This window comes from Podarcis muralis, chromosome 2, assembly GCF_964188315.1.
Source record: "Podarcis muralis chromosome 2, rPodMur119.hap1.1, whole genome shotgun sequence".
Classification (NCBI taxonomy): domain Eukaryota; kingdom Metazoa; phylum Chordata; class Lepidosauria; order Squamata; family Lacertidae; genus Podarcis; species Podarcis muralis.
Window position 1 is genome coordinate 31874056 of NC_135656.1, and position 64951 is coordinate 31939006.

The 64951-nt window shown below is 43.8% G+C and overlaps 1 protein-coding gene across 1 annotated transcript; it reads right to left on the reverse strand.

The window, feature by feature from the left end:
• Positions 1–1125: 1125 nt before the first annotated feature.
• Positions 1126–60248, reverse strand: FASN (fatty acid synthase). The gene is made up of 43 exons (XM_028716217.2): positions 60018–60248; positions 48737–48877; positions 46822–46974; positions 43808–43981; positions 43154–43354; positions 40914–41036; positions 39439–39554; positions 38650–38784; positions 36325–36784; positions 35231–35418; positions 33515–33704; positions 30558–30652; positions 29923–30057; positions 29604–29807; positions 27200–27315; positions 26338–26513; positions 25492–25683; positions 25298–25378; positions 25015–25200; positions 24121–24300; positions 23315–23518; positions 22782–23092; positions 22278–22667; positions 20714–20878; positions 20385–20503; positions 20117–20271; positions 18814–19017; positions 17520–17670; positions 16940–17118; positions 16441–16560; positions 16194–16316; positions 15589–15812; positions 14610–14808; positions 14066–14217; positions 13056–13147; positions 12779–12930; positions 12344–12586; positions 7746–7934; positions 6026–6247; positions 4224–4444; positions 3751–3849; positions 3383–3634; positions 1126–2822 (listed from the first exon to the last, which is right to left on the reverse strand). Exons 2-43 carry the CDS (start codon positions 48861–48863, stop codon positions 2685–2687), a joined length of 7536 nt encoding a protein of 2511 aa, XP_028572050.2. The 5' UTR covers positions 48864–48877; positions 60018–60248; the 3' UTR covers positions 1126–2684.
• Positions 60249–64951: the final 4703 nt, after the last annotated feature.

Below are 64951 nucleotides of genomic sequence, written 5' to 3' on the forward strand. Positions count from 1 at the left end.
GGTGGTGGTGTCAAAATGGCAAGTACCACGCCTAATGTGTGTTCATTCCTTTCTTTTGAAGGTTAGAGCAGTGCTTACATGGGTAGGAGCTCCCTCGCCAAATTTGGGATTGAGTGCAAATTAGTTCTCCAGCCGTTGTTGGACTAAAACTCTCATCATCCCTAGCTAGCAGGACCAGTGGTCAGGGATGGGGATTGTAGTCTAAAAACAGCTGGAGATCCAAGGTTGGGGAAACCCTGAATTAACATGAGCAGTGCAAACAATGCTTGATGCTCAAATGTGCTGTTTAGGCCACAGTTCTAGGCAAAGTTATCTGAGAGTAAGTCTCCATTGAACTTAATGGAGCTTACTTCAGCATATACATATAAAGGATTACAATGGTAATGTTATATGTAATGCCTAAAGGTTTTGAGAGCAGCCTAAGAGAATCCCACATTTTCAGATTTCAGAGTAAAAACAATTCAGAACTAGCCTCGCTACTGGAAAGATTCCACTCTAGTTTTTAGGTTTATTGCAGATCGCTTGCCTATGGCACACAGATTAGCTCCTGCAAGTAAGTTGGTTTAAACAGCCCTCGTACCCCCTTCACTTGAGGGATGCTGGCTTATTAAGACTGCAATCCCAAAAAACATTTTGAGAAGAAGCCCTGTTAAACTCAGTGGGACTTACTTCTGAATAGAAATGTATAGGATTGCACTGTAAACCTACTCAAATGTGTCCCCTGGATGAATTTTTCCTGTAAATACTAGCACTTTTAACAGCAGTTCTCAAAGCAGCTGGCATGGTGGTTAGCCCTGTTCCACTGATTGGGAAATGAAGGCAGTTAAGTTGATGAGCTTCTAGAACCTCAAAAGAAGAAAGAACTAAGAGGAACATTTGAGACTACATGATTTCCAGTCATGTAGCATGGTTATTTGATTATACATGCATGAAACATCAAAGCAAGAGGAAGCCACTGTCCAATGAACTTGGATAAGGTTTTTGCAGCCACCAAGCTATAGTACCTGAAGAAATTTGGGGTGTATCTCTCCCTGCACCGCCCCCCTCCTTCCAGAAAGGAATAGAAAATGCAAGTAAACATTAATAAGCACAGAGTATAGAAATAAGAGTCAAGGAAAGCCATGGCAGAGTTTAAGTCACCTTTAATTCCAGGAGAGCCACAAAAGAAAGGGGGCTCCAGAGCTTTTTCACCAAAGGAATGTAAAAATGAAAATGAAAACACACACACACACACAAAACAGAACAGGTCTGATCTGAAAACGTATTCATTTTACATTTCAGATTTCCAAGGAATTTTTTCCTTAAAATTAAAAACTAAAACCAGCCACTAAGCTGCCTGTCCACAGAGGATCACCTAGCCAACCAGCTCCCAGCAGGTATGGAGCTTGTGTGCAATCTCTATGCCCCAGCACTAATTAAAATAACCCAGCAGAGAACCTGGATTCTAAAGCAGTTTGGGGAGGCACAACAGCCCTGCTGGATACTGATTGCTCCATGTGTCTCCTCTGTATCATTGTTGCAGCAAAGATGTTCCGATTCTTCTACAAGCATATCCAACACAGATGAGGCAAGAAAAGGCTTACTGCTTCCAGTTTTTGTTTTTCCAAAGGGGTTTTAGGCAAATATTCATAACTACTACAGACTTCTTTTTTTGGATGGTTGAGACGGGGAGATGGTTCAGCTGTGGGAGGGTTAAATCAGGTTCTTGTCAACAAGAACTCATATGAAGTCTGAGCAACCCTTGAAGCAGCAAATGGGGCGGGGGGAATTAAGAAGCTAGATTGAAAGTATTTGGGGGAAATTACCACACTGGGTGCAGAAAGCTGTATACATCTGATCCATGCATTTTCCAGATGAATGCAGGAATTATCTTAAAGTTGCCCCCAACCTCTGCTAAGGAAAAGACGCTATACATGCTCCAAGCTTGGATTCCCTTCCATCAGAGACTGAATATGGGACCAGCAACATAGCAGAAGCAGCTTCACCTCTCTGTGGAGAAAGGTGGTGCTTATCATAGGAATCTATCTTCCATTCCAAATGACCACATTGTTCTAAAGATGAATTTTGGTTTTACTTTTGTAAAAACGAGGCAACCAAATAGCCGCAGGGGGAAGAAATACTCCACAGTCAAATATTTTGTCCTTATCATTTAGCCAATGACAAATTAAAACAGTGAGCCTCTAATAAAGTAACAATAAAATAAATACCTAGAATATTTCAGATTAGAAATAATAGTTACAAAAAAAGCCTCAATGGAATTAACTTACTGATACTGCTACAGAACTGACTCCTTCACAGACAAACGCGCCTCCAAAATCAGTTGCAGCTTCCCTCCTTACTCCCTAGGCTTGGTCAGTTTCACTTATCCTTTGGAATACTTCTAGACAACAATACAATACAATACAAAGCACAATATATACACACACACAGTCTGCTAATTCTTTTTTTGTGTGTGTGTACTGCAAATGGTGTAAAATGTTGCCCTCGATACAGGTCCTTGCAACAGTCCAAAAATAATGTCACTGTACTGGAGAGAGAGGGGAGGGGGGACTCTGGCCATTTGGACATCCTAGACTTGGCTGCGGAGCAGATGACATGATGGATTACAGGAAGAGTTCCTTGGGGTTGTCCTAAGGGTTAGCTTTGAATTCTCTCTAGCAATGACAGTAAAGTTTCTCAAGTATCTAGCCTTCTCGAACACTGTCCCGAGGTTCTGCCAACGAGCTATGGATGATCCCAGTAATTGACTCAACACCATCTCCTTCCAGGATCGTGCGATGGTCCCCTTCAACAATGTGGACAAATACTTTCCCGTCACAGACCTGCACAGGGCACAAAGATATAAAAGAGAACATCACACACACACACACTTTTTTAGTTTCATACACCTTCTGCCTTTCCATTCAGGAGAATGAGAAGGAACTCCTAATGACCCTTTTCTTCTTTTCACTACTTTCCACATTTTCTTTGTCTTCTTTAAATCAATCACAGCCAAAGACATGTCAAGCAAGGCCTAAGACCTTTTTATTTTAGGCTAATCATTCCATAACCTAGCAAACTAAATATTCAGCTGCTGCTGCTGCTGCTGCTTCGTAGACCAGAAAAATACTTGCAGAAAGTAAAGATAAGGAGTTGCATCAAGCATTTGAGCTCTACATCATGTGCTGTTAAGCTTTGACTTTTGGAGCACTTCAGTTTTCAGTGAGGGGCAGAGATGTTTAGAAGATGGCTGCAAACCACCAAGCAAGCTAGTTTTGTTGGTTTCAATGGGACTTAAAAGCACACATAACTAGATGATGGACTGCAACCAATGTTACTTTAAGGGCTGTGGTGGGTGAAAATCCACAAAAAACTTCCAGTTTCTTCTGTTAATGTTACTAACCTCTGAGAGCTTGTAGTCTCCTCCAAGACCTTCTCCGTACTCATTGTGGGTCTTTGCTTTCAGTAGCATCACGTTGCCATGATACTTGCTCTGAGGCACATACTTGTCTCCTGCCTTCAGTTTCTTGTAAAAGGAAGCAGCAGCAAAGGCAAGGGCCTCGTGGCTGAGGTCTCTGTGATTTTGAGTTATCAGATCAACAGACGCGTTGATACGAGCTTCCAGATTTGGTAGGGGTAGAAGAATCTCCAGCAACTGCAAACGGTACAGACAGGAAAGCTTTAGTACAAGGTGCAGTTTCTAGAGTGAAACTGTTGTGAGCAAAATGTGCTCCCCCAACCCCAGCTGTGAACGGTGCCAAAGAGCATTACCTTATTGTATTCCGTGCCAGTGAACTGCTGAACAAAGGCACACAATGCTTCAGTTTCTGCTTCAGCCTCGTTTCCTGGAGTTAGCTTGGCTCTGTAGCTCTGGCGGGAGAGGACGGAGCACCAGAAAATTCATGTTAAAATAATCTTAGACACAGAATTGAATTTTAGCAAAGGCACAAGCCCAAACCCCTTTGTGCCAGGCTCGGAGGAGGTGGGTTGGATCTTCCCGGCCCTGCCTGCTTCCACCAGCCTCTGCTTGCTGAGCGACAACAGTGTGGAGCTCCCTCTTTCTCCCACTAATAACCAGTGGGATCTCAGTTTGGTCTCCAGCTTGCCTTACAGAAATTGATTCAACAGGAAATGGCAGGCAATTCACATATGTGCACATGCAACAAAATACATGGTTGCGTGCTATTCCTACATGGAAGTGTAATCTTTTCCAAGTGGCTCTTGTAGCTGGATTGGTCTCTTACCTGAGTATGTGCTGCTACATAGGAGTGAGAACCATCAAGCAGGAACAGGGTGTTGGGTAAATGGGAGGGATTCTGCTGAGCTTCCAGCTGACGACACATTTCAAAAGCAACACAGGCACCAAAGGAATATCCAGAAATCCGATAGGGGCCTTCCGGCTGCACTTTTTTAATGCAGTCAATGTAATAGGATGCCAGGCTCTGTATACTGTCCACAGGAGCAGCTAGTAGTGAGAAGAGGTAAAATGAGGACAAGAATCAGGCTATGGATTGATCATGGTCACAATCTTTAGAACGTTGCTCTAAAGAGCCAAAATTCCAGACTGTGGAACTGAAATAAATTAGACAAGTTTCTACCGTTTCAAAATTGTTACTTTTTAAGAATATGGATATTTTTTGTCATGAACAGCAGAGATGTTCAGTCTGGACTGAACCTCTGAGCCTCTGGCAGCAAATGCTTACTTTTTGTAACATTTTTTCTATTAAGAGCCTTATAATATATAAGTTAAAGAGGAACTTAAAAGAAATTGAATTGAATAATTAGTTAATTGAGGAGTTGCTGAAGAAATATAAAACAAGGATGCAGAAAAGGGGAGGTATGGGGAAGTCCGGGAAGTAAGGTATATGAAAATAAGATTATGAAGTTATACATGTTTATATGTTTGTATGTTTGTGTATTGTGTATTTTTTATTTTGTGTTTGGAAAACCAATAAAAATTAATTAAAAAAAAATGATGGGAATATGATGATATTAAAAAAAACACACAAAAATTTTAAAAAAATAATAATAAAAAATATAATATATATACTTGTGCTTGTATTTGCATGTATTTTTTTCAAGTGAAAGTTAACCTCAAGGTTTAGGGGAAAAACCTACTCTATATAGTTGTAGAAATCTTAATTCTGTAATTTACTACATGCTAAATGCAATGTGGCGCTGTGGGTAAAAGCCTCAGCGCCTAGGGCTTGCCGATCAAAAGGTCGGCGGTTCGAATCCCCGCGGCGGGGTGCGCTCCCGTTGCTCGGTCCCAGCGCCTGCCAACCTAGCAGTTCGAAAGCACCCCCGGGTGCAAGTAGATAAATAGGGACCGCTTACTAGCGGGAAGGTAAACGGCGTTCCGTGTGCGACTCTGGCTCGCCAGAGCAGCGATGTCACGCTGGCCACGTGACCCGGAAGTGTCTCCGGACAGCGCTGGCCCCCGGCCTCTTAAGTGAGATGGGCGCACAACCCTAGAGTCGGACACGACTGGCCCGTACGGGCAGGGGTACCTTTACCTTTACCTTAAATGCAATGAAGACATCTGGATTCTGCCTACATGATTGAGGAACAGACTCATAATCAACCATCATGGCTAATTTCAGCCTCCACTCTTTCTGGAACCCTTTCTATGTTTTAAAGCAGACTTCGTCAACCTGGCGCCTTCCAGATATTTTGGGACTACAAATCCCATCATCCCTAACCATTTGTCCTGCTGGCTGGCTCTGATGGGAGTTGTGGTTAAAACCATCTGGAGGATACCAAGCTGGGGAAGGACCGCTTTAAAATATACCATTTTGACTTGGTGCTCCCTTCCCCAAATTAAAGGAATAAGTGTTTTGTCCCAAAGGAATCCTTATTCCAGTGGTAAATTATCACCATATACCTCTCTTATGGCATGGAGACTTCCCCATGTACACACACACACATGGACAAAATATGCTTGTATTCAGCAAATTGGAATGTTTGTGAAATATGTGAATTGATCCCAGCTACATTGACAAGGATGACTTCTGGATTAGACAATCAATCAGCATCACAGAACTACCTTTTGTGCACTGAAGTCCATAGGCTTGTACACGTAGTTTAGAGACAAGGTTGTTGAAAACGGAGAGAGATCCCTCAATAGGGTGAATGAGGAAGAGAGGCGGCTCCGTGCTTTTCACCTCATTCAGTTGCAAGACAGTTGGTCCATCTGGATTAACCAACAGGTTGTTAAAGTCCAATCTGGGTTGCTCTGCTTGACTGCCTTTTGTCTCATGGGATGATGCTTAAAAAAAAGCAAGTTACAGAAACAGATTATGGACCAGTTAATGCCACATTCAGTCTCATAAGATAATATAAGAGCAGATTGTAGGTTGGTTTTGGGACTAGTATCACTTGGCATACCCAGAATATCATTGGGCAGGTGTGGGTAAACCCCCCATTACCAGGACTGCTTATATCTGTTTTCAAATGCAGAATCAATTGTGCAATGAGCTTTTACTTTTTGGAATTAAACCCAAAAAAAGTTATCCTCAGAGAAAACAATATGCAATAGTTCTAGACTATATGTTGACTACATAGAAAACGAAAAAAGTACTCATTCTCTGTTGCTTCTGCAATAAAATAAAGAAGAAGAGAAGAAGAGTTTGGATTTGATATCCCGCTTTATCACTACCTGAAGGAGTCTCAAAGTGGCAATAATAATAATAATAATAATAATAATAATAATAATAATAATAATAATAATTTATTATTTGTACCCCGCCCATCTGGCTGGGCTTCCCCAGCCACTCTGGGCGGCTTCCAACAAAGATGAAAGATACACTAAAATGTCACATATTAAAAACTTCCCTGAACAGGGCTGCCTTCAGATGTCTTCTGAATGTCAGGTAGATGTTTATCGCTTTGACATCTGATGGGAGGGCGTTCCACAGGGCGGGCGCCACTACCGAGAAGGCCCTCTGCCTGGTTCCCTGTAGCTTTGCTTCTCGCAATGAGGGAACCGCCAGAAGGCCCTCAGAGCTGGACCTCAGTGTCCGGGCAGAACGATGGGGGAGGAGACGCTCCTTCAGATATACTGGACCGAGGCCGTTTAGGGCTTTAAAGGTCAGCACCAACACTTTGAATTGTGCTCGGAAACGTACTGGGAGCCAATGTAGGTCTTTCAAGACCGGTGTTATATGGTCTCGGCGGCCGCTCCCAGTCACCAGTCTAGCTGCCGCATTCTGGATTAGTTGTAGTTTCCCGGTCACCTTCAAAGGTAGCCCCACGTAGCATTCTCCTTTCCCTTCCTCCCCCACGACAAACACTCTGTGAGGTGAGTGAGGCTGAGAGACTTCAGAGAAGTGTGACTGGCCCAAGGTCACCCAGCAGCTGCATGTGGAGGAGCGGAGACGCAAACCTGGTTCACCAGATTACGAGACTACCGCTCTTAACCGCTGCACCACACTGGTGTTATTGCATCTATCTTCCCTGCTCCCAGGTAGCTAGTAGCAGTTTCTTCCCTGCTCCCAGGTAGCTAGTAGCTAGTAGCAGTGGGTATTGATTGGGCAAACAGCATAAGAGGAGATGGTGAAAGACTCCTTAGGCCCAATCCAAGTGGCAGTCCCATTTAGCTGCTTTGGGAGCTCTGAATCGTGGCTCACCCATGTCATGTCAAGGCTGGCCCTGGAAACTAGAAAACCCTTTCTCTGGGTAGGTAGGGAGCTCCTACCTACATCACCCCTTCCTTAAGTGTCACAAACCCAAAGTAGGGCAGATTTTAACCCACCAGACATACTTACTGTCTGTGGTCCCTGGTTTTGAAGAAAATTCTCGTAGTTTGTTAATGGTAAGCAACCTGACATCTCTCATTGACATGACGATGTCATAGTCCCTCTCCAGGGTTTGCCGCACTTCTACACCCATCAAAGAATCCAGGCCCAGATCAGCCAGGGAGGTGTCAGCATTTAGGCTGCTTATGTCACGGACACCTATGAGAAAGAAATACAAGTATTATTATTTTTTTACTGCTGCTCAAGCCCCTCTAAACTGTCAATAATTTCTTCACAGATCTCTTTTCCTCGCTGACACAACATTGCTATGTATTTATTTAAATGAGCTTTTAGCATAGCTGTCAACATTTCCCTTTTTTAAAAGGGAAATTCCCTTATTCCGAATAGGATTCCTTGCAAGAAAAGGGGAAAGTTGACAGCTATGGTTTTTAGCCCACTCTAGCATAAAAACCCTCACCAAGATGATTGCCACACTTTAAAATACAGAAGTAAATAAGCAAGCAGTAAAAAAAGAGAAAAACCAAAAACAATTTTCAGTACAGTACATTAATCATTAAAATAGTAAATAAGATAGTAGTAGCAGATAAAACAGTAACCTAAAATTAACAAAATGCTGACTGGAAAAAATGAGTCTTTAAGATCCTATAACAGGTCAGCAAAGAGAGGGCCATGTATTTTTCCATTCAGATACCGCACTGTGTTTTCATGGCATTCAGTTTTATATGATTTCCTCCCTTTCATTAACCACGTTTGACGCACTATTTCAAACTGTATAATAATTAGATCAACACCTTCAGCTAAGTTCCCAAACTCTTCCTCAATGTTTTATCTCATATATTTGTTTAAACTTTAAAGCAGTGGTAGCTTTACAAACTGGTAAATGCTCTTTGCCCCAAAGAGGCTGAAATATAAATGACGGCGAACACGGATGAATGTTACAGGAGCTAAATTAATAAATGTCTGCTAAATTCATCCTGAAATATTCACAGGGCACTCTTGCCTTGTGCATGAGTCGAGTTCCTGTGGCTAAGCATGTGACTGCATGGGCATAGACCAGGTTAATGGCCAAACTTGGCCCTCCAGATGTTTTGGGACTACAACTCTCATAATCCCTAGCTAGCAGGACCAGTGGTCAGGGATGATGGGAATTGTAGTTCCAAAACATCTGGAGGGCCAGGTTTGGCTATGCCTGGCATAGACAGAGGAGCAGGATGTCACCAAAGGAGAAAGGGACAGATGCTGGTTTTTAAATGCTTGCAAAGGGTGGCAAAGGGTAGCCAACATTTCTACTCAGAGTAGAATCACTGAAAATAGTGGACCTAAGTCAGTCACGTCCATTAATTTTAATGGGACTACACTGAGAATGCCTGATGTTGGATACACAAGTTATTTAAGCAGCAGTATAAAACTAGAAAACTATAAGGAGTATATTTTGCATTCACTACAGGGAATAAATGGTTGTATTGCAGGTATGGAAGAAGAATATTTCGGGAAATCAAAGTAGGATGTAATGAGGCCTTTACTACGTTATCTAAGAAGAAAATAAGCAGATCCAGAAGGTTCTGAGTCATTTAAATGTTGGGAAATGATTTGTGCAATGCAAGAGAAAGTAAGAGCTCAAATATATGTCCACATTACTGGTGTGTGAGGAAGGAATGATAATGATGGTGTTGACAGAGGGAAAGTGAGCAAACTAGCAATTTTAGAATGAGATCATCAAATGATGATGAGAATAAACAAATGATCATCAGAACATTCGACCAGTGTTTTTTCTAAATTAGAAACAATCAACATACATTAAAGGCTATATTCAATACGCCTATGGTAAAAAGAATAATTCACACTAAATAATTTGTTATATACACTTTTATAAGAATATAATATGAAAAAGTGAACAATAACATTAGGTCAAAGCAGAGGGAGAGAATCTGTATTTGTTGTATAACACTCCCACACTATATAGCCAGTATTTATGTAAGTGAAAAATACAAATGGCTGAGCATTATCTTGAAATCTTATGTTCCAGTAGTTTAGAAATCAGTGTTTGAAGTCTGCTGGCCACTTTGCTGAGCAGAATATTCTTTAATTGCAAAGTTTAAACCACCCTCTCTTGGCATGACTACAAGGCTGGAAGTTCCACTTCTGTTTTAGATTAACTACAGTTAGCAATAGATCTGAACTTGAAACTGCAGTTAATATTAACTACGGTTTGTTGAAAATCAGCCACTTTCATTTATAACATTTTGAAGCCGGCTGATTTCATCTCCCAACATTTAAATGACTCAGCACCTTTTCATGAAAGCACGGTTAAGGTTAATGGCGGTTTGTCTGAATTTCGTTTAGCATTACGTGCAAACGCAGCCAGTGTTGGAAGAGGGTAGGAAGAAGTGGGCAGTATTCTGAATAGTTAGTCAGTTGGAACCAAAAAGATATAAGACTTTGGACAAGAGAAGCGGGGGGAGGAGGCAGCAGTGGAGGAAGCCTCTCAGGCACCTGGGGCGGCGCACCCAGGGGCGGTGCAAGTGGCGGAGGGCACACGCAGTGCCCATAGGGACGGCCTGTCCGCTGCTGAGGCCCCACGACGCACCCCGTCCCTATCAGTGCAGCGGTGATCCACCCAGGGGGGATTTTGTCACACACCCCAGTGATGACACCCGGGGGGAGCCGCCCCCACTTTCTCCGCCACTGGGTGGAGGTCTTTATTTCAAAGAAAGGATTGGAGCATTGTGGAAGAGACAGTTGCATGTAGAGAAAGTGGGGGGAAACAGGAGGGTTGTAAATGCTTCCCCATAATAACCCACTGTTTTGTGTAAGCCGCGCACAATGTGACAAGAATAGTTTGTTAAAAAATCGGATTTGCAGAACAAAAATCCCTATTTACAAAGGATTTATTAGATACAAAAGTAAAAGTATTATAAAAAATGTACAAACTGCTGCTAAAGTGTAAACAAAAGAGGAATTTGTGAAATCAAGTATGATTTAGTGGGCCCAGGATGTGGGTCATAATATTAATTATGAACTATGGGAGCAGGGACCGAGCAACGGGAGCTCACCCCCTTGCGGGGATTCAAACCGCCGACCTTCTGATTGGCAAGTCCTAGGCTCTGTGGTTTAGACCACAGCGCCACCCGCGTCCCTTTTTTCACATGTAAGTTCCTGCTAAGCGTTTCCATATTCTGGTCCCCACTCTATAATTGTCTCACTTTTGCTCTCCCGAGTCTGTGCCTTGTTCCACTTTTGTTCTCTGTTATGTTCTCTCTCTCTTCCAAGTTTCAAAACTGAGGGAGGTGACAGGTCCACACCTTTAAAACCTTTAAAACCCACTCCTGTGCAAACTTCTGGCCATATTTCCTCCCACACCTCCTTGCATCCACTTGCAATGCACTGTTTTCCCCCTACGAAAGCCTATGCATGGCACAACTTTTCAAGAGCAACCCAGTTCTGTGAAATCATCCCCAGGGAACAATAGGGCTGATTGTCTTCTAGTATGAAAAAGCATAGCAGGCAATAATCAGGCCAGGAGAGATGATGCAGTGCAAGTAGCACAATACAATCCTGAAATAACAGCAATGAAGTAACACCCCTTGCTTTTTCCTGTAAGACCTATTGCAGTCGTTAAGAGTCGTCAACAGACTCATCACAGCTATCTGCCAATCACCCATTCCCACCACCCTTCTGAGTAATACCCCTCCCCACCTTCTCACTATATAGAAGGATCTGGCAACTTCTGTTTCAGTGTATCTGAAGAAGTGTGCATGCACACGAAAGCTCATACCAAGAACTAACTTAGTTGGTCTTTAAGGTGCTACTGGAAGGAATATTTTTTTTGTTTTGACTATGGCAGACCAACACGGCTACCTATCTGTAACAGCAATGGATTGTGTGAGAAACAGTGGATATAAACAAACCACAGGAGTTGTAAAGAGGGCAACTTTAAATCTGCATAAATTAATCAGATTTCAAAATGGTTCTCTCTTTGGCTGGTACTCTTGCAACTATTTCAGCAGCTCTGAGGGGAAGAAAAGGCCTTAACTGATGCTTCTGCTGTTTTGGTGTGCGCTCGCTCGCTCTCTCTCTCTCTCTCTCTCTCTCTCTCTCTCTCTCACACACACACACACACACACACACACACTTCCTGCATATCTACACAAAGGGTGTATGGGGCCACCATTATAAAACTGTGGCCGTGAACCTAGAGTTGCCATATTCCAGAAAGTGGAAATTCGGACACAAAAGCCGTTCAGCTTTTTGGGCAAAGTTGTTGAAGTTATCCCAAAAAAATTGATAGTTCCTACATGGGTTGCCACACATCCGTGTTTTCTTGGACATTTTCGTGATTTCCTGTAATTTCCGATAGACAAATCCAGGGTATGTCAGGGAAAACACGGACATATGGCAGCCCTTCCATGAACTATAATAAAACACTGTAAAAATCCTCTCAGCTACACAGTGTAGCAAATTTCCTGGGCAGATTCATTACAAGCACCATAGGTAGCTCAGGATGTTAATTCATTTCACACCAGGATAGCTGTTTTATGCTAACCACTGGAGATTTTCAACGAAGACAACATCACAGAATTGCCGCCATTATCCAGAGTGATATTTACCGAGAATGTGAGCAACAGCATCCACGAGGTCTTTCTGGCTGGCCCCATCACTTTTTGCCAAGACTTTTTCTGCCAAGACGAAACTGGACATGACAGGCTGAGGCTGGTTGAGGAAGTGATCCAGAACTTCCAAGCATGAGCTGAGCCTCTGTGGCAGAGTCCCTCCAACCACAGTATCGTTGGTGCCCATTGTCTCCAAGACGACACCCACGTCACCAATAGCGCCCCACTGTACTGCCAGGGCTGGAAAAGAAGACAGAACGCATGGTGGTGTTTATAGAGCATATGACAAAACAAAATAGAGCAAGCAGACAGAAACAGATTTGGTGGTGCACAAAAGGCATCAGGTGGCATATGCCTAGTTCTGTGAAAATCGTTTTTTGCCTTTTACTTTCAAAAAGAAATTCCTCGGGGCTGGAGGGACTGTGCTGTTACCTGGAAGCCCATCATGCCGTCTCTGTTCACAGATGCGCTCCATGGTGGAGTTGGCAAAACCATAATTGCTCTGCCCGGCATTTCCTCTTCCACAGCTTACCGAAGAGAAAACGACAAAATGGTCCAGCTCTGGGCACTTTTGACGGGTTACTCTAGTGGGGGAAACATCACAGGGAAGATAATTTGTTACTCATTTTCATGAAGATTCCTCTCTCCTTCATCTTAAGTATCATCAAGTAGAACAGTTGTTCATATTCAGTCTTCACATGCTACTTACTGGTCCAGGTTAAGTGTCCCTGAATATTTGGGTTTGTTGACTTCCTGGAAAAGTTCTGGTGTCTGATTTTCCAGCATAGCATCTTTCAAGACCTATAGGAAACCAGGAATTAGTGTTTTTCACATTTGTCCCCCACTCAGTCAAGTCAAGATACAAATCACGCTTTCCTTTTCAAAACAAATATGGAAACAGAATAGCAAATTCTGGACAAAGGGCCAACCTGGATGTACTGTTGTAAATTTAAATTGCATTTCTAAAAACCCAAATGGTAGCCGTTGCAGAAGGAGGGGAATGATAATTAGTAGTTCTGCAGCTAGGGATGGTATGGTTAAACTCTCACACAATATTTGCCCTCCAGTGTGTGCTCTTTTTTTAAAAAAAATAAAATACAAGCATACATTTAAAGTCAAGTCTAGTTTGGTCCTAAGAAATCTAGCTAAGATATTTTTGAAATATAAATTAGTGATTCTTCCTGATGAGGGTCAGATAAGTTCTCCTCATGCATTGCTTCTTTTACACATGTACAACATTAACAACTAATAGAACATGCCCCCCCTCGAATTTACTAGGAAACCTCACCCTTGCCCTTCAAGTTTTTCTGCTGACTACAAAATGAAGGGTAACATTCCATTTGGTGGCTGCTGCTTCTCCTATATCATAAGCATAACCCTAGCACCTCAGTATGACTTTCCTCTTTTGACTAAACGACAACAAACGTGGAGCAATGGAGCGATAGTTTTCTGTCTTCATGACCAGCCTTCCCCAACCTGGTGCCCTTCAGATGTTTTAGACTATAACAGCCCTAACCACAGGCTATGCTGGCTGGGCTTAATGGGAGCTGGAGTCCAATGATATCTGGAGACCACCAGGAAGGTTGTTCTAGAGTCTAGATCTTTCCAGAACACACTGAAGAAGAAAGCTAATCAGAATTGTTGCCTGTTAAGGTGGCCCAGCCAAAGCAAACAGCAGATAAGAAGCTATAGCAGCCATGTTGATCTTGAGCCACTCACCATAGCCAAGTTGAAGATGCCCCCAACTGGTCCAAGCTGAGAAGCTTCTTGTATTAAGCGTTGTGCCCCTTCAAGAGTCCCGACATCACTGGTTGACACGAGAACTTGGACACCCAACTGTTTCCATTCTTGGACACGCTTAGCCTGATAACCTGCAAATCGTGAAAATCTAGAAATGAGAATCACTGGGCACTGGATATACTTCTCATTGGAATTATTCTTCTCAGAAGTCTCGCATTGCTTCACTTTCTGGTCAGTATTTCCCCCTTCTTTCTTAATAATGGGATTAATCGTTGTCTTTTGTTTAAAGATGAACAAGTGCCTTTGCTCCTATATATATTGTGAATTTCTTATGCTAAACCTAGATGCTTCACAACTTCATTTCAGGTTCTCTCCCCAACCTCACCCCACATAATTTCCCCACCTTTTTTATAAAAAAAAAGCCTGCAACCATTGTTCTTCAACATCATGAACTGAACCAATTTCTTGACTACTGCTCGCAAACTCAAATCTTTCCTTCAAATGCTTTTCATTATCAACTCACCAGTTCGGATGCCGGAACGAGATGTTAGCACAAGCTTCTTTGCTCCTCTTTCAATCAGCCACTGAGCCAACTCCAGCCCAAATCCCCCAAGGCCTCCTGTGATAATGTACGTCTTGTTTGGTGGGCAAGAAGTCCTGGATATGGCAGAAAGCTGGGTTTGCTTAGCTTCCTTTGTGGGACATTTCTCTTCTTCGTGGACCTGCAAATGGTAGTGCAGACAGTTAATCAAAAACAATAATCTACAGAAAAACTGAAGCATGCTCTCTGTTTTTATAGCCTTGGTTTATGCTCTGCTGGCAAAGGATATCCCATGCAAGAAGCAAATGATAAATAAAGTGGAAGCAGGTGCTAAATGCTTTAGCTCATGGGTAGGCAAACTAAGGCCTGGGGGCCGGATCCGGCCCAATCGCCTTCTAAATCTGGCCCATGGACGGTCCAGGAATCAGTGTGTTTTTATATGAGTAGAATGTGTCCTTTTATTTAAAATGCATCTCTGGGTTATTTGTGGAGCCTGCCTGGTGTTTATACACGAGTAGAATGTGTGTACATGAGTAGAATGTTTAAATGTAGCAAATAAAAAAATACTAGTTGTTTAAAAACCTGTGAAAAAAGGCCTTCATTAAACACCTTTAGGCGCCAGGCAAAAACATTCCCTCTTTAACCAGGCCTTTGGCTGATTAACATACAATGCCCTTTTTAAAATATGCTGGGGAGGAGGGGTGTGTGTGTTACTGGGTGGTTGTTGTTGTTATGTATTTTGTCTCTTTATATTTTAATTTTATGTTGTAACCACCCTGAGACCTGTGAATATAGGGTGGTATACAAATTTAATAAAAAATAATAATAAACAGTGTTAACGCCACCTCTCAGTGAATTTCCCTCTCTCACTCCTAGGCCTTACTATCACCACTTATAGCTGATCAGCACAGTTTGCACACACTTGGGTCACAAATGCAGTCTTTAGATCTACCAACCATACCTTGATCACAACTTTTCCAATGTGTTTCCCTTGTGCCATGTATCTGAAGGCAGCTTCTACCTCTTCTCTGTTGAAGGCAGTGGTCCGTAGAGGTTTCACCACACCGTCTCTTATGCCCTTCGTCAGCAAGTCGGACACTATTTCCCAGTCTCGGTTTCCCTCCTCAAAAATGGCATCTAAAAGGATCCCATGGAAAGCCACGTTCTTCAAGAAAAGGGCCATTCCTACAGGGAGCAACACAGGTTTATGGGCTTTACATATGGTCTTCACAACCATCAAATTCTATTTGAATATTAAAAATAATTCACATACCAGTGGCACAAACAGAAACAGAAGCCTTTGAAACGAAGCTGCTATTTTTGAGAGTAAGAACTCGTGGATTACATGAGCAAGGCTTAAGAGAGGCCAGTTCCACAGAAACACCACCCACACAGATTCATTGCAAAATGTATTAGAGACACGCATCATGTTATTATGATGCTAGGAACAAGATGTTTAGGGAGAAAGCTAGCTCAGGAAGTGGTTTGGGGGCCACTGAAGAGTAGCGTGGTTTTGTTTCTCTGAATGACCATACTCATAAAATAAAAATCTGAGTGAAATCTTACCAAGCGGTGTGTTGTTGGACAGGTCGTATTTGCCTATTTCCAAGAAGCGTCCATGTTGAGCAAGGCAACGCAGACTGGCCTGGAGCTTCTCTTCTGATAAGGAGTTCAATACCAAGTCGACACCTGCAAATAGGAACAATATAACATTCCAGCACTGCACAGGATTCATGATGCCCTGTCTTCCTACTAAGTAATCCACACACCCAACTTCTAATTAAATCTTAAGCCCTGGAAAAGGCTTTATTACCTCTACCATTGGTGGTTTTCAGGACATGTTGCTCAAATGAGGTATTTCTAGAGCTGGCAAAGCTATTCGCATCAAGTTGTGGGAATCTTTTTTGGAGATATTCACGTTTCTCTTTAGAGCCTGAAATCAGACAATAAATGTTTTGTTTTAGTAAGCTCCAGTCCCTTGCAGGCAACTTTCTTCTGTAGAGGCCAACACTAAAGAGGAATAGAGCTGATTGTTTAATGCTTCCTGAAGAGATTCAAGAATTCACTGCCCCCCACAAAAAAGAATGAAATAACCAGGAAAAATTTTCTTAGTCACTCCCTCCATGTTTATCTCTGTGGAATAAAACATAGGCATACTTGCGATGCACACACTCTTAAAATACTGCTTCAAAAAAATAAAAAATAAACTACCTCCGAACATGAATGCCTTGTTCCAATTGAGTGTCAGAATGATCAGTAAGGGCACAAAACAAGGACAATAGGGTGACTAGAAAAAGAGTGTCTCTACTTACCCACAGTAGTAAAGACACGGCAGCCCATGCTGAGGGCAATAGCAATGGCTGCTTGGCCCACACCACCTGAGCCAGAATGAATGAGCACAGTCTCGCCCTTCTTCATGCCGCCCCGGACCACCAAGGAATAGTAAGCTGTAGCATATACCACAGGAACAGAAGCTGCCTCTTCTAGAGTCCTGAAGAAAAGGAAAGAGGCCTTTCTCAGGTATCAACATATATTTTCTGAGCCAGTTATCATCTCTCACAACTCTTTTCTATAGAGGGAAGAGGGAGGGTGAACACGCAAGATCCTAGGGAATAAATGGGGAATCTGCACTATATTTTGCATCATCCTTGACCACTGGGTTATGCTGGCTGGGACTAATGGGAGTTGGAGTCTCACAGCATCTCTGTCATAGAGTACTAGCCAATGAATTCAAAACAGTTATACTGGAAAAAACCCAACTGCAACAAGATAGTTCTATTGCTAACAATGCATTATTTACATCAAATTTCAATTTGCTTTTAAAAGGTCTTCAGATCAGACAGAGTGTATGTAACCTAGCCCCCACAAGAAAGAAAATGTAAACTAGCCTACCAGTTTTGTGGAACCTCCCACAGAAACCTCTTGTCAGAGTCGACCACTGTAGCCAGTCCTTTAGCTGGTAGCAATCCCATCACTTTTTTCCCTGCAGGGTCAAGTCCTGAGAATTCCATTCCCAACATGCATTGCTGCAATGTCCAGTTTCCTGAAAAAGAATGGAATGATCCCATGAAGCTACTCCAATAAAGTGTAACGCGTGGGAAAAGGTAACGTCTGATGTCTAAAAGTTTGGAACGTGGCAGCAACCAGATGCTTTTAACATCTTTGCCCCTTCCCTCTCCAAATCAGTAACCAATGATGTTACATTTCTTGATTTACTCTCAAAAGCAAGAATAGGTAAAGGGAACCCTGACCATTAGGTCCAGTCATGGTCGACCCTGGGGTTGCGGCACTCATCTTGCTTTATTGGCCAAGGGAGCCAGCGTACAGCTTCCGGGTCATGTGGCTAGCATGACTAAGCCGCTTCTGGCGAACCAGAGCAGCGCACGGAAACACCGTTTACCTTCCCGCTGGAGCGGTACCTATTTATCTACTTGCACTTTGACATTCTTTCGAACTGCTAGGTTGGCAGGAGCTGGGACCGAGCAACGGGAGTTCACCCCGTCACGGGGATTCGAACCGCCAACCTTCTGATTGGCAAGTCCTAGGCTCTGTGGTTTAACCCACAGTGCCACCCACGTCCCTCAAAAAGCAAGAATAAGAACTTGCTAATATAAATAAGCTCTGCATATATATATATATATATATATATATATATATATATATATATTGCTCAAGGAGCTTTCCTTAGGTGTTGCATTAAATTAATTATACTAAGTGAGGCAAGAGAGTGCTATGAATGACAAAAACACAATTGAAGTGAGGAAAGGCCACTTGGCCTAGGGCACAGGAGTTCAATGTGCACAGGGAAATCAGTATCAGGAGATGTTTGCCATGTGACTTTGCTTTAAGTCAGGCCATCGGACCATTTAGCCCTGTACTGAGTATAACTGGGAATGCTCTTTGTCTTAGACTTAGGCAGAAGATTTTTCCTAACAACCACTACTTGAGATTCTTTAACTTGGCTTAGAAGCTGGGGGATTGAACCCCTGACTTTCTGCATGCAAATCATGACTGTGGAACTCTGAGCCCTCCCCCGGGTATTTATGCCTGGTTATAGACATGGTGCCCCTTATTTTTTGATAACACACTTGCATGAAGCCCCCAAAATGGCTTACAGACCGTGTGTCACTCACAATGTCAAAATATCGCGAGGTCTCTCTTGAAAGAAAAATCCCCCCCAGCTCACCTGGAATGGCATCTGGGGAGAGTTTTCCTGTAGCCAACATAATGTCACGGAAATTGAGAGATGCATAATAGACTTTGCAGAGCTGGACATTGGGATTGGTTGTGTGGAAGTGGCGAAGCGGAGAAGCGATCCAACGGAGCGAGGAAAGATCTCCACGCGTCAATACATTCACAAATGCATATTCAGTCAGCTCTTGAGGTTGAGCTGTGGCAGAACAGGAGACAGAGCAGTCAGCATTCTTCCATTGTTACAAATAAAAGTGTGTTTGCTTGTTAATTTGTAATAAACACACAAACATTTAATATCAGAGACCACCCACTAACCATTATGGAAAGGCGTATTTTTAATGGCCGGCACAAGCCTGGTGGCATAGAAAAGTTTTCAGCAGACATTTAAAGGTTGAAAAAGAAGGTGCCCGCTTAATCTCTGCTGGCAGAGCTTTCAACAGAACTGAACCTATGACACTAAAACCTGTACTTTGTGTTGGTGTCAAATATGCAGGAGACAATTAATTACCCTCCTACAAATGATCTCAGTGACTAAGCTGGTATATAAGGATTTACACAGTCCCCAAGCTACTCCCAGCCCAATTTTTTCAGGGCTTTGTAAATTAATACAAGGACCTTGAACCCGGTTTGGTAGTAGATGGGCAGTCAGTGCAGATGTTTTAACAATAGCATCACGTGTCATCGGCCATGTGCTGTAATCTCAGTTGGAAAAGAAGTCATACCACTTGCTCAACAGATGCCAAATGTTCAAGAGGGCATGTGTTATTTCACAGAATCAGGATGATCATGTCCCAGAAGAACAATTACTGAGGAAAGAGACTGGGCCAAGGAGTGTCTTCTTACTTTTTGTTTTCCAGACCTTATGGCAGGAGTAGCAAGCATGGTGATCTCCAGACTGGAAGACTGCAGCTCCCATCATTCCTGGCCACCAGCCGCTTTGACTCAGGCTGATGGAAGTTGCAGTCCAACAACATCTGGAAGGCACCGTGTTGGCTGCCTATGGTGTTGGGGAAATAAATACAGTGGTACCTCAGGTTAAGTACTTAATTCGTTCCAGGGGTCCGTACTTAACCTGAAACTGTTCTTAACCAGAAGCACCACTTTAGCTAATGGGGCCTCCTGCTGCTGCCGTGCCGCCGGAGCACAATTTCTGTTCTCATCCTGAAGCAAAGTACTTAACCTGAGGTAATATTTCTGGGTTAGCGGAGTCTGTAACCTGAAGCGTATGTAACCTGAAGCGTATGTAACCTGAGGTACCACTGTATTGCTACAAGCTCGCTGACAATAAGAATCACCTTGTTTTAGCTGGAGATGTCTGAAAGAGCCCCACTTCCCATCACGATAAACATTCATCACTAGGTCATTCTGCAGAATCGTTTGCATCTGCTTGGTAGAAGGGGTGGTGGAGGGTTTAGGAGAAGAAGAGTCCAGGTTGGAAACAAAAAGGCACCTAGGAAGTAAAGCACACACTTAATCTATGTGTTAATTCGCATACATTTCTACCAGATGTTCATAAGTAGCAACAGAAATTGAATGCTGTCACTGGATGCTGAATTTTGGTACCTGATCCTGTTGCCCCCAGGCTCTTGGCGCAGGCAATTCACCATGCCAACAATTCCTGAAGTACCACAGCTGGTAGCCGTTAGCCACACGGGATGTTCAGAAGGTTCTGCTAGCATTTCCTGCAGGAGAGATCCCAGGCAAGCTGATTAGTTAACACAGAAAAGAAGGATTTCCAGAACAAAAAAATGAAAGGGAAAAAAAGCAGCTCTCTCTTTCACTCGAACTGAGAGAGTGCACTTTTTAAACAGCCAATAACTTCATTGAGAAGTAGATGAAAGTCCTGGGAACAAGAATGGAAAGCAGCTATTCCCCATATTGAAAACTGTTACCTTCAAAGGTTCCACCCATTTGTAGTGAGTCTCATCCACCGGCAGGAAAACAGGCTCCTTCGCAGGAACTGGCCGACGGCATAAAAAGATGGTTGCGCCAAAGGAGGATCTTTTTACAGCTACCAAATTCAGACCAGCCTTGCTAAGTAAGTCCTCCCATTCTACCTGCCAAGACAATAAATTTTAAATGTATAAGATGGGACCAAGCAAATGATTCTTGAACCAACGATTGTCTCAATTGCTGGCTTCACAAAACAAAGATTTTGGAAATCACCACACTATTGTTGAGAGCTGATTTTAACTGCTGTTCTTGCCTTTTTGATCTGCTCTTTGCATCTAGTGAAAAATTATTGACTTCCATGGGGCTGCATGCAACAGATGATAGATAGATATGATATGGTATTGATCATATATTGAAACATATAAAGAATGTTAATATTTTTGTTTGGGAAGTGTATTTATAAACCAGATACCTGCAGCCCTAACAATGCAATCCTATGAATGTTTGCTCAGAAGTAAGCACCACTGACTTGCGTTGGTCTTACTCCCAGGTAAGTGTGTAAAGGACTGCAGCCTAAATTTCCATTTTATTTGCCAATATCTATTGCCGTTAGGCTTAGCAACCTGGCTACATTTCAGCTTCTGAGATTACCTCTCCTTGTTGTTGTAGCACTGCATTTTTTTAAGAGGCCTGGTGAGTGTCTGTCACACCCCAGTCATGTACATCGATGGGAATTGTTGCTTCTGAGAATCACTAAGGTAGGCAGTTATATGGCTGGTTGTATACTGAGCAATCCTAACCCCAGCTGGGCAGCACTGCAGTGTGGCAGATCAGGGTAACCACTGCCACAGGCAAAACCATGCTCTGTTCTATGCCAGTCTGGGGATGGCAAGTGGGGCCAGCTCATGATCCAGTGAACCCTGGGATGGCTCAGCTGCTCCCCCTTTCCACCCACAGAATTCCGTTTTGGGGATTTCTGCAAGCTGCTGCCAGTGGAAATCCCAGAAACGGTACCTCCGCCTGCCTGCACTTTCAGCAGGCAGAACAGGGAGTTCCTTGCCAGAGGAGTGACCCTGGCATCTCTGAGGGGATAGGTAGGTGGAATTCTTTTGGGCTGAGCAGAGAGACAGTCCTCTGCAATATGAACCGCTGGATTTGGAGTTTGGATTGCAGTCCTAGCTATTGTAAATACATTGTGATTGTCCCTAAGTAGAACAACAAAATAATTTACTGTTTTTCCAAGGCAAGAATCCTCTACTGATTCATTTTCTTTTCTAATCATAAAAATGCCCCCTCCCCCAAAACAAAATACTTGATACCAGTTCATACCATACAATTAGTATGCCTTTTCAATCCCTAAGAATAGGAACCAATAATCTAAACAACAGAGGAGAGTTCTAAATCTGCCTAAAACTACGGATTATTTCTGGATTATTTTTTTTAATGAATAGTTATCCTTTTAAAAGGAAAATGAAAAATGAAACACCACTCCAAACTCATTGCTCTGAGCAAAGCATGATCTAGAGCCAACTGAAGAGAAATAACAAGGGCTTATAAATTTACCTGAGTCAAGAGACCAGGTTTCTCCTTCAGCTCGGGAGATGTGAGGAAGCTGACAATTTCTCCCAGAGTTTCTCCCTTCAGAAGAGTGTGCAGTAAGACAAAACCACCATCCTTCACTGTGGCCGCCATGTTGGAGAGCACCTGTGCTGGATTCCTGAAAGGGTTCAATGCGCAGTTGCACACGAGGAGATCAGCATTTGCCAGATTTCCAGAAGGAGGGCTTGCAGGGTCCCACTGCTGAGTAGAAACACCAAGTTCTTGCAAACGGCTCTCATTGGATGCCAATATTTCTGGGGCTCTGTCAGTGGCAGTGTAGTCCAGTTGAAGCATGGGCTGAGTGTTCAAGATGCTTGTGACGCGCGAGTATAAGTGCCCGTCTCCTGCCAGGGCCTGTAAACAAAAAGAGTAGCCATTAATGAAAAGCACTGTGTGTCATTAACACATGGAGAAAGCACACTCACGGAGAAAAGTTTTGCCTCTCTGCAGAGCTGCACCCCAGCTCACCTCGACTATCTTCATCTTGCGGCTGGTGATGTTCTCCAGTGCCACGTCCACACAGGTCTTCAGCTCAGCAAAATCCAGCAAGCCATTGAGGAGGGGGTCTTCTTGAAGATGCAGCTTCTCTCGAGTCACAACCTGTTCCAGCTCTGAGTAGAGGTTTCCGTTCAGCTCCAGGCGACAGATCTCAGCAAGGATGTGCAGGAGGCCCTTCTGCTCAGGTTCCGTCTGTGCAGACGTCTTTATATTCTCTAGCCCTGGAATAGCCAACTTGACTCCATGCTTTGCTATCTTCTTCTGTAATTTCTGGATCAACTCTGTAGAGGAGAGAAGGAATATGAAAACAAAATTATTTATGTTGCTGGTGCTTTTGACTTTGCTAATATTGTTCACAGGATGCATTTGACTTCCACATATGCCTACCCGGACCTAAAGGTCGTTTCCTAAGGGGCTTCTCCATACCTCCTTGCCAAAAGAGGAGGGGTGTCTACTTCATACCGGACGCATCAGAAAGCATAGTGATATAAGAATCTTCTTACCTTTGCAATGGTCAAAGCTGGAGTGAAGCTGGGCATTGGAGGACAAGCAGCCATTCTCCACATACGGCACAAAGCAAAACTTCTCAAGTGTGGGAGGGGTCTGCTCCTGCTGGCGCCGAGGAGCCACACTAGCGTGAAGACCAGAGATCTGGACAGCTCCTGCTGTGATGGTGTCAAAGCAGCGGTCCACAACAGCATCAAAAGCTACAAGGCAAGGCAAGAGTCAGCAGAAAGCATTAGAAAAGCAGTGAAAATGCAGTGCAGTCAGATGGAGAAGAATCTTTCAGAATTTTGTCTAAGAGAAAATCCAGCTGCTAGCAGCTTTATGACTCCCATAAATCTATCTTACTGCTTTAAGGTAAAGGTAAAGGGACCCCTGACCATTAGGTCCAGTCATGGCCGACTCTGGGGTTGCGGCGCTCATCTCGCTTTATTTGCCAAGGGAGCCAGCATACAGCTTCCTGGTCATGTGGCCAGCATGACTAAGCCGCTGCTGGCGAACCAGAGCAGTGCACGGAAACACCGTTTACCTTCCCGCCAGAGCAGTACCTATTTATCTACTTGCACTTTGACGTGCTTTCAAACTGCTAGGTGGGCAGGAGCAGGGACCGAGCAACGGGAGCTCACCACGTTGCAGGGATTCGAACCGCCGACCTTCTGATCGGCAAGTCCTAGGCTCTGTGGTTTAACCCACAGTGCCACCCGCTTCCCTTCCATCTTACTGCTTTAAGTCGGCACAAATACTTTTGAATATTGTTGTCCATAAAGGAGCCCCTATCTTTAAAAAAAATGGGACTGCCCATTACCTTCAATCTCATCGTTGTATTTCTGTGCACGTTCTTGGTGTAACTTTGGATCAATGCAAACGGAGCGGATTCTGGTTGGCAAGCGCAGGCTTCTTCCTGTTTCCCCCAAGATGATCAAATGCAGCAGGGTGTCAAGGAATGTCACCCAATTCCCGCTCCACAACACCTTCCCAACATTCCCTGGGGACAAGAAGCAATCTAATTAGCACACAACAGCCACCGGCATGATAACAGCAGCACAAAGTGAGAAACTATTCACATCTCTGTCTTCTGTATCAACTGCACTGGCTATGCCCCCAAAGTCCTTGTGCTTTCCAAGCTAGCTAAGGGGAAGCAATGCCTAGACGGATCTCCAGTTTCTCAAAAGCTTGCCTAATTGTGAACACCTGTTATCAACATTTATGAATTATAATTGACTTTTGTTTCATCATCAGTCACTGAGATGAAGAAGCTTCCAAAAAATGGAAGGGTAGACAAGGCTATCGATGGCTATTAGCTACAATGGCTATGTTCTAACTACACTGTTGGAGGCTGTACATTTCTCAACACCAGTTACTGGGAATCACAAGTATTCTTTTATTACCTATTTAGTTATAAAATTTCTATACTGCCCTTCATCCGAAGATCACAGGGCGCTTTACAATATGCAAGCACAAAAATACATACCATAATAACAAATGAAAAAAACACCCCACATCATCATCATCATTATGAATGCTGTTGCACTCAGTTCCCGGCTTTGGAGCTTTCCTACGAAACAACTGGTTGGCCACTGTGAGAACAGGATGCTGAACTAGAGGAGCCACTGCTATGATTCAACAAAGGCCTTCTTACATTCTAAATGAATAGTAATAATCCTTAGCCCTATCTTTCAGTTAAGGTACATGGTCTCACCATTACTACTAGATTCCAAGAGTCCCTGGAATGTTGGCCCGTAATCATAACCCCGCAGACGAAGCTCTTTGTAAATGTCTCCCTTGGTTAAACGGACGTCTGGGCATGTGTTTGGCTGGATCTCCAAATCAATTTGCTGGTTGCGAAAGTTATTCAGAGCGGTTTCTTCCAAAGGGCAGATTTTTCCTAGGAGACACAGTATGTAGAAGAAAGGGCAAGTGAATGGCGAGGCCAACACCCCTTTGATTTCTTCAGAGTACTTGTAGTAGGAGCAATTACTTACCACTCACAGCCAGATTCCCATTCCCAGACACTTCAAAACGTTGAGAAGCTGGCATCAGTCTCACCTCTAGCTGCGTTGCACCTGCAAGGTAGGCAGAAATTGCCAGGATATTAGAGTTTAAACATAGCCTGCAGAAACATGGTTCACCAGACTACGTTAATTGCCTAAGCTGCAGAGATTTTGACTAGCCTCACCTTTCTTAGGTAGTATTGTTGCCTGGTGGATTGTAACATCTTCAAACATGACAGGTATTTCTTCCATGGAGGTCCCTAGAGATCTTGCCAGAGTGCGCCAGGCCAGCACCAAGTAGCCAGTGGCTGGGTACAGAACCCTGCCATCAATGCAGTGACCCACCAAATAATTATCAGGTGATTCAGGATTCACATCTGTCAATGATGATTTAAAAAAATAATAATGAACAAAGCATATTTTTCAAACCTACATCTCTGGCCCAAGAAGACTCCAACGCTGTTTCCCACAAGTTGCCAAAATCCAAGCACAAATGTTCCCACTTTCCCCACCACCCCTATATAAGTTTCAGTGCTGCAAACATCTAAAAGAAAGCAGCTCTTTCCCCCATTCCCTAGTTTCCCATCATCAATTTAATTCTGCTAAAGCAAGGGCATCCTTTAGAAGCTTGTTTTACTACAATTTCCACCATCCCTTACCCATTGGTCATATTGGCAGGGGCTGATAGATCTAGGAGCACAGCAATGTATGGAGGGCCACCGGTCCCCCATCCCCATAGGAGCCAGCTCCTAGGGGTTGAGGTTCCTTTGGCCCCCCAAATAAAATATTTGAGGGGGCCACCCACCCCAGTTGATGGGCATCAACATTCAAATGTGAGCGATTATGCAGGGTGGGGCTTACTCCCCCCCTCAATATTTTATTAAAGTTGGCACCTCTGCCCATCCCTGTGTCCCAAAGTGATACAAGGTGTATGATGGTTCAAACATTTCCCCTAGAGATAAATTCTGAAAATGCCATTTTGAGCATTTTAAGATGATCTGCTTTTGGAGAACGAAGTAGCTGGTACACACCAATATTGTAGACTGTTGCTGATCCAGAACCACCAGCGCCCGTTGGGAAGTCTTCAGCTTTTGGGATATCCCATGTCTGACTGTGGTCCCAGAGAATGTAAGGGGAGATAAGGGGAGTCCCCAAAGGTGCAGGATATTCAGCAGGTGGAAACAGATTGTTCGCAAGGACATTGATTCTAAGAACACACATAAACATAAATTTGTGAAGTTGCATGCAACAGTAAGAAGTTATAGTAAAGGTAGCAAACGGAAGGCAAACCAATAGCTAGGAGCCAACATGGGACTAAGGACCCCCAACCACTATTTTCTGTGGTCCTGGTTTCTTCTAAAAATGTGCAATATTTTCTCCCTTCTCTTCAAACGGCAAAACAGCCTATCGGAACATGGCAAGGAACTCAGGCATCAATGGAAGTTCTGGTTTCAGAGACACAGAGATTTCTGTCGCTATAAAAGCTGGCTCCTACACAAAGCTTTTGAAACAAATACACTAGGTTTTCAATTCACCTGAATGAAAGCAACCCCTATGCATTTTGCTACTATGCTCGTGCCATAAATGGCCCTGCAGCACTTCTCCCCATGACATTCAATCCTGCTTTAAGGTAGCAACATAGCTGGGGAAGGAGGAACTACTATGGTATAATTCAGTCTATTCGAAAAATGAGTTTCACTTGCACAATAAGAATTTCATTGGCTCTTCATCTCTCTTCCAGAGGGTCCCCCAACCCTTGTCTGGATTTGCGTCTGAGGGTGTGCAAAGGGCTGGAGGGAACAGGAAGTTTCCGTTGGGCTCATAGAAGTCTGGTGTACAAGCAGAGCTGGATATTGCCCTGTGTTTCTCATTAGCTTTCACTCATCTCCTTACCCTGTAAGGTGGATTTTTCCAATATGTGTCAGGAAGAATTCCAGGTTGTTTTTATGTTCTTTCTTCATCAAGGGTAAAATGGTGCAGGTTGGCTTCAAAGCTCTTCTCAGGATTGCCTAGACAGGTGGAGTTCAAAATGTTATCAGAAAATAAAATAAATCACTGGCTTCCTTCTTCTAAAACAGACCATTAGCCAAGGTGGCCAAATGTTTTTCTGGCTCTACAAGAGAAAAATGTTGGCAACCCCAGAAGGAAATACCATTTTATATAACAATAATAGTCTGCCTTCTGCAAATGGAAGGGACTTCTCCAATGGAGGTTCCTGCTGAATGTGGTGATTTTTGCTAATTACAGCCCTTGGCACCACCACCCACGCTGTTCCAAAACAGTTTTTGGAGGAATATAGGGGGAACAAGGAATCAATGGAAATCCTCTCCCTCCCACCTCACTTTAACCAGCAACAGTATCCCGTGAACAGAATTGGCTCAAGGAACTTGGAATCCTAGGCATTTCCTGGAAAAATCTACAGACACCCAGCACTCAGTGAAAGTAAAACACAAATCATTTTTTTAAAAAACAACAACAACACTAGACTCCAGCAAACACTACTGGTATACATGCATAGTTTTACAGGCTGTGCTTTACACTGTGAATCCATAGTAGAAAACCACAGACTAGACTAGAAAAACTGGAAAAGAAGTTATATGCAAAACAGCCAAGAGAGCAACAGAGCTTAATAACTGTTGCATAATTTTAAGTTACACAAACCAAACCTTTGCATTTACATTAGTACACTAAATCTTCGCCATAAATGAGCTATGGCTTCAAGGAACCTTAAGAGGCATCCCAAACAAATACATTTTGCCAAGACACTTTTTTCCTTTTCAATCCTGCCACAAAATAAGACTTGTGCCTTGATCCAAACTATGTCTACATGGGATTTAGTTCTATTGGTGACAGCAGAACTAACGTCCAAGAAAAAAGGCTTAGGACTGCACTCCAAGCCTGCCAGTTATAAGCTTAGTTACATGGGAGTGAGCATCATTGTTGAACTCATATTCCAATAAAATCCCTCCATTAGCAGTCTCCCTTCACTAGAAGGATCTCAATCAGAAGACAAACAAAATAGCCTAGGCATGACTCTGGTGGGAGACATGTATTTAGAAGGACCACAATGCTAGACACTTGCTATCCATCTTTTCTCCAGTGACCCCAAGGAAATGGAAGGAGTGACTACAGCCCAGCCCTTCCACAGCAACATGGGCAGCTCTTGATGCAACGCTGGGAGTAGGCTCTTATGAAATTCTATATAGCTGCCTTGTGCTGTTTTCAGACAGAGGCACTGGGCAAATCAATGCCAACATCTCTATTCAGTAACAAACTGCTACTCCTTGTGCAAAAGCAGGGAGGAGGAACCTGTGGCCCTGCAGGTGTTGCAGGACTAAAATCCCTGCCATCCCTTATGTAAAAGAAAACAAAACTACCATTAAAACTACCAAAGGAGAATTTTCTCTGACATCGTATCAAAAAACACAAGTTACCACTGAACCATAAGAACTACCGTAACAGCTATGCTAAGCTCAGGTAAATAGGACAGCCTTTACCTGGCGTTTTAAGACTATAACGTAGGTGAGAAAGGCTCACGACATTTTATTGCCCAAGGTGGAGCAACAAACGGCCACAAGTCAAGGTGTACAGTACTGAAGGCCAGTGAAGTTATTTTGGCAACTGAACACCAAACGAACACATCTTCCCCTCCCTGGCAGTAAAAATACAAGAAGAACAAACTAAGCGACAAAGACATTTTGCCCTTTCATGATCACCCCAATTTTGCTGCCTGAGGTTGCCACCTAACTGTGCCTAACAGTAGGGTGGGTCTTGACAGCAGGCCCCACACGGATCTCTTTTGGGAAGGAGTCCTACACCTGAGGAACAATAATAAAAAAGACCCTATCTGTTGTCACCAATTCTTTCACTTCTTGCAAAAAGACAGAAAATACCTCTAATTTTGTCAAAATTTCATTGCTTATGTCTTTCAATGTAAGTTGCTTGGAGACCTTGGTAATAAGCGACTAAGAAATCTTAATGATAATGATAACAAATGTTAAGATCACAACCTAAGATGTTATTTCATTTATCCTCGCTGCCACTTTCTTTTCACACATTATATTCATCTATTTGCCGGATTCTGTTTCCTTCTCCTTGGTTTCTGGCGTATACACAGCAACGGATGAATACATTTAGATTACTAGGTTCCTGAGGGAAAGCTGCACTGAAATTTAGGATAACTGATGAGGGAAGGTGGTGGGAACAGAGTGGAAACCATTATGGTCACTAGAAAAAGGAGAATCTTGTCCCGATGCCTCACCAGCTTCAGGCCATGAGTGAACCCCAAGGGTAATACCTGCAGAAGGGCATGTGGGGCAATCTCCACGACCACAGCATCTTCTGGAATATGTCTCAGGCCTTCCTGGAACAAGACTGGGCTGACAAGGTTATTCACATGGTACTCAGCAGAAGAGTTCTGAGCCAGATCGCTTTGCCACTGAGATTCAGGGATGGAAGTGCTGATCCAGCGGGAGGAACGAGGCTTTGGACTGGGAATAACCTAGAAATAAAGAAAATGAGAAAAATGAGACAGGAGACTTAAGCAAAAAAGAACCACACCATACAATGCATGTGCAACCTTTCCGCCCCAGTGAGAAGCTATTTAGGAGCATTACCTTCTTCAGGGCGCTAAGCAGCACTGGTGCGATGGAGGCCATATAGTACGAGTGGAAAGCAACTCCTGCGCTGAGCACCTCTTTCGCAAATACACCTTCTGCTTTCAGCTTGGCTACAAATTTGACCACAGAGTCCTAAGAAAAGCGAGAAAAAAATAGCATCGAACAGGTGTTACAAGGGCCTGGTACACTGCAATAAGCCTCTGCCTGTGAAGCAATCATCATTCTCCATAACTTGCTCGTACGTGGCTTATCCGACATTCCTAAGTGTATATGCAATAATATCCATTATATAAACCCAAATTCCCCTGAACACTGTGGAGCCCCGAGCACAAGAAATGGACTGCAGCTGGAAGGAGGTGAGTTTTGCATTCTGACTGGGATTTACCAGCCAAATCTTTAGATTCAGGCTGCTAGCGTTAACTTTATTGCTAGCCTTCATTTTCAGATGCAAGTGATAGCATTTCCTCTGGTGAGTTTGCTTTCATTCTCAATTCAATTTGACATTATTTAATCAGGTGCCTCTTCTTGACCTCCTGAGGTTTGGCCCGGGGGGAAATTCCAGTGATGAGGACACGTCACTCGATATACTAAACATGTAGCAATTTATGTATTGGTTCATACTAAGTTCTCACCTGAGGCCCTGAAACAGTGACAGTGTCTTCAGAGTTGTGACAGGCAGGGACCACTCCGGCAGGGCACTTACGTTTACACTCCTCCCACGTCAGACCTGTAAGACAGATTGCTTTGGATGAGTTCAGCCCTCTTAGGAGTAGTCATGAAGAAAGTTTTCCCTAAGAGCAAGTGAGGAAAAACAACTCCCAATTTCCTAGTGTCTTATTCCCCAGCTAGAACTAGACTGGACATTCTAGAACACATCCCTTACAACCATTTCAGCTGCATAATACTTAGGGATGGGCAAATATATCAGTTTTCGTCTCTCTTAAAGGTAAAGGGACCCCTGACCATTAGGTCCATTCGTGACCGACTTTGGGGTTGTGGCACTCATCTCGCTTTATTGGCCAAGGGTGCCAGCGTACCAGAGCAGCGCACGGAAACACCATTTACCTTCCCGCCGGAGCGGTACCTATTTATCTACTTGCACTTTGAGGTGCTTTTGAACTGCTAGATTGGCAGTAGCAGGGACCGAGCAACGGGAGCTCACCCTGTCGCGGGGATTCGAACCGCTGACCCTCTGATTGGCAAGTCCTAGGCTCTGTGGTTTAGCCCACAGCGCCACCCACGTCCCTCCTTAGTCTCTCTTAGTTTCTCGTTTTTCCAATCATAAATTTGATTTTCCACTTCAGTTTGATTTTTTTTAAACTCCTTATGAAAATTCATCAGCATTTTAGTGTTATTTTTTTCTTTAAAATTTTTTATTCCTTCGCAAAGCAATTCCCCCCCAATATGTTATATGCATCTATATGCTCACTTAACCCTAGTATAAATATTTTAAAAAACACATACATTTAAGAGAAGTGTGAGTTTCAAAGGAAGGGTACGTTTTGGTTCAGAAATGGTTTTAGAAATTGTGACTGAGGTAAGTTCATCTGTAAGTGTGAACTGAATCCCTCATCACATTAGAGGAATTGTGAGGACCAGGAATGATATTTTATATTATTTAAAATATTTACAGCCTGGCTTTCATTGCAATGTGGCACCATGGCAGGATACAATAGTATAAATCAAAACCAATAACTACAATTATAAAACATAACAGATAAAATATATAGTAAAAACTACAGCAGAAACACCAGTACCAGTATGGTTTAAAAACAACAACAACAGGCAGCTAACCCACCCCACCCCCTATAAAGACCTGCTTGAATTGATGGGCTTTCAGTAAGTGCCAGAAACTCCTAAATGTTGGCACCAATCCTATTTCACAAGGGACGGATTAATGCCATAGTTGGGGTGCCACCACAAAACAAGTCCTCTCCCTGGTTGCCACATACTAGATTTAACTTAGATGTGGGACAACCAACGACAGAATCAGCTGCTGATCTCAACACACACATAGGTTCTTATGAAAGGATGTTTCTTCAGACAGCTAGATTGAATGTTGCCCAAATCTCACATCCTAATCCATAAATAAGTAGATGTGCAGTGCAATGCTATGCATGTTCACTCAGAAGTACTGAGTCCTAACTAAACGTGCACAGAATTACAGCTACACAAAGCACAAGAATACTCAGAGGTTAGATACTTAGAAATCAAGCTTATCTAGCAAAAGATCAAACCAATCATATGTTGGGTTGTACCCACAGCAGTGGAGGTCCAGTCACAAACCTTTCCCCCTTGTAGTTAATATATTTCCAAAGCCACACAAAGCAAACTGAAACCAATGTGCAATATCAGTATAAAAACCTGCTGCATCCCCTCAAGGGCTTATAAACTGACCAACCTAGCAATCACTACTGTCTGTATATGTAACAATATTTATCTGTAACTGAGCCTCTGTGGCTTAGGCATCAACACTTACCCTGTAGAACCTCACTAATTCCTTAGTGATGGAGATACCACTATCCTAATGGGTAAGGCTGACAGGAGCTGTAGTCCAGCAACATCAGGCAGGCATCATTTTGGCTACCTGTGCAGATTATGGTCTGATTGATGCACATAAATTGTCCTTTTTATAAAACTTTTTGAGTACGGGCTTCAATGAGATCTTGCTAAGGAGCTTCCTAAACTATAGCAGATTTAATATAATCCTGTCTCTCAATCGCCCTCATAACAGTCTCTTACCAATTTTATCTCTTACCAATTTTAAAATAAATACCGGTACTTTATAAAGGAAATGTTCCATAGGGTATTTTGTTGAAATGTAGCTTTACTAGAGAGTCGTAATACTACCTTGTACTGTGCATTAGGATAGTTTATAGTTATTTTCTACTATTTAGATAGTATAAAGAAGATGAATTGTTACGAGACAATTTTGTGACACTTGAATTTCCTGTGTAAAAAAAAATGCTCTTATCTGATTTTACAATGTGCAATACCAACAGCACCTTGCTAATCCTAAAGAAACTATGTAAGTAGGTGTAGGTACCAATCTGAAAAGAAAGGACCTTTGGGGCTGGCAGTAGCTCAGAAGTAGGGCAGCTGTTTTGCATGCAGAAGATTCCAGAAGATCAAAGACATCTCCAGGTACGGATGAGAGAGAACCCTGTCTGAAACCTTGGAGATTTTCTGCCAGCCCATATAGACATTACTAAGCTAGATGGACCAATTGTCTGACTCCTTATAAGCCAAGTGACTTATAATCAACCAGTTGTACATAACCAGTTGTCAGACATATTATATATGCTCTGATGAATGCTTGCCTGCTTTTAAGGATCACAAAACCAGTCTACAGAATGTCTACTTGGAGGCCGATTAACGGCATGTAACAGCAACGAAACCTCAATCCGTAAAAACTCTGATATTTTTCTGAATTTTATCAAATATTGCCCAGGGTAAATAAAGCCAGCCTCTTTAAACCTGCCCCATACTGCATTAAGGCAACTACTAGATGAGAACAGTTTGTGAAGTGAAGGTAAGATTAAAATAGATCATCTGACAAATAAATAATAGAGCACATCTAGTTACCTACCAACAGCAGCCATGCCTCCTGGTGGGAGCTTGGCCTCTTTGATGCACCGGCCCCTCCAATAGGCAGCAAGAACAGCCTCTTCGTGACTTAAGGAGTTATCTGCGTAGCCACAGGCTAGCTCCCCAACCGAGTGACCAACAATTCCGTCAGGCTGCAAACCCATGGCCTTTAAAAGATCGATCTGTGCAATCTGGGGATTAGAAAATGGGCTGCAGTCTTTTATTTATGTCTTTGTGTGGAGTTCTTGAGTGCCGCTTTCTGTCAGTCAAAGTGGTTTTACATAAAAACAAGCAATGTGATTTGCAGAACTCATCCAATACAATTAAAAGCAACAGTAAAAAAAGGACAATAAACGTTAAAATACAAAAATGGGGGGGGAGAGGAAGATGACAGGCTGAAAAAAATGACTCTAAACATGGCCTTTGAAATCCTGGGAAAAAAGGGGAGTCTTTGCCCTCATGCTGCCCTCTGCTTCCTCCTTAGCGGGAACTGAGCAGGTTCAAAATGTAGAACAGCATATGCAATCCTACCTTGGGGAGTTTGCCACACGACACATGAATCTTTTATTTGTTAATTATTACATTTATACCCCACCTTTCCTCCAAGGAAAGGCTCTAGAGGCCTACAGTGGTGTAGTGGGTTAAGAGCGGTAGATTCGTAATCTGGGGAACCGGGTTCGCGTCTCCGCTCCTCCACATGCAGCTGCTGGGTGACCTTGGGCCAGTCACACTTCTCTGAAGTCTCTCAGCCTCACTCACCTCACAGAGTGTTTGTTGTGGGGGAGGAAGGGAAAGGAGAATGTTAGCCGCTTTGAGACTCCTTCGGGAAGTGATAAAGCGGGATATCAAATCCAAACCCTTCTTCTACAGTGTTTCTCCTCCTTACCATTTTATCCTCACAACAATCTGCTTAGGCCGAGGGAGAATGAGTGGCCCAACGTCACCCAGTGGGCTTCATGGCTGGGTAAGGATTCCAGGCCCAAATCTAATATTCTACTCACTACCAAACAATGTTCCTTGGAAACAGGAAATGCCTGATAGCATTGACCCTTAAGTCGCATTTCTTTATTTTAAAAAAAATCACATCTAGTGATTTTTTCCTCCTTCCATCCAGCTTATTGAATGCCTGCTGTCAAAAAGGCATCTGTTGTTTCCCCTAGCTCTTTAGGAAAGTGCTATTACGTGTACACCAAGATCCCATCACTAAATGTACTCAAGAGAAACATCCCCCTACTGTCACACTCAAATCCGGGCACCCACTTAGCAGAACTTGCTGCTCTTGAGCAACAACAAAGAGCAAGACCCTGAGCTAACATCAAAACATTTGTCTCTAGGTGGCAATCTGCAGAATAATGGCAGCAGATGGTATGCCTATGCAGGTACAAGCAATCAGCATGGAGGTGTTGTAAAGGCTCACATCCTCACTCGGCCACCTTAAAAGGGCTAAGGACAGGACAGCTCAGAAGGTGAAATGGGAGTGCTCAGAAATGCTCCTCTTTCCATTTTGCTTCCTCTACACAGTGCCAGAATAAAAGCAAAGCCTTTCGCATGGAAACTGGAGCCAGTTGCCAGTGATCCCGGGCTGAAAGGTGGGTTGCAAAGATGACTTCGTCTACATGATGTACATCACTAGAACTGATGAGGAAAAGAGTGAGCCATCAGAAGAGTCCCTTTTCATGGGGAGGCACAAAGCAAAGGGGGAGACCTTCCTTCTTACCTGAATAGCAGCAAGTCCAACGAAAGCATTGACAGTGTCGTTAAAAGTGTTCTCATCCGTGCTCTGGAGTAGATCGGACACCTTCAGGCCCGTGTCTTTCAGAGCCTCATCTGAACGCAAGATGGATTGCCGGAAGAGATCAAGCTGCATCAGGCTAAGCCCCATTCCTTTCCACTGGGTGCCCATGCCTATGGGATGGAACAAACAGAGGAGTACCTTTTAGCGCTGCTGGGTATGTGAAGAGCACGAGGATGTGACATTTTATTTTGACATTGAGAGTGGTGCTTCAGATGTAAAAGATATGAAACCCTTCAAGCCAGGGCTTTTTTTTTCCAGCTGGAACTCAGTTCCAGCACCTCTCAGGTGGGCACCATTGCCATTATAAGAGAACAACGGAAGAAGGGAAGAAGAAGAGTTTGGATTTGATATCCTGCGTTATCACTACCCAAAGGAGTCTCAAAGCGGCTCACAATCTCCTTTCCCTTCCTCCTCCACAACAAACACTCTGTGAGGTGAGTGAGGCTGAGAGACTTCAGAGAAGTGGGACTAGCCCAAGGTCACCCAGCAGCTGCATGTGGAGGAGCGGAGACGCGAACCCGGTTCACCAGATTACGAGTCCACCGCTCTTAACCACTACACCACACTGGCTCACTGGAAGTGTTCATGGTGAATTCTAGCACTTCTTTTTCTAGAAAAATAGCACTGCTTCTAGCTAGCTAGAAGCATCATTTCATACTACCGGTGTGTGCAGCTGCCTTTTACTGCCATTGGTCTATCTAGTTCAGTATTGTCTATATCAGCAAGGCTTCAGACAGGGAACATTCACAGCCATACTAGGGAGATGCTGGAGATCTGAACCTGGAACCCTCTGCATGCGAAGCAGACGTTCTGCCACTGAGCAGCGGCACTTTCCTAAATCTCTCTCTCTTTCTATGCGTGTGTGTCTGTGCCTCCTGTAATCGGTGTGAACTACTCAGCTTTATGACTGTATTAAATAAATCATAAGGCTATTTGGCACGACATAAAGCTTTGCAAAATTAGAAATCTAGGCTCAAACAAAAGGAGAGTACATGTGTGATTAGTATGCAATTTACCTGAGCAGATGTACCACAGGGGCCGCCCTGAGGACTGAGCATTCTGAACCTCCTTCACATCGCTCTCGCTGCCAATCAAGGTGTAGCCCCTATAAGGCATGGATGACACTGGTATCCCAGAGATATCATTGAGCATGCTCAGAAGTGCTGTGTGTTGCTGCAGATTTCTGCTCTGTTCTATTAACGTTTCTACTGCTTCTTGAGTCCTTCCACAAAACTGCACCAATCGTGGCAAATTATGAGTCTCCGGGGAGGACGATGTCTTCTCGTTGGGCCTCAGAATGACATGGGCATTTGAGCCTCCAAAGCCAAAGGAATTGATACCACAAAGGTGACCTTTTGTGGGGGTTGGTTTAGTAACGACTTGTATACGACCATCTTGTAAGGCAGGAATATCTGGATTTGGGGTGTTGTAGTGAATGTTGGGTGCCCACAGACCATGCTCTAAAGAGAGAACCACCTGAGAAATAGAGAACATAACAGTGCAGGCTAAGAACATTTTTCAGACATGCATATTTTGCATAGTTTGGGATAGAAACCTGAGATCCTCAGGAATCAAATTTTACATTAGAAGATCATTATTGCAGTTCAATCTACTAATATATCAACAGGACATGTATCCTCACTTAGCACCTTTCCTTGTGTCATATCTAATTATCGGAGTAATCAATTCATCAGAAGTTGGCAGGTCAGAATTATCTTCTACTGATAATTTAAGGCTCAGAATGGTGAAGTAACTTGATAAATGCCTTGCGGCAAGTCAGAATGCTTGTCCAGAACCTGTTTCTCAAATTGTAGCTCCCACTCATCTAATCCCTAAATTTTGCTGTATCATACACTGTGACACATTAATTATAGTTGATTGACTAGAGGTATTGGAGCTATGATCCTATCTGCAATGACCATTCCACACATTTTGCTTTCTCACCATCCAGCTATTCTTTCTCACTTTTCACAGGTTCCGTTCCTCTTCCTTTTAAAATGTGTGCTTTCTGACTGGCTCAGAACTGTACACACTGGTGTAAGCAAACGTGTTGATCAGGGATGCTGAAATGATGGGTGTCACGGGGCAAGTGTATTGTGAAAGAAATGCTGCTGCAAACAAAATCCACAGAGCTTCTGTGAAACAAAGCCATTGTGGTTTTGCACTGCAATGAGTCAAGGCTTTGGGTTTCAGAGACTGGCTATGCACACTTCATTGGGAATAAGCCCCATGTACTCAATGGAACTCACTTACAAGCAGATATGCAGAGGACTGCACTATTTGTGCCATCATTATTTTGCATAGCAATGAATGCACCACCAAGGCACATTTTCCTTTGGCAGATGAATAAATATGACAGAAAATGGACAATTTATTTGCTGAGGCAAGCAAATGTTCTTGAGGTCACAAATCTCCACTGCAGCTGTTGCTTCCTATATCTGTCCCAGCTGCACTGAACCCTACAGCCACAAACAGCATACAAAGCCAAGGAAAGACTCTTCAAGACATCTTTTCCTCCTGTCTTTTCCCTTCCCTCCCCCCTTCTCTTCCCTCTGTTCACCACTTTATCACTCTCCTTTCATCCCAAGGGAGCAAGTTGTGCAGCTCTACCTCTGTGCATTGGTTTGGTTACAAGAGGCATCCCCAAACTCGGCCCTGTTTTGGGGCTACAACTCCCATCATCCCTAGCTAACAGGACCAGTGGCCAAGGATGATGGGAGTTGTAGTCTCAAAACATCTGGAGGACTGAGTTTGGGGATGCCTGGGTTACAACAAGGCCCGCTCACTTCTAGCCTTTGAAGCCCCTAGCCATCATAAATATTAAAAATAATGACACACGGAAACAAAATAAGGTAGCCAAACCTTCCCCCAAAGAGTGAGTAGTTTGTTTACATAACCAGCTGATCTAAGAAGACTTGTTTGTTAAGGTCTAATCAGAACCAAAATATTTTTATTAATATTTACAGACATTTTAATGTTTTAATATGACAAAATCCAGATCAGTTACAGCAGCAAAAAGATCTTTTAGCAAATCACATCTCTTATTTACTTAAATCTGCAACTCAGAGTGTGTGTCACATTTTGGTCTGATGCCCATAAAAACAAGTTGTGAAACTTGGCATTTGATAATGCCAAAAGATTAACACTTAACTACATCTGAGACCTGCCCCCCCTTGAACTTGAGGTCCATGCCAAGTGACCTTCTTACTTTCCCCTCCCCCACATGATTTGCCCTAATTACAACGGATAAATCTGAAGTCCCCCAACAGATTTTGATTCAACATCTCTCTCTCTCCTGCCCAACACAAACAAATGGACATCAACTTCTCTTTTCTTTTTACCTTTGCTAAAGCGGCAAGACCAGAAGCAGGTTCTGGGTGACCCATGTTAGATTTAGTTGATCCAACCAACAGCGGTGGTCGATCTGCTTGGCAAAAGACGTTGACGATGCCGTTCACTTCCTGAGGATCTCCAACCTAGCAACGGAGAAAGACAGGAAGTTAGGAGGAGCTACTGGATAGATTTCAAGTCTGGTGAGCTCTGTCAGATTTTTTTCTGAACAGCTGTGTATGCAGGTGTACAACTGAGTGTGGGGAAAGGAATACAATGCTGCCCGCTGTCGCTGCTACGGCGGCAGTAATGGCTGAGGCATTCTTATCAGAGTCCAGATCTGCCATCGCCTTGGCAGCCCCCAACCCCTGTTGGTGAACAGGAGGTGCTGCTGGTCTCCTCCCCACGCTTGTTCCTGATGTAGATCTTCACTCATCTCTTCTTCCCTGGAATGAGAGGGGCGAACGCCATTTTGGAGTTTGCCTCAGGGGCCAAAATGTCTTGGCCTGGCCTCCCCACACATGTTCCCATGGAGGAATTTAACACTGTGAAGCCAGGGTGCAAACCCCAACGTTTCTGAAATATATTGAGAGGAATCGTGGAGTGAGTGGAGATGAGAGGAGGTAACATATTATATCCAGTGAAAGCGTCACATGGGAACCGCCGGTCTATGAAAGCAAAGCGGCAAATGGGAAACCTAATTGCTCCCAAACAAACTACAATAATACAGAACTAAAAAGAAACTAGCGTTGAATGAAAGAAAAGAGAGAGAGAACAGGGGACATGGAGAGAGGGCAAACCTTGGTGCCTGTGCCATGAGCTTCTATGTATTCCACTTCCTCAGGCTTAACCCCAGACTCCCTGTACAGGGAACTGACCAACTGCTGCTGCATCCATCCAGAGGGGAACGTTACACCTGAAGCAAAAAGAATGGTCAATTCCTGGGTTCATACAAGGAAATTATCCATATGTTGTAAACTAAATCTTGCTTTGGCAGAATTTGCCTCTAAGTGCAGCATGTGCTGAATGAAGTGGTCAGAGGCCTAGTGGGCGGGGCAAGGAAGACCATTTCACCAGGCACAGTTTTTTCAAGGGCATGTTTTGCTTCTCAAACCACCCCTTGCCAGTCCCATGCTGCTTTGCAAATTTGATCCCACATCCCAGACTTGCGAAGCAGGGCATCAGGAGGACACAACAGGCTTATGCCTGTCCAATCTAGCGGCTGAACCCCACTCAGCAAACTGCTCTTGTCTGTGAGCTTTGATTCAGGAGGTTTTTCAGTTCGATCAGGGAATAAGGCTCTCCTAAGGTGCTTTGAACAAAGCACCACCTAGCTGCTATGCATTTTGAGGAGGATGCCACAAATTTCACATTGAGCATCCAACACTGTAAATTGCAAAGGCTGCTTTCAGAAGCACCTTCCCCACCCCATCACCGCCAACACCCAAGAGAGCTGTGCTTTCCATGTGCTCCCTAGATGACACATGACTATACCACATTCCAAAATCTAAGGAAAGGCAGACCCAGTCACTGGGACGCACCTTCTTTTTTCACAACAAAGGATATGGATTCATTCAGCTTTAAGTCAGAGACGCTGTCTCTTTAATGGATTGCTTGGGTCTAAACTGAAGCACTCTGCTACAGAAGCCCACATGGGATGAAGAGGGACGTATTATAAGTGAGCTCACAGCATGTGCCTTGGCCACATAGTAAGACCGGCTTTCCCAAGGAAATGGACAGATATGCGTGCCAGCAAACTGAACGCTGCTCAGCCTTCAGCCTTGCCCTTCCCTCCACACTTCAGGCACGCTATCTAGCCTTCCATATTTTTAACTGAATATCCGGGCAGTTGCACAAACTTTTGTTGTTGCTTCTCAAAAAGGATGTTGTTGGGGGTTTTTTTTTAAAATGGAAAACGGCTTGTTGGGGAGGGGGAAGAGGAGATAAGTACCATGATGCACCATCAGATCCCAGAGAAGGGCAAGAACTGTGTGGCAGAGCGCATGCAATTCCTGGCATCTCTAGGGAAAACCCCTTTCTGAAACCCTAGATAGCTGCTGCTGGCCAGTGTTGACAGTACTGAGCTACATGGACCAATGGTCTGACTTTGTATAAGCCAGCTTCCTATGTTCCTAACCGCAAAGAACAGTTAACACCCAAACTGAACAAGGTGAGACTATTCCTCACCCAACTCCACTGGGTTACATTCCATCATCTACCAGGATGCATCTTAGAATGTCGCAAGCTCCAGATATTAATTTTAAACAAATCTTACCTTGCTCCTTAAATCCATCGGTATTACACCCAGCATTGACTATGGTAGCGTAAACCCGTTTGGCTAGGGACTTCTTGGTCAGGAAAACAACTACAGCAGCTTCTGATCGGCAGTATCCATTCCCTGTAGAAATCCAGAGCCATGAGAAGAACCATCACCACCCAACATGTAATCCACTTTAGATAGTTGGGTTTCTAGCCATACTTTCTCAAGGTTGCTGAGCAAGCAAAATGCAAAAGCCAGCATCAAATAGCACTTATTCATCTTTAAAATGGTTGGGCACTCAAATACCTCTCAACCTGCTTATTTTGCGAAAAGGCATCAAGACAAAGCAGATTTTATTTTATTTTATTAGATTTATATAGCACCCTTCATCATGAGATCTCAGGGCGGTTCACAGAATATAGTAGAGTTACACAAGGCACATGTGTTTATCCTGATTTGTTTGCAGGGAGATCAGACAGTGTTGCCTATTTGATAAGAACTCACTCCTATTTGACCGTGTGGAAGTTAGATGACGTTGCATCAAAGTAAGTGTTGTTATTCCCCACTTTCCAGAACACTTTCTTTATCATACAAAAATCTGATCTTTTGGGGAAGCAGGTTGTGCAATATAATTGTGCAACCTGAATTAGCCAGTATGTGACTGAATTCTACCTGAAAATGACGACAATCTGGAAGTGCCCAGAGAAGAAGCGAAAGGAAGGAAGTCCTATATCTTGTTTGTTTAGTTTTTAGGTATTTCATTTCAAGGTATTTAAAAACCACTTAATATTTTACAAACTCCTGTGAGAACTACTTATAAGGCTCGTAATAGCTTTACTGATTACATCTCATTATAATGCTCTGTTCAGATAAATTTGAGCGCTTGAACTACTTGAATCAATAAGGTTAGCAGAAGAAAACAAATTAAACAAATCATTGCCATATAAAGTCTGTCTGTGTCTCACACTTTTCCTAGTAGTTCTTCTAAAGTAACTGTACTTCTGTTATTCATATAGATAGCTAGTGATATATTTATTCCAGTATTGTTTATTAATTTTATGTGGATTTGAGGTATTTGCCCCTGAGGTATTCTAACAAGCAGATTAAATGATTTAGAGAAAGTATCATAGGTGTTAAACCACAGAGCCTAGGGCTTGCCGATCAGAAGATCGGCGGTTCGAATCCCCACGATGGGGTGAGCTCCCGTTGCTCGGTCCCTGCTCCTGCCAACCTAGCAGTTCAGCTCCGGTGGGAAGGTTAACGGCATTTCCATGCACTGCTCTGGTTCGTCAGAAGCAGCTTAGTCATGCTGGCCACATGACCCGGAAGCTGTACGCCGGCTCCCTCGGCCAATAAAGCGAGATGAGCGCTGCAACCCCAGAGTCGGCAACGACTGGACCTTATGGTCATGGGTCCCTTTACCTTTACCTTTATCATCCAATTAAGTTATAGATAAGATCTTCCCCAGCCAGTCAGTTAAAAAAAAGGCCCATGTGTGTATTTATAATTTTCTAGCTAGTTAAAAGTCTTCCCACACACAGATAGCGAAGAACCTGTTTTACTTAACTGCAATGTTCAAACTAGTGCAAGATACCAATGGTACATAACTTTGAAGATACTTTGATTTGAAAAGGAAAAAGAATAAGGTTGAGGTTACCTCACATTTCCTTGTTTCCTCTCAGACCTGCCTAGTATTATGTATTCATAATTTGGTTCCATTTTGCTGTGTTTTGTATGACATCACCCTCTAAGCTTCCCATAAGTTATTTATTTATATCTCCCTAGTTTCTTATTAAAGAGCCAATCTTTTGGGAAAAGAACAGACTATTATTCTAAAATACTCCTGTACTTTGAGAACAAGCTACCTTCCATGCCTGCTTGGTTCGGTTCAAGCTTGGTTTGTCTACGACCCACAAAGAAGCTCTTAGACAAAACAAAGCAATTAAAAGCAATTCATTATTGCAGAATAGCCTTGAAAGAACAGTGGTGCCTTCTCTGTCTTTTCTGAAGACCAGTTAAACAGAAAGCTTATAAAAACAGAGAATGAAGAAAGCGAAAACCAAACGGTTTAGCTGCTGGAGGAGAACAAGCCATGCAACTGAACACTGCTGTTGTCAGTTCTGATATTTGTTATCCTGAAAAGAGCTGGGACTTCTTAATTTACCAAGAGAAGACCAAGATTTACACTCCCGCAAAAATGGGAGTGCTGCTGACTGCTTCCAAAACATGGCCGAATATGAAAACAAACTCCTTACCTGAAGCATCAAAGGATTTGCAGGCACCCTCAGGACTAAGCATGCCAAGCTTCATGAACTGCACAGAAGTGTTGGGCTTCAGTACGAGATTGACTCCGCCTACAAGGGCTGAGTCGCATTGTCCACTGCGGATTGCTTTGTAAGCATTGTCCAGAGCAACGAGGCCAGAGGAACACGCTGTGTCGATGGACATACTTGGTCCTTTGGGAACGAAAACCATGAAAGAAAGAAGACAACAAGCCACCATCAGTTGTTTTGCCTTTTTGGCTTTCTTAAGGCCATAGTTTTTGTTCTCTTGGGGAACAAAGCCTTTAAGATGTGATAACAGGAGAGGCTTCTGTTTACAGAGAGGAAAGTTAACTATGGTGGCACATTAATTCCAGCCCTGGTTTGACCCACACATGCCTACACATAAAGAGTTTCAATACATTTGTCAAGTGCTGTGATTCTCAACAATGCCATAGTAATTCACCCATTAGAATTTGCAAAACATCCATTAAGAATATACACTCTTTGTACTAAAGACTTCTGCAGCACTGTTATGGATCCTGTTCACCTACATCACAAACTTTCCTGCATCTTCCCCTGTCTGACCAAACATCTGCCCTGCCATGAGATAATCAGTCCATTGGCCCTCCGTAGATGCAAACTTACCTTTGAAATCAAAGAAGTATGAAATTCTGTTGGCAAACATAGCACGTTGACAGCCGGTCATGCTGTACCCCAGCAACTGTTCAGGGTCTACGCTAAACGCTTCACCAGCTTCTGACCCACTCACACCAATCCACACTCCTGTGTCCGTGCCCCGAATGGAAGCTGGATTAATTCCTAAAAGGGGAGAAGGCCGCCAAATGAAAGAAAATATTAGAAATATAATAATAAATATCATTGAATATTTGGAGGTGAGAAATGAAAAGCAGGGTGTGGAATGGTCAAAGAACTGATGAGGTCACTTGAAACATTTGGCACTCAAGTGCTTGGTCCATGAACCAGAGGGTTGGGGCCAGGAGGAAACACAACCCAGGACACAGAAGTAGGGACAAGAAGGGGGAGAAAGGCAGTTTATGAAAGATCTTAACTATTGTTGCTTGTAAGGAAAAGTGTGTATGATCACAGAACTCTGGCAACCATGGAATTCAGTCACATGATCCCTAAAGGTAAAGGTACCCCTGACCATTAGGTCCAGTCATGGCCGACTCTGGGGTTGCGGCGCTCATCTCACTTTATTGGCCGAGGGAGCCGGCGTACAGCTTCCAGGTCATGTGGCCAGCATGACTAAGCTGCTTCTGGCGAACCAGAGCAGCACACAGAAACGCTGTTTACCTTCCTGCCGGAGCGGTACCTATTTATCTACTTTCGAAATGCTAGGTTGGCAGGAGCAGGGACTGAGCAACAGGAGCTCACCCCATCGCGGGGATTCGAACTGCCGACCTTCTGATCGGCAAGTCCTAGGCTCTGTGGTTTAACCCACAGCGCCACCTGCGTCCCTCACATGATCCCTACCACATAGCTAATAGGATGTGGGCAAGGATGGTGGGAAGAAGCTCACAGGTGTTGTCATTCTGTGTCATCTCTCATGCTAAGCTAAATCAATGGTCCAGAAGCAAAAAAAAGACATGGAGAAGCAAAGTGGCTGCAAGGTCCTCTTTGGGACGCCCAACATTTGTGTGTCCTCACTAAGCCAAGGTTTGGTTTAGTGTATCATATGAACCAGGCTATTATATTACTGAAATAGGTGCTTTGACTTTCTTTTTCCTGTTTGCAGTCTTTCTGATTGAAAATGGTATATAAATACTTGGAATCTTTAAAAAAAGCACAACTTTATAAACATGGTCCTTCCCTCACGACCTTTTGAGTATAAAGTTTTCTTGGCAGAAATGACCCGAAGCAAAGAGACAGGCAAAAATTACAACTTTACCCCACATTTGTTTCCTGAAATATGCAGTGAATTGCTGAACTGGTGGGGGTGGGGTGGGGAGTATATTATATGGGAAATGTGTCCAAAGAGCACAAGACAACAAGCCATTGCATGATGCCCCTGCTGATTATAAAAAATGCTGGCGAACGTGATCCTCTTTCTCTCTAAAGCAGATTATGACTCCCATCTGTGACATGTAGGAGAAAATGTGTGAGATGAACTTAATTCTTAAGATAAAGGTAAAGGGACCCCTGACCATTAGGTCCAGTCGTGACCAACTCTGGGGTTGCGGCGCTCATCTCGCTTTATTGGCTGAGGGAGCCGGCATACAGCTTCCGGGTCATGTGGCCAGCATGACTAAGCCGCATCTGGCGTACCAGAGCAGCACACGGAAACGCCGTTTACCTTCCCGCTGGAGCGGTACCTATTTATCTACTTGCACTTTGATGTGCTTTTGAACTGCTAGGTTGGCAGGAGCTGGGACCAAGTAATGGGAGCTCACCCCGTTGCAGGGATTCGAACCGTCGACCTTCTGATCGGCAAGTCCTAGGCTCTGTGGTTTAACCCACAGCGCCACCCACGTCCCTATGATTCTTAAGATAATTGAATCTTATTTTATTTTTTGTAGGAAGCATTGAAGCTTGCAAGAAAAGGAACCAGCATATAAACATTATATGGAAACCCAGCCAGATATGGGCAGGATATAAACAAAACAAAATAAAACAAACAATAATAATTAACAGATCATAGAATAAGAATATGGGCCCACCAATGTATCTCAACTTAGCTTCCTAAAAAAATGGAAGAGTGTTGTCTCTGCCAGCCATGAGATTTCAAAAAGTTTTATCTAAACTTTCCACATTATCGGAAACTCTAATGTCTCCATTTTACACCAATGAGCAGGAAGGCTTCATTCGGAGGACATAGGAAAAGAGGTTGGAAAACATCTCTTCAAGAGATCCCAGGAGCTCTGTCAGAGAGGGACGTGTCAGCTGTGGACACATTTCCTAACACGTCTTTTCAACACTGCTACCCGTCGTTACTGATACCAGTTATTAGTGTTGCTAATACTTTTGTATAATCTTTCTTTCACTGTCAAAATTGCAAGAAGCATGTTGCAACGGGAACTTTGCAAAGGTGTGACACTAATTTCAAAAGACACAGAAATGTCAAGGCCTTCACAACAGTGGTTTCATCATTTAGTTCCAAGATAAGTTTATCAAAATGCATGGTCATGGTGTTCTGACAAACAATAGAAGCTAGATCTCTCGGCAAAGGCCTGGATTTAACTAAACTGCTGTGCTTAGCAGAAGCCAGTGCAAGGGCTCCCACTAGCACAACAGGGTTTCCTCCCCTCTTCCCCCTAATTTGCTCCAATGGATCATGTACACCCCAGAAAAGCACATGGGGGGTAACAATCAGAAGAGTGCAACACTGAATTCCTCCGAAAGTCTGTTTTGTTTTTAAAAACTGCCAACCCTCATGTCACAGAGTGGGGAAAGTCATATTTAGATTATTTCTTCTAGATTTGGAAGCCAGAATAAACCTGGGCAGTGGACAGAATCTTTTTGCTTCAGTTCCCTGCCCCAACCCATGTCCCCCTACATATATGCTGTCCTGAAAACAAAGTTTGGTGTGCTTTGGGTCTGTAAATAGTTTACGTTATCTTGTGCAAGCGACACAATTTGTACACGATTGCTTTGCATGTTAATAGGGCTTTTGGAGCAGAATTCTAGAACTCTTTGCTCACCGCCATCTAAAATGGCCTCGTACGAGACTTCCAGCAGCAGTCGGAGCTGAGGGTCCATCGTGTGAGCTTGCTTTGGGTGAACTCCAAAAAAGGAGGCATCAAACTTGCTGATGTCCTTGAGCTTCCCATTTCTCCTGGGCAATCCGTAAAGTCCTGAAATTTCAAAAGAAGAAAGAAAAATTACATCACGTCTTCTGTGATTAGAAATTGCATCTTGGTTGTGCTGCTAATAATAATAATAATAATAATAATAATAATAATAATTTATTTATACCCCACCCATCTGGCTGAGTTTCCCCAGCCACTCTGGGCAGCTTCCAATTGAATGTTAAAAAAATACAGCATTAAATATTAAAAACGTCCCTAAACAGGGCTGCCTTCAGATGTCTTTTAAAGATAAGATAGCTACTTATTTCCTTCACATCTGGTGGGAGGATGTTCCACAGGGCGGGTGCCACTACCGAGAAGGTCCTTTGTCTGGTTCCCTGTAACCCCACTTCTCACAATGAGGGAACCGCCAGAAGGCCCTCGGCGCTGGATCTCAGTGTCCTGGCTGAACGATGGGGGTGGAGACGCTCCTTCAGGTATATAGGACCAAGGCCGTTTATTATGTATGACACTGCTATTTCTACATCACTTCTTCTGTGATTAGAAATTGCATCTTGGTTGTGCTTATTATGTATGCCACTGCTATTTCTATTTCTATTTGCTATTGCACAAAACTTCTTGCAGAGTTGCTTATATCATCTGGAGAGTTTGCAAAAGCACCATAGTTTAATTAGGTGTTTTTTTGGTAAAGGCAGACATCATGGAACTTATTTTCCTATTCTCCGAGCTTGTATGTGTTATTTGCTTTCTATTTATACAGGGGGGAAAGCCGGACAAGGATTTGGTTGGATTAATTTAGAAAAGTGGTTCCCAACCTTTTTTTGGCCATGCCCCACCTAAGCATCTCTAAAATCCTTATTGCCCCCCACCCCCATGACATATAATTCTTATTATTCAAAAGGTGAACTATTCATGTGGAGGAAGCGTAAAAGGCCATTCACTGTTAGTAACTCATTCTCGAATTGCCCCCCTTAAAAAACAAATTGCCCCCCTGTGAGGCGTGTGCCCCATGTTGGGAACAACAGATTTAGATGGATTCAACCTCTGAGGCAGAAGTTCCCGCTGAAGTCACTTTCAGCTATATAGTCAAGGACATCCAGGAATGCAGATGAGAGCACAGGAATTTGACAATGGTTCCTGTTCCTTAAAGGTCACACAACTCAATAACCCTTAGAGTTCATCTTTCCAATGTTTCTGTTTCTCCTGACAACAACAACTTAATATTTGTATCCCACCCATCTGACTGGGTTGCCTCAGCCACTCTGTGCGGCTTCCAGCATATACAGGTAAAGGTAAAGGGACCCCTGACCGTTAAGTCCAGTCGCAGACGACTCTGGGGTTGCGGCACTCATCTTGTTTTACTGGCCGAGGGAGCCGGCGTTTGTCCACAGACAGCTTCCGGGTCATGTGGCCAGCATGACTAAGCCGCTTCTGGCGAACCAGAGCAGCGCACGGAAACGCCGTTTACCTTCCCGCCGGAGCGGTACCTATTTATCTACTTGCACTTTGATGTGCTTTCGAACTGCTAGGTTGGCAGCAGGGACCGAACAACGGGAGCTCACCCTGTCGTGGGGATTCGAACTGCCGACCTTCTGATTGGCAAGCCCTAGGCTCAGCAGTTTAGACCACAGCGCCACCCGTGTCCCTTCCAGCATATATAAAGCATAGTAAAACATTAAACTTTAAAAAGCTTTCCCATATAGGGCTGCCTTCAGATGTTATATAATTACTCCCTAACATCTGATGGGAGAGCATCCCACAGGGAGGGTGCCACTACCGAGAAGGCCATCAAGATCACTAGACCTACCTGGTTTCCATCTCCGGTCATCTTCTGTGACCATGTCCACTCCATTGATCAAATTTTCCCAAAACTCTTGCAAGTTTTCTGATTCTGGCAGCTTCCCTGCTATGCCTGCAACCACCACTTCCTCCATCTCTCAACTCGTCTCTAGACAGCAAGTGGAGAAAAGAAAAATCAGGCCTATGCAGCAATAATGAATCACACAAGAAAATTACAATGCACTTGTTAAAAAAAACAAATGTATAATTACCAGGGAAACACCGGGCAAATTAATTTCATATACCGGTACTTTTGAGCAGCAGATCAGATTCTTTTAAAGATATACCTGTAGAACAGACCACATGAGAGCTATTTTATGAGCAGATGTGGTCTTTTATATACCAGCGGGCTTGGGGATCCTGGATGCTAGTGCTGAACTCGAAGTAACTCAATAAACAGCAACGAACAAAAACTTCTGGAAAGCTACTGGTGCAACAACACAGTGAATGAAATTCTATCAACTAGAGATAGAAGAAGGCTTTAGCCTAAGGAGTTCGTGATTCATAACATCTAATTCCATATCATGGGTGAAACCCAACGTAGTACTACGGCAATTTTTCTACCTGTACAATGATTTCTATCTGTGCAGCTGAACATTCTCTCCCTTTCCTCCTCCCATGCACAGCCTAAATTGGTTCCATGAGGGCCCCCACCCATGATTCAATATCAATATGTAGGTGGCACCACTTAGGGTATCTTGTAACACTTGGACAAAGCCTTTCAACACCTTGGCCAAGAATCCACCCTGTCATGTCTATTACTTCCAGCAATAGTAACAGGGTCAAACATATTGCAGTGACTTCCATCCTGACCAGTGCTCCTGGGGGACTGTCCTTTTCTAAATAATTTTATTAATTTTAGTGTGCTGTAGTCAGATAACTGCAAATTTAGCAATGTAGCAAAGCGGCACACATCTGGCTGTATGTGAATTTTGTGCTACTAGTGTTGAATTGACCGAGATATTATTGGGCAGCAAGTGATTTTTGCTTTAGTGTGTTGTGGGATTAATATTACTATTGAGCACGTCACCTGCTGAATAATGGATATATACTGAATAGTGCTAGTCAGGCACTGAGCAGTAACATCTTTATGTTTAGGTGCCTATTGAAGGCATGTTTATTCAAGAAGGCTTGCTCCGATGGGTGACACAATAATTTACAGAATACCGATTGCATACTTGCAGATATGGTTTTGTTGTTTTCTAGCATTTGTAAGATGTTGTTTTATTGGATGGGATCTAACTAAAATGAGTTCTGTCAACAGAATCCCACACAAGAACTTCTGCTTGCACAGTGGGGTTCCCTCTCTCTTCCCCCACATGTGCCCCCCCAGAAAATTGGGGGGGGGGGAGTCAGGAGAACCTCCAAAACAGCATGCAGGGGGAGGAAAGGGGAGATTGCTCCATCTGGCAAGCCAAAATGCTTGCCCTGGTGGAACGATTGTCAGAGTGCATTGTTGAAGTGCTCCCGATGTTTTAAGAGCTTTTAAGAAACAATTTCAGAAACTGGGCACTGTGTTTTATCATCTCGTACACTGCTTTGATGAACTCTAGCCATGAATCAGTTTGTAATTTCCCCCCCAGTTGTTGCTGTTGCTATAGACGTTGTCAGCAAATAAAACAACAAAGCAGGTTGACAATCCAGATAATAAAATTCAACATAACATTTCGGTGATCTGTGACATACCTAAAGGTATGGAGGGAAAATATCTGCTTTTAAGTAGTGAGGTAGTATATTTTAGTATAGAATAACATAGTTTATATTTAGTTCTGAATGCTAAGGAACCAGTCCAAAACACCTTTTTTTGGTGGGGGGGGGACGAGCTTGACAATAAATCCTTCGGCTATAAAACTATTGCAGTTCTCCCTTCAATCTCTCTGAGCAAGTTTAACTCATTGAAAGCTATTGTTGCTACTCTTCACCAGACTCTAGGTAGGACTTCCTAGAAGAGATCATCAGAGATAAAAAGGCAAAACTAACTGTTGTAGTGAAAGCTAACTGATAAAGAAGTAAAAGAGGCGCAGCCAGATTCCTTGGCTTCCTTCCCTTGCTTGTAGTGATTCAGAGCAGAGATTTGCTCTGGAGGGCAGAGCTGAGCTTAGAGCTAAAAGCAGGAAGTAGAGTGAAGCAGTGTGAGAGTGAAGAGACTGAGCCTTTCTAGGTCTCACGCCATTCTATGGGCACCACCAAATGTCCTTTTTATTGTGCTTACATTATACGATTTGTGCTGATGGTGGTATTGAGGTGGTTACACGCAATCCCACTTTCAATCATGCTTATGCTTGCAAAAGTTCTAGGGTGATCATACCACTTCGTTTCCAATGACTGTATGTCCTGTAGCTTTTGGCTGAAATCCTGTCATACCGCAAATATTCTGAGCACTTTTTTGGGGAGGGGGGGTCCCTCTTTTGTTGTTATAGTACAAGAATGCCCCTCCAGATGAAAACAGTACAGTAAAATATGTAAGAATGTCTTTTGAAGATAAGCTCATTTAAGGGCAAATGGAAGAGCAATGGAAATGCATAACTGAAGACTATAATTCCCGACCATAATCAGTAAGCTGCAAGCCTGTTCCTGTTGAGGTTGGTATAAAAACACCCCCCTTAATTTTAATGGAAGAGGACTGCAGTCTTCAATAATTATCAGTAACAATTATATTCATCTATCAGGAAACTCCTTTCCCTTTCCTATGTAGGAAAGTATTCAATTCATACAATGGCATCTAAATACAGTCATACCTCGGGTTACGAACGCTGCGGGTTGCGCGTTTTCGGGTTGCGGACCGCGCCAAACCCGGAAGTACCGGAACGGGTTACTTCTGGGTTTCGGTGCTCGCGCATGCGCAGAAACACAAAATGATGTCACACGCGTGCGCAGAAGCACTGAATCACATCGTGTGCGTGCGCAGACGCAGCGCTGCGGGTTGAGAACATGTCTCCCGCATGGATCACGTTCGCAACCTGAGGTATGACTACAGCAATTTAGCCTTATTTCTGTGCTGGCTTGTCCTGTTTGGGACATTCAAATGGACATCCAGCACAGCAGGGTCACTGCTCAGCCCCATGAGAAGGCGACTCACGCCTACACTGAAGTATGTTCAGAGAGCTCCTTCACATGAGGGGATTCCGATTGGTCCACTGATGCCCCCTCACACATGAAAGAGCTTTAAATGCATATGTTGGCACACACAGATTCCCAAGCTCGCCAAGGATACAGCTGGTGCGTGTGGGAGCTATCTCATGCTGCCCTACAGCCCCCCCCCACTCCTTGTTGTTTAGTGGCATCAATTACACCTTGAATGACCAAAGATTGATTGTTCAGTCACAGGTGTCAACTGTTCTTCTGTAAGATACAGTGGGTGGAATTCAACACGGTGCACTTCCAGATTTCCCCCCTGTTCCCCCTGAATTTGGGGAGCAGGGCGTCCCCTGACACACTCCAGAGACCATTTTTGGGATGTGGGGCACATGAGGGAAGGGGGGGGGGGAATGGAAGTCCTTGCACAAAGCTAATGGTGTTGGTTAAGTTGATCCTACATTATATCCAACCTTTCCTCTAAGGCGTTCAAGGTGCATAAATGGTTCTTCTCCATTTTGCCCTCACAAGAACCTTGTGAGTTGGGGCAACTCACTACCTCTGAGCTTAGCTTTTTTCATGGGGTTCATTTGGAGGTAAATGAGGAGAAAAACCATGTACACCACCTTGAGCTCCTGAGAGAAAGGAGTGGGATATAAATCCAATAAATAAATAGTCCAGGGGTAGGGTGAGGCCTGTGACTTCCAGATACTGTTGGAGCTACAACTCTACAATTCTATGAGTCTATGGATTCTCATCAGCCTTGGCTGGCATGGCCAGTAGTGGGGACTTGGACTGTGAAGATCCAAATTCAAATCTGCACTCAACCTTGGGCCAGTCACTGTCTCTCAGCCTAACAAACCTGACAGGGTTGCATGAGGATAAAATGGGTGGAGAACCATGCATGCCTCCTTGAGCTCCTTGGAGAAAAGGTGGTAAGCAAATCTTCCTAGGTATTCTTTCTCTGGTGTCCAAAAGACACTTAAAAGTCACTCAGACAGCAGAACAGAGCAATAATGAAGAGCTCCCTGTTGTACAATATAGAATTTAAAGACAGCATGAGGGTACATTATTTAATGGAAGTGCTATCATCCTAATTTAAAGCAGCAAGCAATGCTACTCCCAGTAAATTCCTAATCATTTTATAACCCAGATGTACCATTGATCATCTGCACATCCCATTCTTCTGGTTGTGCCTTTGAAAGCCTAGCCATTTATTTTCACATCCTATGCTCCAGACAACTGGGTCATTTCAAAAATCTGATCTAGTGATCCCGATAATGATCATGGGTAGGCAAACTAAGGCCCGGGGGCTGGATCCAGCCCAATCGCCTTCTAAATCCGGCCCGCAGACGGTCCAGGAATCAGTGTGTTTTTACATGAATAGAATATGTCCTTTTATTTAAAATGCATCTCTGGGTTATTTGCGATGCATAGGAATTCGTTCATTCCCCCCCCCAAAAAAATAGTCCAGCCTCCCACAAGGTCTGAGGCACATGACTGTATGGGATTGGCAGAAATGACTGGCAGAATCCGTGACCAGGGAGAAGAGTCGGCAGAAGAAGATTGGAAGAAATTTAAGGACTATTTACAGAAATACTGCAATATTAATGAATGTTGAATGATGTTGGATTGAATTTAAGTGGTTTCTAGCTGTAATGGTTAAAAGTATATGGAAAAATGGTTTTGTTTTGTTTTTTATAAGAAAAAGTTTAAGTTTAATGATTTAAGATGTTAGATAGAAAATATGGTGTTATTTAGCTGTAATGCTAGGAGATAAGGATTTGCTGGACAAATAATTTGAACTAGAAAACAAGAAGGGGAGGTATGAGGAGGTCAGGGAAATATGTTGTTGAAATTAAGTTCTGAACTGTATGTGTTTTTAATGTTTTTTCTTTTCTTTTTTACGGTTTTCTCTTAGTTTGTATAAACTTGGAAACTTTAATAAACATCTTATAAAAAAACAACAACACAAGGTCTGAGGGACAGTGGACTGGCCCCCTGCTGAAAACGTTTGCTGACCCCTGCTCTTGATGTTGTAGGAATACAGCTCTAATCAGCCCCAGGCAGCAGGGCCAATAAATTGTCGTTCAGCAACATCTGAAGGGCACAGTACTAACTCCCTCTGTAAAGTGAATGATTTGCCTCTGAGGGAAGCAACGTTTCTGTGCTTTGGATCATATGTATCAGAATAAAGCTGAGAAATACTGATCAGCTCAGAATATATGAACTGAGATGGCCAAGGGGAAGAGATATTACAAAGATAAAGCAGAAATCTTTCTATCAACCTCAGTGATACAATGAAAGACAAGGCAGAGGGAGAGTGGGATGCTAGCTACGGTAATTAAACACAGGCTGAAGACCAGATAATTATTTTTTTCAGAGAGCTGAAAGTGCTATGAAGTAGGCATTGTACAACCATTTCACTGTCAGGTCTGGAAAATGGGTTTGCTAGGTGCTTTTAGTGTTTCAGGACCAGACCCCTTTGCATGCTCAGTCACATGTAGTTTCACACTCATAAAAACTACTGTCCTGCCTTTCAAAAATGTTTCCTTTCTGGTTTTCTGCTTGCAACCTATTCCTTCATCAATCTGATTTTACAGAGTTGCTTAAAATTATCAATCCAACATCAGGTTTATTCACAGTGTGAACGTGAGTATCTGTCCCGTTGTAATTGCAGTCTAATTATATCAGAATGGTGCAAGAGAGAGAATATGAAGATTCAGGGTGGAGCAGAGGCCAGGTATGAAATGTGAGTTTGAAGCAAGGGCAGCTCTATCATTAGGTGAAATGATGTTGCTGTCTCGTGCAGCAGATGAGCAATGGCACTTGGCCACCACTTTCTTCATCCATTTCTTCCCTGTGTCTTCTTGGCCTAGTTTTACTTGCTGGTGAATAGCTCACAGATGTCTGCCATAGACTGCGATGCTGCTGCAGCTGCTGCCCAGTGCCACTTCCTCAGATAGTGAGTGTGACAAGCTACACATGCTCTGTGGAGTCTGTCTTTGTTAGCCTGGCAACCCTTCAGCTTACTTTTCTGCTCTTCTCCAAAACGGGAAGGCGGGAGAAGAATAGCTTGTCTATCTGCTCATTGGCCAACTGTCCAGGCAAACAATTGGCTGATGGGGGTCCAGCAACACAGCAAGGCACATCACATGCTGCATTGTGTCATGGGTGCTGCAGTGGGTGCAGCAGAAACCACCCATCACTCAGGCTGGAGGGAGAAGAGTAGAGACGGCAGAGCAGACAGACACCAGTCACCCAGGCATCCTCTGAGCCAAAACACTGCCATGTGAGCCAAGTAACCAGTCGAGGGGCAGGGTAGGACTGGGCAAGAGTGTTGGAGGCAGATGTTGGGTATACAGTGCCTGTGATGTTGTCTGGGATGAGATGAGGGGCATTTTAGGTTAGGGGGGGAAGCATGAATAAGGACATTACAGAGGTGCATAAAATTATGCACGGTGTTAAGAAAGTGGATAGAAAGACATTTTCCTCCCTCTACCATAATGCTAAACCAGAGATTATCCAATGAAGTTGCACATTGGAATATTCGGGACGGACAAAGGGAAGCTCTTCTTCACACACAGTGCAAAATGTTCCTTAGGAAAAGGGATTGTGAAACCACTCTAGGAATTGTGAGGGACACAGAGGTCTCCCAACAACTCTCAACACCCTTCACAAACTACAGCTCCCAAGATTCTCTGGGAGAATATGACTATTTGAAGTAGCGTCATGGTGCCTTAAATTTATAGTGTGACTGTGGCCTAGGGCACAGACCAGAGGATGGGCAGTTAATTTACAGCATTTGCTCAACCACGCATATGCTTAAGTGAGTATAAATAAGTATTACAGTAATTATGTTGCTTCTGAGGGCAGGTTTGCATAAGCAGTCCACAGCAACCCCAGGTATGCATTAAGATGGATAACAGAATATAGGTGAGAAGCAGTTCTCATGGTCATAGCAGCACTTTGTGACTGGAGGCATAATGATCAACTATCCATCCTAGCTTAGTTCATATTTTACATTTGCCAAAGTGAGCAGGCATTCAAGGAGCATTTGAGAACTCTTCATGAACAGAGGAAAGTGTCTATGAAGTAGTCCTCAGCATTTTCTCTCATAGTGTTCCTTTGTGACTGGCCTTTCTGCCTAATTTCACTTCTTCTTTTCCTATTGACTTTGTCAATAAGTTTAAATGATCGCTGTTATGCAAAAGGACCTTGCAACACACCTAGACAGCCTTTGGACTATTTTTGCATGAGATTTCTGTAATATCCAGTGCTGTATTACACAGAGCTCTCTCCAATACGGATTTCTGCATTTTCTGATCTGAAATCATCCAAAGGAGGCCACACCATTGCAAGAGGGTACCTTATTTACACAGTATTTGTGCAGCCTTGTGGCACTGTGCTAACTCATTTATCATCCATAATAACCAGTCATTCTCACTGGCATCATGCACTAGTACCTACTTGTTTCATCACAGCACTTTGAGTACATTCATCGTACATTAACTACGCACTTACTCTTTTCTTGTGATTGTCCTGCCAATGGCCATTTTAAGTGCATTTCAGCAGGTTGCTTGTAATTATTAAGTATCTCCCCCTCCCATTGTTTCTTTTCTTAACTGGAGGATATTTTAAAGATGTGTACTGAAATTCATTTCAAGACCTTTGCTGTGTTTCGACGTCACTATAAACCATGGTTTATTATGTTGTGAACGAGCCTAACCTCCCCTGAGCTTTCGGGCTCCCTTCTCCAGCACTGCTGTGAGGGGAATTTCAGAAATGTTCACTTTCACTTAATCAGTATTTAGCCTATTTTCATTTACCGGTAGCTAATTTCATAAACTATGGCTTGAAGGAGGTTGTTTCAAACAAATCATTGTTAAAATTAACCATAGTTTGTCGGGATTAGGCAATGCAACAAGTTGTGGTTAAACAAAAATGCAAGCAAATGTTTCCAGTCATCTCCTGGTGGTTGCGCTAGGGACAGGGGAAACCTCCTGAGTCCAGGGGAAGATCCTAAGAAACCATGATTCATCTTTATTATGATATCTGAACACAGCCACACACTGTCCTTTCCAAATTACTCTGCTCCCTCTGAGAAGGGACATCCATCATGGCACATAATGAAGGTATGGGTTGTTAAACCAAACCAAACCAAACCAAACCAAACCAAACCAAACCAAACCAAACCAAACCAAAGGACTTTAAATAATTAAAGATGACACACTTCTATGTGTACATTTTGAACCTCTTTGTTGTAAGCATGTTCACTTCGGGGGCATGGAAAAATTATGTGCTTATTTTGTAGTGTCAGGTCAGTGGTTCCTAACTTTGTTTTTATTAAAGGGACTCACCAGCTGAGTGTTATCATGGCGGCCAATCTCTTTATACTGACCTGTGACCATGCAGGATGGCCAGGTGAAGAAGAGGTCCTGCTCCTCTGATAGTTGCATCAAAGGGAGAGTTTCAGCAGGTGTAACTTGTCATGCAATGTATACATGCCAATAACCTCTCTTCTACAGAGTTACGCACTGTTCTCTTTTATATGCAGCCTTCAGTGACCATGAATGCGCTCACAAAACCCACTTCCTCCTACCCATAAGTCTCCAGTTAAATTAAAATGCTTGAATGTATAGTGTGATCCTAGCTATGTTAACTCAGAAGGAAGTCCCGATGATTTCAGCTGTTTTCACTTGCGCATGTTCACAGCCAATGCTCCAATCCAGGGTTTCCTAAATTTAGGCCTCCAGCTGTTTTTGGACTAAAAATCCCATCATCCTTGACCACTGGTCCTGCTAGCTAGGGATGATGGGAGTTGGAGTCCAAAAACCGCTGGAGACCCAAGTTTGGGAAACCGTGCTCTAATCCTAAACATACTTCTTAGAGTAAACTCAAAGGGACATGCTCCTGAGTTACCATGCATAGGATTGGGGCTGGTAAAGTGCAATTCTGTGTTCAGAATTCTTGCTTGCACAAAAGTAAATTCCATTGTGTGAAATGGGGCTTATTCAATCATTGTGTTTAGGATTGTGGCCTGATTTTTCATTCTGGTACCACAAATTCCTGGGCTAGCACAGAAATACTTGGGACAGGACGTAGCAATAGTTCCTCTAGCTTAGTTTAACAAAACGTGGGTGCATTTGACCTTAAATGTGAACTTTAAGCAAACATAAATGAAATGTAAAGAATTAAATAAATAAAACCAATACAACAATCATTTGCCCTAACACAGCAAGCAGATCCATCAGGATCAGTGCACCAGTCTCACAGAAGTCAACAACAGTTCTACCATTTTACTTTTAAGGTCAACCTTGACTGAATTGCTTGTAAATCGAGAGATTAAGTCTTTGCCTCAATTTGTTTCAGTGGGAGAAAGGGAACTTTTGTCACCAACGCAAGTTGCAGTACTTCTCAGTTCCTAGAGACATTAAATAAATGTTCGTTGTTTTTAGATTCTTCTAAGCAAGGTTGAGAATGTATGGCAAAAAGGGAAATATTCTGATTTCCTTGGTTTGGAATCTTACTTCAGACACTTAGGACAACAGTTTTGAGGATAAGCACACAAAAAACACAGACAAGGACAACTTAGTCACTGAGCTGGGTTAGCAAAGGGGGGCGTGGTACCAGTTACCCTCTAAGATTTAAAATATCTAGTGAGATAAATTGCTGTACAACACTTTTTGTCTTTAAATTCTCCATGTTGCGTGACTATGTTATCAGATAAAGTAATTTTAAAAACAGAGAACTAAGAGAACTACTTTATTTTACCTGTTTTTATGCAAGTCTGAATAGAATTAACTGGCTGTAATACAAATAGCTCAAATTGCATTACAACTGCATCCCTTAGCTTTGGAGATGGACAGAATAAGGCTGTAGGATCGTACTGCTGAGCTGAGGAATATGAATACAAGGTTACATTACGAGAACAATAGAATAATCACAGGCTCTGTGAATGTCCTGAAACAAAGAGAAAATCCTTCCAAATGCTGAGCAGAAATTGCTGGCTTTTATTAGCTACCTGAGAAGAAGTGAAAGACTTGGGTTGCAAGTGACGAAGTAGAAACTATCTGGTGTCCTCATTTCCTAATGTCACAATAGAGCAGAGAATATCTACTGCATGTCATATACCTTCCAAACTCTTATCTCCTTCTCTGTGCTTCTGCATATTAAAGGTAAGTGCTGGAAATTAAGGGGGGAGATCTGCCTTTTCTACCTAGATCTGCTGAAATAATAGGCTTCAGTGTGCCAGTGTAACTGTCTTCCTTGCCTGGTATCAAAATGGCTGGATGCAGAACACTTACAATGCAGCAAGGCTTAGCCTCCATCTCCCTTATTGCCAAACACTCCTCCCCCTTTTTATTCCATAACCTCAATACCGGGGGGGAAACCACACCTCAAATCAACTTCACTGCTACCACATTACATCACAAAATTTCAAAAACAGCAATTTACCCCTGCAATTTTGTTCTGCCATTAATTAAAAAATAATTAAATTAAATTAAAAACCACACACTGTTGTTGTTTTAATCCCAAGAGCCACAGCTTTTGTTCGTTCCCCACAGAGCTGGCTATCAAAATGGAGAACAAAAACCTGAGCTAGCATCGGAAGCTTCTCCGGTGCTACTTCTCAAAGATGTTGCGCTCAAGCCGCAGAGCCACCCGATCCCACCCGCCTGCGCCTCCAAGGCCTCCTCCGGGTCCGAGCTGATTTCACTTGGGAAGGCTCACCCAACACCTGAAAATGGATGTCGCCTTCCGATTTCCAGGACGGGCCCGGACGACCTATTCAAAGCAGACGTACTTCAGTCTGCCTAGATTTACACAACCCTATTTGCATAAGAAGGGTGGGAAAATGAAAACGCATTTAGAGATCTGGTGCCGCCAAGGCCGGTTCCCCTCCCCCACGCCGGGAGAGGAGGAGGAGGAGGAGAAGGAGGAGATCATGGCTGCTTCCAAAGGGGCCAAACCAGCCCCAGCGGGCAAAGGCACCCAGGGCATCCAGAGGACCCCCATCACCCGCCCTTCAAGCCGAGGACAGCCCTAGAGGCGCCCCAGCGCCCCAAAGTGCGTAGCAGCTCTAGCCGGCTGCTCCGTTTCATTCATACAAGCGCCATCCGGAGAGGAGGAGGGTTGCCTCTCCCTCCATCCCGGCAACCCGAGCCGGTTACCTGCTCAGGTCCTTGAGATCCGCAGCCACCGCTGGAAGGTGATCGGCGAAGGAAGCGCGCTGAAAAGCCCCGCTGCTGCTGCTGCTGCTACGCTGCCGGCCGCCAAGTCTCTGGCCGCCAAGTCCCTCTCTCCCTCCTCGTCGGTGCCCGATGCGTAACTGAGGCTGCCCGCGCCGCCTATCTGCGCTCCGCGTCCCTTTCTCACTGTCTCCCTCTAGCTCTCGGCGCTTATTTAAACAGCCACCACCTCCGGTGGCCACGCCACATGGGCTGACAGCTTTGCTCCTCGCCACAGTCCAATGAGAGCTGGGGCTGGGCCTCCCGGCGCAGACCCTGGGGCGATGCCAGCCCCCTGGCTCACGGCAGCCTCTCGCCATCGCCGCGCGGAGGAGGAAGCAGCGAGCCAAAGAGCAGCGCCCGCCGAGCACGCGCTGCCCCATACTCAGCCCGCCTGGCCAAAAGCGCAACGGTGCCTGGCAGGAACTGGGCCAGCCGGCCAGCCAGCCTGCCCCCCGCGCGGTGGCGCATCACATGCCCGGGGGAAGCCTCCCCGCACGCACCGGCGTGACCCGGCCTGCCCTCGACCTGCGGGATCGCCCCGTCTGTACCTTATTTTCGAGTTTCGTAGGGATCCCCCCACGGAACTGAATCTCCCGGGGGGTCAAGCCTGGATAGCCCAGTCGCTTAGAGCCTGGCGGTGCTGATAACGCGCAAGTTGCGGGTTCAAGCTGCGTTGCAGAGGGTTGGACTAGATGATCCTTAGGACCCTCTGCGATTGTGTGGGAGCCATTCCTAGGCACCCCGATTTATCAACACACCCACCCACCCCGTCGAGGGCGGGGGGGGGGGAGTTAACTAGTCTGGGCCTGGGATGTGTGAAGGGCCCTGCGCGTGTCCCTGCTTCGTGGTGGGCTCTGCAGCGCCACCCACAGGGCACTTCTGCCCCAGAGGATGCGCTTCCTCTGCTCGGCCTGCCCGCTAGGGGAAGTTGGCGCCTCCAACCTTGCGGCGCTGCCTCTTTTTTCAGCGTCTGGGAGGTAAATTGAAACAAATCAGCCCGCCTCTCTCGGGGGAGCAGATGGGCCGAGGTGCTTGGTGCGCGCTGATGCGCTGCTGGAAATACTCGACGTGAAGGAGATTTGGCTTTCTGGGAGAGAAGTGCAATTAATCCCCCCCCCCGCATTGTTGTTGTTGTTATTGGTGTAACCTCGTAGCATCCCCCCCCCCCCCGCTATTGCTGCGAAAGGGGAAGAATTAATTAGGCTGATCTCTCCCTGGCTTTGCCGAGCGCGCGGCCTACAGGGGAAAAAGGAAGCAACTGGTGTCCCTGGGAGCTGAGCGCGGCGCGCTGCTTGCCTCGTTACACTCTGACCGAGTTCTTTCCCTGTCCCCTCCCGACAGAACCCGGCAAATGCAATGTACAAAAGAGAACCACACTTTCTTTAGGGGCCTAAAGTCATTGATTGGAGGTGTCCAATCAGGGGGCAGGGGGATGTAGGAGTGTACGTTGCCTGGCCAATCTGAGAGGCTGTGTGGGTGTTGCTAGGAGATAGGGTGATGTGGTGACTGTATTGAAGGGGATGGCTCTGTTTAGGAAATGAAGCTGATGGTGATGCAAGAAAGCGCCTGTGAATTGTGGCTTATTTCAGGTCATTCACCTCAGAAGAGTGCGAGCTTCCTCGGTTACTACAGTTCAGCCTTTAAAGCAGACTCTGGCTCTGTTAAATGGGCTCCCGGGATTATGTTCTCTCTACACGGGAGTATAGAGTCCCAGGCGACAGTTAACTAGCTTTCCTTACGGTTTGGGAACAAATAATGCTCTCCTCACGGAAGGCATCACGAGCTTTTCTTTGCCTCTCCGGATCTGGAGGGGAGAAAGGCTCCTCGCCTCAGTTTTAGGGTTGAGAACTTGTATGATCTTGTTCTGCTGGCGCTGAGGTCTATTGCTGTCTGCTTTCCTTCACCTCCTTCCAAAGGAAATGGAGTGAGCTCTGAACTTAACTCCGCACTGATCCACTCCCACTTGCTTCTCTGAAATGTAATACTCCCTTATAATGCAACACAATAAACCAGCCACCCACATCCACCTACACTTCTTGTAAATGCTTAATCTTAAAGTGACTTCTTATTTCTTAAGAAGAGGCCTGCTGTCGCTTCTCACAGTGGCCAAGCAGAGGCCTGTGGGAAGCACAGAAGCAAAGAATGAAATAGGCTTGGAAAAGGAGGGTGAGCCTAATATCCCTTTATTATTCAGTATGGTCACTTTGTGAATTATATCCTTGCTTGCCCCAAGCTGTACTGTATTTCAAAACAGCGTGGCATGGTTTTGGACCAGAACTGAGGAGAACCACACAGAACTTCCCACTCAGCCATGAATCTCATTGGGCAACTTGCCTAGTTTTCTCTCAGCCTAACCTACTTCACAGGCTTGTCAGGATAAATTGGGAAGGGGAGTATCATGTCTGCTTCCCATGAGCTCTATAAAGTAATCCTGTTTAGTTTTTTTCATGTGCTGTAGAGTCATTTCTAAAAAGGAAAACAGCAACTTCCAGGGTCCCATTATTTCTTTTCTCTCATATTTATCATTTTTTGTTCATGCTTATTCCCCAAAATAAACATCATAATCATGTATTTATTTATATACTTCTTGGTGCCAAAAGAGGCTTCCAAGTGATATATTAGAATAAGAAGTGTTATTTTATATGTTAGATTGGGAAAACTGATTTCCCAGTGATAATAGTTTCCTTTCCATTCTTGGGACTTGGGATATTCTATGGAACCCAGCTTCACGGTAACACGACGTGGGAGCAAAGAGGGCATGATTTAAATGGGTAGGTCCCATGGCCTCTCAGTATCAATGCATATTATTTTATTATTAAAATGATCCATATTTTATTTGCTTGGCAAGATTTGCCACCTGTATGCATCTGGATTCTCAGTGTACCACCAACCCAGGCTTGAAGGCTAGGAAGGAGGAGTTGCTGTGTTCTATAAGAATCCCTTCTCCTTGCCTAGGAGGATTCTGATTTTGTCACCCTGCTTTAACTGATAAAGGTGTTGTTTGATCTGGTGTTGTAGAGTTGTTTATCCACATTGAGGCTATCTTATTTTGGGTGCCTTTGAGTATAGATAGGTGTATATATAATTTTTATTTTTCAAGGGTGCACAGTACTTCATGACCACTGTTCCAACAAAGCCTCGCACTGCAAATTGTGAGCCACACTGTTGATGGCGTTCTTGACAGGACAGGAATATGGTGGTTTGAATGTGGCAGACCATTCATGGCTCCACAGTATGTTGACATCTTCATGGTTTACTTAGAACAATGCTTTCTCAGACTCTCTTCTACCTGAGATACATTGGTTACATCTGAATCATCCGGATTCATGGAGGAGAGGCACTTGTGCAGCTCCACCAGGGCTTTGTTCACTTTCCCTTTACCAGCAGCCTGAACCTAGAGCAGGCTACTCAAAAGGATTGCTTTCTGGTTCAGATGCACTTCTGTGCAATCGCATAATGGGCATTAAATACCACAACCCTACACAGGAAACCTATTGACTGTTAGTTACATGGTTCCAGCTTTTTATCCAGAATACGTCATGAAATCAATTGTCCACAGCAAAGCCCTACAACTGCATCTGTTCAGATTTACCAGACAGAAGCTCACAGCTTTAAAATTTACATTAGCTTTTCCCGGACTACATTTGTCTCCCAACAAAATAGAAACAACAATAGATCATGGCCAGACTGGTACCCAGGAATAATTTACTAGAGCACAGACTTAGAGGAGAAAATGACAGAACACCCTTGTCACATTTAGTTTCCAACTGAAACCACATATATATATATATATATATGTGTGTGTGTGTGTGTGTGTGTGTGTGTGTGTGTGTGTGTGTATCACACCCATGTTTTAGAAGAAGAAGAGGAGTTTGGATTTGATATCCCACTTTATCACTACCCTAAGGAGTCTCAAAGCGGCTAACATTCTCCTTTCCCTTCCTCCCCCACAACAAACACTCTGTGAGGTAAGTGAGGCTGAGAGACTTCAGAGAAGTGTGACTGGCCCAAGGTCACCCAACAGCTGCATGTGGAGGAGCGGGGAATCGAACCAGGTTCACCAGATTATGAGTCCACCACTCTTAACCACTACACCACACTGGCTCTCAATCCATCCTGAGGAATAACATCAATAGGTCTGTAATTGTTTAGATGCAGCTCCTTTCCAGCCTAAAATAGCTGATCATGACCACTAACATTTGACATAATAGAGATACAGACACACGGATGAGAACTTGTGGCAGATTCAGATGCCATCTTTTACCAATGTTTAGTCTAGCAACACTATTACAGGATCTAATAAAGTCATAAGCAACACCAGAGATTAATTCTGGTCATACTGCAACAGACACTTCAAAGGGAGACTGCAGTGTGGAAACAGTGAATTACAATGAAGCAAGATGTTCTGTGCTATGCTATCATTTGTGGACTGAATTGGAGTAACCAATGTTAATCTCTCTACATGAGTTAATTGGCTAATCAATGCTAGTATGTTCATATTATTAACAACTGATTTTTGTGAATGACCTCTATGAAGAACATATCAAGGTCTGCAGCTTTCTTCAGATCTCACTGTTTATAATCCCTGCCCCTAAGAGTATGATGGAAAAGAACCCTCAGAGGTATGCTACAATGTTTGTCTGTTCACACAGGGGATAATACTGCTCATATCTGATATGGGTTTGGCAGATTAGTCACAACATGTGGTCAGATCACCATCATATCATTTTTATAGGATTGATTTCAGTTGCTGCAATGAGGATGCAGACAAAATTCCTCGAGGAGTGGGGAATGACCACATGTCTACTCGACCTTGCCCATTCTGGGTATAACATCTAAACAGAAGAAAGTTAAGTGGAAGGGTCTAAGTGCTG

Coding starts and splice junctions, on each gene's coding strand:
- FASN (XM_028716217.2), bottom strand. CDS start 48,863: ATGGAGGAAGTGGTGGTTGCAGGCATAGCAGGGAAGCTGCCAGAATCA. Junction 25,379..25,491: donor AACAATACTACCTAAGAAAG/GTGAGGCTAGTC, acceptor CCTACCTTGCAG/GTGCAACGCAGCTAGAGGTG. Junction 6,248..7,745: donor AAAACCAGGGACCACAGACA/GTAAGTATGTCT, acceptor CTTTTTTTTAAG/CATCATCCCATGAGACAAAA.